Source organism: Akebia trifoliata, chromosome 9 (genome assembly GCF_017979445.1).
Source record: "Akebia trifoliata isolate Shusen 1 chromosome 9, ASM1797944v1, whole genome shotgun sequence".
NCBI classification, from domain to species: Eukaryota; Viridiplantae; Streptophyta; class Magnoliopsida; order Ranunculales; family Lardizabalaceae; genus Akebia; species Akebia trifoliata.
This window is the reverse complement of record NC_141383.1, coordinates 7,372,989-7,445,077: the sequence shown is the minus strand read 5'-3', so window position 1 is coordinate 7,445,077 and position 72,089 is coordinate 7,372,989. Positions and strand designations below refer to the sequence as shown.

At 34.1% G+C, this 72,089-nt stretch overlaps 3 protein-coding genes across 10 annotated transcripts; 2 read left to right on the top strand and 1 right to left on the bottom strand.

Moving 5' to 3' along the window:
* Positions 1–37,722: 37,722 nt before the first annotated feature.
* On the top strand, positions 37,723–54,191 carry LOC147394227 (uncharacterized). The gene is given in 9 exon segments (XM_086453250.1): positions 37,723–38,257; positions 38,288–38,379; positions 38,557–38,706; positions 39,633–40,419; positions 40,422–40,852; positions 40,854–41,210; positions 41,689–41,961; positions 41,963–42,292; positions 54,186–54,191. Coding segments are annotated over 9 exon segments (2,961 nt in total).
* Positions 54,192–57,034: 2,843 nt separating this feature from the next.
* Positions 57,035–60,582, top strand: E12A11 (PEBP (phosphatidylethanolamine-binding protein) family protein). Its single transcript, XM_086454318.1, has 4 exons — positions 57,035–57,304; positions 57,596–57,657; positions 58,962–59,002; positions 60,211–60,582. The coding sequence occupies exons 1-4, from the start codon at positions 57,095–57,097 to the stop codon at positions 60,435–60,437; spliced, it is 540 nt and encodes a 179-aa protein (XP_086310444.1). The 5' UTR covers positions 57,035–57,094; the 3' UTR covers positions 60,438–60,582.
* Positions 60,583–62,431: 1,849 nt separating this feature from the next.
* LOC147394225 (uncharacterized) lies at positions 62,432–68,122 on the bottom strand. Of its 8 annotated transcripts, XR_015181779.1 has the most exons (10): positions 67,624–68,122; positions 67,038–67,112; positions 66,387–66,497; positions 66,245–66,284; positions 65,909–66,147; positions 64,809–64,874; positions 64,640–64,729; positions 63,873–63,996; positions 63,355–63,767; positions 62,437–63,241 (listed from the first exon to the last, which is right to left on the bottom strand). XR_015181779.1 is itself a non-coding variant. In XM_086454724.1 (6 exons), exons 1-6 carry the CDS (start codon positions 66,566–66,568, stop codon positions 63,924–63,926), a joined length of 690 nt encoding a protein of 229 aa, XP_086310850.1. In that variant the 5' UTR covers positions 66,569–67,030; the 3' UTR covers positions 63,871–63,923. The 8 variants fall into 8 exon arrangements, 1 of the variants encoding a protein (XP_086310850.1); XR_015181778.1 differs by lacking the exons at positions 67,038–67,112; positions 67,624–68,122 and having other exon boundaries at positions 62,432–63,241; positions 63,355–63,410; positions 63,514–63,767; positions 66,387–67,028; XR_015181777.1 differs by lacking the exons at positions 67,038–67,112; positions 67,624–68,122 and having other exon boundaries at positions 62,433–62,981; positions 63,155–63,241; positions 66,387–67,028.
* Positions 68,123–72,089: the final 3,967 nt, after the last annotated feature.

Below are 72,089 nucleotides of genomic sequence, written 5' to 3'. Positions count from 1 at the left end.
AGTTTAATGTAGGGACACACAAATTAAGGAGAAGGAAAAATATCACAAAAAGTCATTTCAGAACATACAAGCAAAGTGATATTAGAGAATGTAAATACAATATAATAAGAAAAATGAGAAATTCTCGAAGATAAATTCAACATCCACTTTTCCACCAAGGGTATGGCATAGTGATCCCAAACCACTTTTTCAAAAGAGCAAGATTTATTTTCTTTTTTGAGTAAATTTTATTCACTTAGAATCTATCCGTGGAGGTTCAATCATCGAAAGAACTCTTAGATCGAACTCAATTTTTGAAAGTTTATTCAATTTTAAATACAAAGTTAATTCTCACCAAATTAAACATAGATTTTCACCTTGAAATCATTTTCTTTATCAAATAGTTTCAAGAGTCCTACATCATGAAACTTGTTCTTTTCAAAAGCTTTGAAAGCCACACAATGTGCCAAAAAGCCTAAAAATTAGGTCTAATCCCTGTCAAGGTTTGATCATCAAAAGAATTCCTAGATCAAACCCATTATTTGAAAGTTTATTCAATTTTAAATGGAAAGTCAATTCTTACCAAATTGAACACAAATTGAAAATTTCACATTTAAATCATTTTCTTTATCAAACAGTTTCAAAAGCCTTATACCGTGCCACAAAACTTGTTCTTTTCGAAAACTTTGATAGCCATACATAGTGTGAAGAAGCTAGAAACTAGGTCTAATCCCTATCAGACCCCAAGCCTGGGAAGACTGACTCTTAGCTTTAATAGGTTCAATCTAAGTTCACTAAAGTGAGATACGAATAAGCAAGCATACTCGAGCTCGTGCAAACAAAAAAAAGGTTCATATTTACATTTTTGTGATTAGCTGCACGCAACTTTCACAAAGAGGGATAATTTTAGACATCCCATTTTTCCTAGGCCGATTTTGAGAGTACTAAAAACCTTTCGAAAATGGGCTTGACCGTAGAATTTTTCAAAATATTTTCAAACCCAGTCTTTGAGAAATCGAATGGCTTGAATTTCATTTGTAGAAAACATTTTAAACGTGGCCAAACCTTACCTTCGGGTAGGCCATATTTAGTCCAGGAATGACCTCACCAATGTCAAAGGTAATTTTTTGTATGGCTGCACCTTAGGTTTGGCCAGGCCATTTTTTAGCTTAATCAAACCAAATCAGGGTTAAAGTTTTGCTTAGTTGAGCCTTAAGTTCGGCCAGAGTTAAATTTAGCTTGGCCTAACCTTAGGTTCAACCAAGATAGTTAAAATAGTTAAAACTCATGTGCACTCAAATTTTCATAGGAAAAATGACTCCTTAACCCTATCTCTTAGTGATTTATTCTCTAAGAAATCCTTTCTTAATTCCACTTTTACCCATGCTAAAACCCTCATAATTTCTTTCACATAAGATCTTTTAGTAAATCACTTATTCTCCTAATCTTGAAGGTCTTGTTTGGTCCTCATTTAAGGATAATTACCTCTATAACCAAAATTTATTATAATTCATTAGAGTGGATTCCCACTTCTATCCTTCTCATATTCCTCAAAACTCAAAGAGTTTCCATGGCATTCAATATGATTTAAGTTCAAGAACCCAAGACACTTTCGTCTACCTTCAAGAATTCTCTAGAAATTTTACCCAATGACCAACCTATCTTTAATTTGTTGGAGATTTTTTCAAGGAAAAAGACTAAAAAGGCCAAAAACCTATCATCTAAGTACATGCCATTCGGTTTGATTCCTTTACAATTGATTCAAATCATAAGTCTAGGACTATTCTACCCCCCACTACAAATTCTTTAGAACTTTTGGTGTAAAGACTATCCCATCCCTTGATCATCAAGATTGGTGTGACTCTACAAGAGGTTAAAAACTATCAAGGCCAAGGTTAGAAGGTGAAATTGCTGCTTTTCATAAAAAAAATTCCTAAATATTTGGGTATTCAAGGTATTAGGACAAATTTACCCCCAAGGATCTTCCCAAGTCATATAAATAGAAGAAACTTCCAAGGTAAATAGAGGGGCTCATTTTGGTGATCCAAAATTTTGCCCAAATCCCTCTCTAGTCTTTTAAGTTTTCCTATTTGATGCCATCGTCATTTTATCAGAAATTAATATTTTTATACTCTCCTTAGTTTGTGAGTAAGGGATCGAACCCAAGAGAAAGGGGGGATGTTACCAAGTTAAAAATGAAGTTAATCTAAGTACGAATTTAAAATGTTTTTACATTTTTATGAAATAAAATGGAAAGTAAATATTGTTGAAAAATAAAGCAATAGAAAGGAAATTAATACTAAGAAAACAAGAGAAATAAAATCATTAGTGATTAGAGTAACCTAGGATTAGTAAATAAAATTGTATTTAAGTTTATCATTTTTTTGCACTCAACCTTAAGGACTTGATGTGAGCTCCTTGGATTGGAAGATATGGCATGACGCTTAAAATAATAATATAGTTAAGATTCCTTTACTTACTAATGTGTGAAGTCCTTAAAGCATATTCAATCTTAATCTTATCTAAGCATACAATATATAAGTTAAGCATATGAGGTGTAGAGATTCATTTAAAACTTTGATCTATTAGATTCGGATAAAACTTTGAAGAGAACCCTATAAACAACATAAAGAACATGTAAGGATTAAGAAATAAATACAAAATTAAAGCTTATTCGTAGGCTTCATCATCTCATTAATGGAGGAAGTCTAGCCTATGTTTAATATAAGAATACAAGAAGAAGTAAGAAAAATAATATTTGTATTCATGCGGTGGTAACCAATTTACACTATTTCCTTAAGAAATTACAGAAGTTGCTAAAATAAAAATTACTGAAAAAATACCAAGGACATTAGGGAAAAAAGAGAGAAGGGACAAGGGCTAAATGATTCTTTCCTAATTGGGAAAAATGATCCATTTATAGACTTAAGATGCTCTGGAAGGATCCAAAAATAACTTCCATCACTCTTGTGTATAATCTCATGTGTGGAGCACACTTGAGCGTTTTAGGATTATCCATTTGAGGTGGACTGTGCCACATTACTTTGTGACTACGGAGCATACTGGAACCTTTTTAGGATGATCCATTCGAGGTGGAGTGCGCTACATTGCTTTGTGACTATGCCACATTGATTTGGAAGCATCTAGATCTCTAATTTTGCATAGCATCTTGATTGGTCTTTCTGATTATAGTGTACTCTTGATTGATTGATTTGGTGTTCATTTGGATGAGTTGATCATTGACCTGTATAATGAACACATGCGATCACTTTTTCGATAATTACATTTATTTTGTGCAATTAAGCTTAATTAGCATGGTATAACGTGAAATGTGATAAATAGAGTTTTAACATACTTATTTAATTAATCTAATTAAATAAGAACATAAATCAAGATAAATGTCCGGGAAAAGTGTAGATAAGTTAGTATTTATAGACATAGATCATTGTTCTCTCAAACCTCTCCCAAAATTCAGAGAAGAAAAATCCAAAAATAAGAAAAAAAAAAAAAAAAAAAAAAAAAGAAGACTAAGGTGGGGTTAAACCCTTTATTTTCCCCTTTAATCTTCCCATTCTTATTACCCCCTCCTTTTTTTTTTTTTTAATCAATTTTCCTATTTGCAAGTTTAAATTCATGTTTTCTAATGTATTCCTAAATCTTTAGTATAGAGGCTTGGGGAGAGAGAGTAATCTCTCCTAGAGGTCATCTCCCCCCAATAAGTCCTTAATAAGCTCAGTGAGAGCATTAGATTAGGATGCTTTACTTTTATTTATCATTTTATAATTTAAATTTTACAGTATAATTGCTTTACATTTCATTTAGTTTTCTTGAAAATTTAATCTTCTAGATTAGATTTGAATTTTCTTTTTTTCTTTGATGGCAACAAAGCTAGATAGTAAATTTTATTAAGAGGTAATCTTCTTTTGATAAGTCCATCACATACATACACCATGCACATACTCACTTCTAAACTAGCTACAACCAAGAGTGTAAGTATCTATGAACCTTTATTCAACCTTTAGAGCTAACGAAAATAACTCAAAAATGGAGAAAAATTTCATGCATAATGTTTAATTTCAATATGATTTTGTTCAATCCATGAATATCACTTAAGGACCAAAATAACAAATAGAATCTCCCAAGGGTGCACTTAAAGTTGTTTTGAAGCTTTGGGACCTCAAATGATGAAATCCATGTGGATTTCCATCAAAGTGCCAAGCTCACAAAAAAATTCAACTAACACTTACTTCTAGTAGAGGCTTGCTCATCATATTTTTTTTTTGCTTATTTTCCAAAACAAAATTATAGTCAATTTTTTCTAAATTTTCTCTACAATTTCTTCTATTTTTAAAATCTAAAAAATGAGTTTCTTAGTTCACCTTTGGTCAATAATTAGTAACCATCTTTAGATATGATGGACAAGGTGTCTAACACATTTCTTGCCCCTCAATTGAACCCCCTACCTTAGTTTTCTAGGTGTATTTTTCCTTTATCCTTTGGATATTTGAGTCACTATAAGTCAAGAAAAATAGATTTTAAAATATTTTTATGGTGTCCATTCATACATAATTGAATCGTGGTGACTCCTAAATCCATGTAGATGAGCTCAAACCCCCAAATGTTTTGAAGCTCGCGTATCTAGTGCTTGGTGACCCTGTTTGGGATATTCAAGGGTTCAAACCAGATTTTTAATTGATCATTGATGAAATTTGAAACATTTAACTTGTCATTGTTTTAGATTAACTTTGTTTTTTTTGTTTTCCTTTTATTTTGAGGTGATTGACGTAATAACTTAGGACTGTTTTGCTTATGTTAGGACTGATTTACCTGTAAAGTTGACATGCATTTGTTTTTTAAATCATACTTGTGCACTCTGAATCATAGTCAATACACAAACCAACCGTCAGATAAAAACAATCTAGCCTGAATACAAATAACCTTATGCCTCATATGTCATTTACCTTGAGAAACGGAAATGAAAACATCCTACTTAATCATCAACTAATGACATGCTTGCTTCGACTTGTATAGAAGTTTGAAGATTTGAGAACCTTCAACATACCTATCATCAATTATGTATAGCCTTCAGCTAGAAGTTTTATGACACATAATTTGAAAATGAATCCCAATGGATTGTGTTCCAATTTTTTTAAAACTTTATAAGTTCAAGTTGACTCGTGAAAGTCAAATTGTAAGGTCCTTCCAATTATTCATGTAATAGAGTAGGATGTCCCTCCTTTGGTAAGGGTGGGGTTTCACTTTATCATTTTTTTAAGTTTTACAATTTTCATTTTAATAGGCTAGACCTCTTAAAGTCAATTTTTAACTCAAAAGGGTTTAAAATCCATCGATTCAAATCGAAAATAGATGTTGGGAAGTTGTTGGAGAGCAAATATGGACAAAATTTTGTTCTAGTCAAACTTTAGGTTCAGCCATACTAAAATTTTAACCTGGCAGAACTTCAGGTTTAGCCAAACAAAATTTTGTTCTAGCCGACCTTTAGGTTTAGCCAGAGCAAACTTTAGCCTAACTGAACTTTAGGGTCAGCAAAGCCAAAATTTTGTCTAGCTGAACCTCATGTTCAGCCTGTACAAAATTTTAGCCTGACCGACCTTTAGTCTATTATAGCGAATAACTTATTGTATATATTAAGTATCTCATGATTTTCACTAAAGCTTCTCAATGATTATGTCATGGGTTGGTAGTGTATATACTTAGTCTATTTATTGAATATGCACTGTCTGGCCTTGTACAATTCATGATATACATTAAATAACTAGTAACTTTAGAATATTCTGATTGAGGAACACATTACTAGCATTTTTCATCAATTTACAATTTGGATCAAAATGTGTTTTTATAGACATACAATCAAACTAATTAAAATATTTTCAATATAATGAAATTGAGATAAACCAAATCCATTAACATTTCTAGAAAATTTTACTCCGAGAGTTACATTTGCAAGACCTAAGTCTTTCACGTTAAAATTTCTAGACAACAATCTCTTTATTTAATTCATAAAATTAATATTAGATCCAAAAATAAGAATGTCATCCACATATAGGCAAATAATCATATAAGAATCAATTATAGTTTTATAATAAACCCATTTATCCGTTTCATTAATTCTAAATCCATTTAAAATCATTACATTATCAAAATTTTCATGCCACTATTTTTAAACTTGTTTTAAATTATATAAGGATTTAATTAATCTACAAACTTTATTTTCATGTCTTTTAATTACAAATCCTTTTAGTTGGTCCATATATATATTTCTTCATTAAGTTCTCTATTGAAAAAAATAATTTTACATCCATTTGATGAATTTCTAAATTAGAAATGAAAGTTATAGTAATAAGAAGTCTAACAGAAGTGATTCTACTAATAAGGGAATAAGTGTTAAAAAAAGTCTAAGTCTTCTTTATGTTTGTACCATTTAGCTACTAATCTAGCCTTATATTTATCTATAGTTCCATCAAGTTTTAAATTTCTTTTTAAAATCTATTTACAACTAATGATTTTATTTTCAGGAGGTCAATTAACTAATCCCCAAGTGTTATTGCTCATAATTGAATCTATTTCACTATTTATAGTTTCATTTAAAAAATAGAGTCTTAGGTGTCAAAATTGCATCCTTAAATATTTGCGTGTCTCATTGTAAAAAAAACTAATCAAATCAAATCCAAAGGATGTATCTATTCTAGGTCTCTTACTTCTCTTGGGTTCTACATCAGATTTTTGTTCTTTAAATGCATTATTAGATATTTCATCTTAAGGTCCCTTTTAAAATTTATCAATGTTATTCTTAGAAGAATACATATCCTCAAAAAATTCAGTATTTCTGAATCAATTATATTATTAGGATTGATATTTTTTACATCAAATTTATGCACCAAAAATCTGTAAGCATTAACCTACTATTAGTAATTGTATACACCCTATTTTACGATTATCTTATTCGACAACTCGTCACCCGGTTGATATGGATCCTAATAATGAGCGCATAATACATGCGAATAGCCGAAAGCTTGTGATAGGCGCTTTCCCATTTCTTTCCTCACTCATTACAGTTTCTGTTATCTTCTATTTTATTTTCTCTCCCTTTGAAACATTTAACTTAGAAATTATGCATGTTTAGTATCACCACACATTTACACTAGATTTAGCGAGCATGTGCGCTTAAGATCGCTACACGTTGTGATAAGAAAAATAACTCGCAACACTAGAAAAATGAGATTTTAAAACTTAGAAATAATCATATTATGACTAAATGAAACTGTTAATTAAATTTCACAAAAATTGACAAAATGACAAAAATACCCATCATTGGTTTCACATTTCTGAAATGTCTTAAAAGTATTGTCATTACTCTTGAAATGTGATTTCGAGTTTAACAAAATTAAAATCAGTAAAAATAGAAAAATTTATGAAGAATTACAAAAATAATTAAAGTACCCCTAGCGTTCAATTTTTACTTAGACAGTTAGAAAAATGTGACTTTGGGACTAAAAAATAACCTTTTTATAACACTCGCGCAAATCAATTAAATTTAAAGACTTCCATGTTTAGGAAGACGACAAAATTTCACATGAAATGACGATTTTCATTACATGAAATGATGATTTTCATTTATTTGGAATGACACTCAAATTTTTATGAAAATAATTAAAAAATTCACATGAAATGACAATCCCCGATCGAAACTAATTAAAAATCGAAACTCTAATTCAAAACTAAGATTAAATTTTTTAATTCAAAATTAGTTCTAATCCGAAAGAAAAATCTCTTTAAATTCAAACTTAAAAAATTTAGAACCTAAAATTGGGTATTGGATATTTGTGAATCAAAATTAAAATACACCTTAATGAAAAAGAATAAAAAAAGAATCGATTTATTTTGAAACCTTAATTAATAGATAATCGTTGAGCCAAATTTCTAATCATTAATCGATAATCAATTTTTAATTAGTACTAATCCCATTAAATAGTCCAAGTTAAAACACAAAGATGTTTACATACGGAAAAATCATGCTCAAGTTGAAAATCCTAGAAAACACTAATCAAATCCTCGATCAAACCTTCTAAACATCTCTCCCACGCAATTGGCCAGAATTGATGAATGAATTCTTTATTCTAGCACATGTGAGATTCATGAGATCATAGTGGATCACAATGAATGGTTCGACTAAAATATGATTTTCATATGTGAAAATTTTCATATTCATCCGATATCCAATTCAACAAAACAAGCACATGTACACAATTTTTTATTCTCCCAAAATAATCATCACCTAAATATGCATATTTGTCGAGAGAAAAAAATGCGCATCATTACTAAACAATTCTCCAATTATCACAAATTCCTAACCCCAAAATTTAACCCATCACATAAACCATTTCAAGCATGAAATTATGAAGCCCTTACAAGGAAAACATAAATTTTTGTCTAATATCCTATCTACTAAAAAAATAAAAAATGAATTCCTACCATCATTATCATAAGTCATACAAGATCAATTTGAGCATAATAATTATGAAGTTATCAAAAACAAAGAAATATTTTCTTAACCTTACTAGCAAAAAATAAAAAAACTTAAACTTCTTCAATCGTAACTCAACCTAAACATAACGATTATGATGCCAAGAAAAAATACATAATTCTCCTAATAAAAGTATTAAAAAAAATTTCTCCTTTGATGGACCCAACGATGATCATGATGTTAAAATTATAACGTAAGATATTAGTAAAAGATAAATATAACTATAAAGACATATGAAAATAGAAGAAGAAAATAAATGAATTTTTCATGAAGAATTAAGAGAGAAAGGAGAGAGTAATAATATAAAAAGACTTACTTAAACGAGGAAGTAATAGGTTTGTTCCTTCAAAAATAACCCGACAAACTCGTGAGCTACTGTTGTGCTAGCCGATGCAGTTAATTTAATAAAAGAATAAGCTAGAATGAGAAAGAGTAGTGTTGCTATTGTAATAGAGACAGAAGACGTAAAAGAGAGTAGCATTGCAGTAGTAGCAATGATAGAAGACGTGAGAGATATATGTAGTGGAGCAGAGACGTGAGGAAGAAGGAGTGTTATTGGTTTAAAAGCTAAATATGAGAGAGATGAGTACAGAGAGAGAACGTGAACTAAGAAGAATGTGAGAAAGATGAGAGTAATGAGAAAGTGTAGGCTCAGAGAAGTCTGAGAGTGAGTTGGACAGAGAACATTCAGAGATATCGAAGAGCACCTATAGAAGAAGAAGTGGAGAAATCAACCAGCATTCTTCGAGAGAGAAAAGGGATGACGTTCAACAATCACGTTTTCAGCCCTTGAGAGAGATATGTCTCTATGTTTTTATAGAAACAAACCTTCTAATTTTTTCATCTTTCTTCTTTTAACATTTTTTTTTATTTTTCTTACCATCTTTTTAAGTAAGATAATGGGAGGGGTGATCCCACGCTACTCACCTTAATGGTCTTTCTTTGATGAATTCTTATTTTTTCAATTTTAATGTGATTAAAATTTTATTTTAACCTTGAATGATTTTATTTTAATCTTGAATCGTTTGTTTAATCTTGATTGAACGATTGAGTTTGATTTTGAATTTTGAATTTTGAATTTGTGGATTTAATTTAGTTGTGTTTTGATGGAATTTTAATTTGAGTTAGTCAATTAATCTTTGATTTTAATTTTGCATTGATTGGTCGATTGGATTTTTATTAGTGTTGATTTATTAGTTGATTGAATTTTGAATTTTATTTTTAATTTGGTCGATCAATTTTTAATTTGAATTTGAATTGTTTGATTTTTAATTTGAGTTTGATTTCAATTTGATTTTCATTAGATTAGATTTTCTATTTAATTTCAAATTTCAATTATTTCATTTTTTTCATATTTTCTCAAGAATCAGGGTCTTTAGGTCAAAGTTGGACATTGAGAGGCATTTTAGCCATTTTTGTGACTATTTCTAAATGTTTCTGTTTTCATCGATTTGGGTCCTGTTAGACTCAAAATCACATTTTGAATGCAATTGATGTCCTTTCGAGAGTTTTCAAAGGTCTAAAATTCGTGAGGGGTATTTTTGTCATTTTGATCATTTTTGTAGATTTTTACGAATTTTGATGTGAGATTTATTTTAGTCCCAAAGTGATTATTTCTAAGTTTCAAAGTCGTATTTTCCTAGGGTAGTGAGGTCTTTAAGTTATCGATCTCTGTAGCGGACCTAAGCGTACGTGCTTGCTAAATCGAATGTAAGGTATAGCAATCCTAAGCGTGTGTAAATTTCTATATCGAATCATAACGAATAGGAGAGATGAAAGGACTAGAAATAAAAAGATTGGGGATAATACTCATAAGCCTTCGGGTTCTTTGCGCTCATCATTAGATATTCACCACAACCGAGTGACAAATTGTAGAATTAGGCAAATGTAAAAATGGGATGTCTATAGGTGTATTACTATGGAAGGACTAATTCCTTTTATGTCAATTATAGTCTAACCAATAGTTTCTTGATGTTCTCTTAAAACTTTTAACAATTTATCTTCCTAAATTATACTAAGGTGAGAGGAAATTATCATAGGCAAAATTTAATTTTTGCTAAGAAATACGTATCTTAAAGTCTCTAGGAGTACTTTGAGTTCTAATTAAGGAGACTCGATTTGGGTAGGAATGAAAATGGAAGTACGTATAGGAAGACTTTTGACTTTTGCATGCCAACACATAGAGTCTAAGTATGGAACAGATTCAAGTAAAGTATTGACTTTATTTATAGACTCTTTTATGTCAAAATCTTAACCAAAATGAGTCAAACATCTTTCTAAAGGATCATAATACCTTAAATCTTGACACGTTTAATTGACTAGCGTATCTAACATATTTACTTCCTCCATATCATCGTCTACATCAATTCCTTAAAAATAATGGAAGACGTTCAATTTGAATTTTTATATTCTCGAATGCTAAAGTCATAATCTTGTTTCCACAACAAATGACTACATCAGAAAGTTGTTAAAATGGACGTCCTAATATTATATGAACATGACTACATGGATTGATAACTAGCTCTGTGTCTATGATAATAAAGTCAATTAGGAAATAGAAATCCTTGACTTTCACTATCACATCTTCAATTATACCTTTGATAACCTTAATGGACATATCGACTAAGCTAAACATGATATCGGTGAGTTTCAAAACCCCCAAAAAAAGTTGTTTATAAATCGAGTAAAGTAAAAGATTTACATTTACCCGTATGACTAAGAGACATTTTTCAACCACTTGATCTCCAAAGTGAATGAAAATTGTCAGACATCCAAGATCATTAAATTTCGATGCAATCATTTGTTGTATAAGAGACGAAGCATGGATTGCCATGATGTCTTCTCGAGGAAATGGTATTTTCCTCTTAGTTGTGGTCAAATCCTTAATGAATTTTGCATAAAAAAGTATTTGCTTAGTGTTATCAAATAATGAAATATTGATGTGCATATTTTAGAAAACTTCAATGACACCCTGAAATTTCTTACTTTTCTTATTGTCTCTAAGATGATAGGGAAATGAAGCTTTGGAATTGGTGGAATGATGAGAAGTTTCTCCAAATCTTTCTCTTTCTTCTTATGAGATTTTACAATTTCTTCTACTTGAATTTTGTCCTTCTCTAGGACATCATCTTCCTTGTTAATAGGTTGGATTTTGTTGTCCACTTTTTCAACTGACCTCAAGGTGTGGATAGCTTGGACGAAGTCTTATTAATCTACAGAATGACTTTTTACCTTGTATTAACCTTTCGATCCATTGAAAATCGTAAGTTGACCTTTAGAGTTAAGAATAGTTTGATTGGGGAATTGACCTTTCTCTCTTCCTCCAAGAAAAAAAGTGAATTAACCCAACTGAACTTCTATCTTAGCTATGGACTAAGCAGCGACTTGATTAATCTAAGTTTGGTTTTCATTGGTCTACTACTGTAAACACCCCATTTTCTTACTTGCCTGATTAATCAACTCGTCAATCCGATTGCGACGGTTCCCAATGATGGATGAATATTCCAATATTTTTTATTCGTTACTATATGTTTTAGAAATTTGGATAAGGTACTTCAAACAAACAAAACTTTAAAAACTACACTATGTTAGGAAAATATGATCCAAAACATAGAAATCATCATTTTCAGGCAAAAAGAAGTTTTACAAGAAAATTCATTAAAAAATTATCAAATTACTGAAATACCCCTAACATCAAAACATCCCTAGAGTCTATATTACGCTTAGAAAAATTCTTTCCAACACATAAAACAACAAATTAAAATCAAATAAATCGTTTTGTCAATTTTCACAAAATTCGACAAAATTACGAAAATGCCTTCATAAAACACATAATCATTTCATGCTAAAAACCCATAAGTAATACAAACCGATACACTCATTGAATTCCTTATGAAAATCTGATTCAAAAATATTTCAAAACACAAAAATCAATCTCTCAATGCAAAAGCCCTCTTTGAGGGTAAAACGATAATTTCTCAAATCCTAAAAATAAAAAATCTAAAATAATAATTAAAACATTAATTAACGTAACGTGAAATATTAATAAATCAAATTAAAATTTTTAAACAAATAAAACCAATTAATTAAGCCCACAAGCCAACTTTTAAATAGTGGTCTATTTATTTAAGTGTGACCCACATGATATTTATAAAAGCCCCTCCATCTAGGATCCTAAATAAATAAAAATATAATTAGGGGGATTCTCCAAAAACTTAAAAATCTTCATTGTACTTAATAATTAAAATCATAATTACACTCTAATTAAACAACTTAACTTTATCTTGAAGAAACATAATCAAACATCAACTCTTCCAAAAATACTATAAAAAGGAGCCTCCACAACTTAAATTGGTAGGTCAAGAAAAATTCGAGGAAAGAGAACTCAAAAATTATACTATCCCGAGTTTTTAACTCGTATCTCGAATAAACCAAATGGTGATATTTTAAGAAAATTTTGAAATAGGGACTTAGATTAAAATATTCGGATATTGTTATATTCATTTTAAAGGAAAACCAACTTCGTCATTAGATTCAGAAAAATCGTAATATATACTTTAGCCTATAAGCAAGTTCGAATTCGAGTTTGGAGGAAAAAGTTATGAAATTCTTGAATTTGGTGTTGAGTGAGACATAAAATAATGAAATTTCATTAGAACAAGAATCAGGAAAATTCGACATCACCATTAGGTTCGCAACGAAAAAATACACAAAATGAAATACTCATTCGCCATTTTTCGAGTCTGAATAGTTAAGTTATCGCCAAAACTAGAAATAATGAAAAAATTATAAAAATACCCTCAACCCTTTTCTATTTAAAATAAAGTTGGCTTTCTTTTAATTATTTATCTTCTTCTCCAAAGAACCAAAAATCAGCCCACTCTCAACCCAAGGGTTTCGACCCATTCCCGTCAAGTTCTAGCACAAACGATGTCGAGTTGAACCTTGACGAAAAAAGCAAAAGTTGACCCACTTTCATGCCCTTCGTGAGACAGATCGGATGAACTGCCTATTTGTGTTGGTGAATAAGGCACGCAAGTTATGTTGTCCAAGTATTAATATTATATAGCTACTTTTCCTGCCCTTGGAGAGTCGGCCACCATTATCATAAGTCAGAATGGCGACCCCTTGAGTTTTTGAATTGCATTTCGAGTGTGGTATCCTGGATCCTTTCCTCAAATGTTTTCCTTGTCTATTCTCCACAGCAACTCCTTTGCCTCTTCCTTTGTCATAGGATTCTGAGTTTCGAAACTCCTTTGTTGCATTCCTACCATTTCCAAGTTAATAGTGTGCTTAGCCTTGGTTCTCTTCATGTCTTAGTACCTTCACCTGACCACTGCTTGAGCTCTTCATTTTCTTTTCTCATTACCAAGATCTCCTCGTTTTGTCATTCTAGCCCCTATCGCAATTTTTCCTCCAGTTAGCAAGTGATACACTGACTACATTGGGTCTTATGAATTTGGTAAAGGGTTTGCTAGTGCAGGATTTACTTCTTCTCCATTTCCTTCATGCCTTATTCTCACCATATGGTTGTGAGTTCAATTCCCATGGGAAATGCCAAATTTTAGATGCAAAAACTTGTACTACCTTGAGATCTCCAATGGATGGTTGATCATCCATTATTCTTAAATGTACCTTAAACAACACCTCTCCGACGCCCAAGTCAAAATCTTAGTATAAGAAAAATAGTATAGGGGTTTGCAAGAAAGAATTTTATAATTTTTTCGTACCCCTACCCCTTGTATTTATAGGGATCTCAATCCTCAAATCCTACCTAATTTTTCTTTAAATTTATGCTTTGCCATTTTAGTGGTTCCTTTTTATTAGGAACATATTTTTTCCTTATTTTGTGTATGTCATCCATTTTAATTAGGAATTTCCCCTAATCCTCATGAACATGACTAAATTCCTAATTCTCGGGGATTTGATTTTATTGAATCCTTCCTCCATTTCTGGGCATATTCTTTCGAGTTCTAGAGTTGATTTCCCTATGAATCTGGCTTTCCTTCCTCTGACCTTATCAAGAAGTGAATATTGACAAGTTGGATTCTCTTCACATCTCGGGGATCAGAGCACGATAAACATTTTTCATGTGTACCACGTGTGGTTTTTTGATGTGGTATGAAAATTATTATCCATAGTCACTAATCAGTATCTCAAAACACTAATTTATCCACACTTTTCTCAAGTATTTATCTCAATTTCTGTCCTTATTTTATTAGATTAGGCAAATAAGTATGTTAAGCCTCAATTCAACACATTTCATGTTATAACATGCTACTTAGGCTTAATTGCACAAAATAAATGTAATTATCGAAAAATTGATCGCATGTGTTCACTAAATAAGTCAATGATCAGCTCGTCCAGATGAACACCAAATCAATCAATCAAGAGTGCATTGCAATCAAAAAGACCAATCAGACAACCTTGTAAAATTAGAGATCTGGATACTTCCAGATCAATGTGGCCCAATCAAAGAGTAATATGGCACAATCCACCTTGAATGGATTGTTCTAAAAAAGCTCTAGTGTGTTCCGTACGTGAGATTATACATAAGAGGGATGGAGACTATTTTTGGATCCTTCTAGAACACTTCGAGTCTATAAATAAATCATTTTTCTTATTAGGAAAGAGTCCTTGGGTCTTTGCCCCTTCTCTCTTCTCCCCTCAATGCCCTTGGTTTTTTCTCTGTAATTTTTTATTTTTTTAAATAGATTTTATTTCAACAACTTCTATAATTTCTCAAGAAAAAGATAGTGTATATTGGTTACCACATGAATACAAGTGTTGTTTTTATTACTTCTTACTGTATCTTTGCAATGACCATAGACTAGACTCCCTCCATTAGTAAGAGGAGGAAGCCTCGGAGAAAGATTTAGTTATGTGTTTATGTCTTTATTGTTCCATGCTCTTATGTTGTTTATAGGATTCTCTTCAAGGTTTTATCCAACTCCAATGGCTCCAAGCTTTAGATGAATCTCTACATTTTTTATGCTTAACTTAGATATTTTATGCTTAGATAAGATCAAGATAGAATATGCTAAATCTAGATATTTGGTGGTAGGGACTTTACCCATCAGTGAGTGAAAGAGTCTTAACTATAGTTTTATTTCAAGTTTCAAGCCATATCTTCCAATCCAAGGAGCTCACACCAAACCCTTGAGGTTGAATGAAAAAAAGGTTAGACTTAAATATAGTTTTATTTACTAATTTTAGATTACTCCAATCACTAATGACTTTGTTTATCTTATTTTCTTAGTATAAATTTCTTTTCTATTGCTTTAAATTCCAACAACATTTACTCTCCATTTTGTTTCACAAAAATACAAAAACAGATGTTAAAATTATAACTTAGATTAACTTCATTTTTGCTAACTTGGTAACACCCCCCTTTCTCTTGGATTCGATCCCTTACTTGTCCACTAGCTAAGGAGAGTTTAAAAATATTAATTTTTTCTAAGATGACAATGACGACATCAAAATTTAGCACCACTGGAAGAGAAAGGTGTAGTTGTTTTAAGTTGGTTTGAAGTTGTCTTTGTTGTTTTTCTTTATTTGATTTTTGTTTATGTTTTCTATCTATAAATTATTTAAAGAAAATCAAAAATATCTATTCTCATTGCAACCAAGGAAACAATCTAAGATCTGTGAAAATATTTCAGACAAAGATCTCGAGGTTTCAATGTGAGGTAGTAAAAGTTCACTACGCCAAATTGATTCAAAAGAGTTGATTTCTCTGATTTTGATACATTTCTTGAATTTTCTTCTAGATTGCAGTAGTAGTAAGTATAGTTTCTATTTTTTCTTTTCTTTTTTATTCATTTTCTAACATTTTGTTTCTTTTGTAGGTTAGAGAAATCTTTGGACAAGAAAACCAATTGTAATCCATTAGATCCAAAATTCATTCCATCTTATTGTATTTTTTTTTTTTTTACATTTTAACTAGGTTTCTTTTCTATTTTAGATCCATTTGTATTAGGAACGTTGTCAAACTTTTAATAGTTAATTAATTATCTAAGAAGGCTTGGATTATAATAGAATAGGGAAGCACGACGGTTGGACAATATCCTTATGGCTTCTTAGGTTCGTATACCAAAATCAGAGTTGGTAGCCTAAGTCGACTCAACCCGTTTTCACCCCATTTAGCACAATAGGTAATTTCCATCCACCCATGCATCTCATTACTAGTGGGTTAATTCTTCCCTTTGTTTTTTATCGGAATACCCTGGATTTTCAACTCATATCTCAAGGAAATTGAACGGTGAGATTGGAGGAAAATGCTGAAGGAGGGACTTAGAGTAAGATACTCGAATATTGTTATGATTAATTTCAAGAAAAATCGACTTCGCCATTAGGTTCAGAAGGATCAAAATATATACATTAGCCTGTTACCAAGTTCGAATTCGAGTTCGGAGGAAAAAATGATAAAATCCTCAAATTTTACGTTAAGTGGGATCCAAGATAGTGAAATTTCGTTAGAGCGAGAATCAGGAAAATTTGATGATACCGTTAGGTCCACAACAAAAAATTATTCAAAATGGAATATTTATTCGTCATTTTTCGAGTCCGAATAGTCGAGTTATCGCCAAAACTAGAAACCATAAAAATAAATTACGAGTTTACCCTCAAGTCTCTTATTTAAAAGAAAATTAGGTTCTTTTTATTCATTTCTCTTCTCCAAAGAATCGAATGACAATCACTTCCCAACCCAAGGGTTTCAACCCATTCCCATCAAGTTCTAACGCGAACGAAGAAGGCAAACTTGTCGGCCACGACGAGAAATACAACTCCACCATCTTTGGTTGTCCATTCTCGTTCGTTTTCCCCATCCTCCATAAAAAATCAGCTGGGTAGCTCGAGTGAACCTCAGCACACTCCATTCGAGAGTTTCATCGAGTTAGGAGTTAGGTCTATCTTTTATTATAAAGGAGAAGGAGAACGTCGTTGTCGGATACCTTGCAAATCCTCACTCATTTTGCATCAAAGTCAGTCCAACCTCGACTCTTGAGCCATCCAACCTTGATTTGTAACGCTAGCTTAGATCTTTGATGTCCACAACGGACTCTCAATTCTTGTTAATAACTTTAGATTTTCAAAATGTGCATTTAGATTTTGAAACAAAACTTATTGTGTGCATTAAAATCGTAGAAAGTTGGTGTTTGATTTCAAATTCATGGTAAAAGTAGATGTTTTGATTATGTTATATCAAATTTTAACCATAAACTCGTGAGTGGGTTGAATAATTCGAAGAACGGAAAAAAATCTGAAAAATGGATTAAAGAACCAAAAATTTCATGAATGGTTCAGTGTTGTCGGCAGGAGGTGTCGGTCCCACCGACACCTGCCGAAGGCCATTCTGTTGGTGCCACTGACAGAATGATGCTTCAACTACCGACAATCACAAACAAAACTATCTTCAAAATAGCTTCTGACTTTAGTCTATGTTCCTTATGTGTACATGAATTCCCACCCTTCATTTCATGAAATAAATGTCCTCTTTAATTTTTACTTTCCATTTACTTTAAGTTCTTTAATGAAATTAAGGTCTTACCCCCCATTTCGGAACAATGGGAATGATTTCGAGATCCAAATCTCAAAGGATCAAAATCCAAATTTTGTTTCAAGAACAAAACGTAGATTTCGACGTTTTCGACAAATTTTCAAAATGTAATAACTTTCGCGTTACTTTGAATTAGGCTATGAAATATATATGGTGTCAAATCTCGTGATCGAGGCTTTGATTTCCAAAAATCTGTTTTCAATTTTGAGAATTTTGAAAATTTGAGTTTCTAACACTTAGCCAAATTTTCACCAGCTTTCCTTATTTTTAACAGCTTTGGTCCCGTGCATCGCCAGGATCTTGTTTTGAATAAACCTTGATGATTTTCGATGGAAAAACTAAAAATGACTTTAAAAGATTAAAAATAAATGATTTGATTTGAAAAAACGAAAAGTGAAAATGTCGAGAGAATGAGAAATGGATGAATTGGTAAAATGTCAGTCATACCTGAGGGCTGATGTCTACATCTTACATCGTATATTGTATGTAGGTTGGTGAAAGGATATCCAAGTTATTAATAAAAAGGGTTGCATGTTTATTTAAGATTATGTTAGCGCATGCGCTAAGTACTATTATTTATTTTTAGGCCGAGGGCAAAAAATATCAGGAATAGGGATTACAAAGATGGGCTGGTTGTTTACGATGGCAAGGGAATTTTTAGTACAACTCATGTTTGGTGGATGTCCCGAATGTTTGGGAATGATAGAGCCTGGACGTTAGATGAAGGTTTGCCACAATGGCACGCTTCAGGATTTGGTTGCATCTAGTGTTTCAAGAGACGTTCTTTTGAAAGCTAGTGCTACGAGTGACGCATTAGAGAAGTTTACTTTTTCTGAATCTGAATTAGGAAGGTTAGTTGTTGTTTTGTTGGTAACGAGCTTCTTAAAAAAAACAATTAAAAAAGGTAAACCTTGATCCATGTCCGAGTCAGACTCGATCAAGCCGAATTCGCTGGGTTACAAGTTTGTTTGGTACCTTATGAGTCGTTTGAAAAGAAACCAAAGATCACAAAATAGCACAAAAAACATAACTGTGTGTGCTGTCAGTAAATAATAAAAAATAAAAAATAAAGAGAAAATAAAAAAAAAGCTAGCAACTACATGTAGAAAAAAATAATAAGTTTTGAGGATGAGTTTGTGCGTGCTGCAGTGTGAGTTGGAGTGTGGGCAGCAACTTTTTTTAAAGGAATTTTTCAAAAAAAATAAGTTAGAATGTTTTGTGTGTCCTGCCAGCCAAAAAATAAAATAAAATAAAAATATGTGAGTTGTATGGTGGTAGTGGTAGCATGATGTGGATTGTGTGTGTTAGCAAAACAAAAAACGAGATTGATTTTCTTACTAATGTAGTAAGATTTCAAATCTTGTTAAAGATTTTTTATCTCACCACGTGGCATTTAAGAGCATGATCCAATATCATATGCTTATGGCGGCGGATAAAATTCTAAGAATTAAAAAAAAAAAAATTCAAGAAAATTTTTAAATTTAATTTTTATTTTAAAGGTTGATCTTTAATTTTAGATTTCATCGCTACCAATTTTAAAAACCTTAGATTTAAATTTTAAAAAAAAAAAATTGAATTTTATTGTTGAATCCAAATTTTTTTCCATCAAATCTAAAAAGACTGTGGTATTGGATTATCGATGAGATGACCACGTTGGTTTATTGACCCTTAGTAAGGTTGAAAATATCGTTTTGTTGGTCAAATTAAATTACTTTTCAGTTACAAAAAAAAATTGTGCCTATCTCAATGATTGATTGATGATTAATTATTTTTGTGTTAGCCTGATTGGTTGATCATTTTCGTTTCCTTTTGCCCTATCTTGATTGATTGCTTGTCTGATATGCCATAATCTTAATTAATATATATCTTTGACGTGTGTGCATTGATCTTGATTGATGTTATGAATATTTATGCTTTATGATCTTATTTTTCTAATATCCATATTGTGATGATTTGATTTGACCCATAGACCCAAAAAAATGCCCCGGGCACACCCCACCTTATTTTGCACATACCACTAGCACGTTTGCATGTCCCTTCTAGCCAACGTGGCACTAGTGCGTAGCTCGATCTCTTCGGAGATGCGACGTCATTCATGAAAATCACAACTCTAGTCACGTACCTTAGGGTATATCAAACTGGGGCATCAGTACCATTTGATCAGGTGACTCTGAAAAGGTATATCGATGCACCCGGGCTGGAGTGACCTGAGCCTTTGACTTATTGTAACCCGCATAGTCACATGTCCCGATTGCCAACGTGGTACGAGTACGTGGTTAGTTCCCTCGTGGGATGCCAAACCATTTATGAAAGCTATAATTCTTGACTCGTACCCATAGGTATATCAAAGATAATATATGTACATCAACTACACTTCTTGGTCAAAATCAGTGCCTAAACGAGATCCTGCTCTGATGTACTACAGTACTAAGAAGATAGACTACGTCTATTCTAGATGAGAGGTATTTAAGTGAAATGTACCAATCAATTTGAACCAATTAAACTAGTTGTCCCAATTGACAAATGGATCAACTGATCAATACCAAATCAGTTGGACTAATTGGTTTCACTTTTAAAGATCCAGACTACTTTATATAGATAGATTCGATCTCAGGATAAAATTAATTTGTCTGATCAAATGTTCAATCCCAATCAGGGGTAGACCCGCTCTAACCTTTCTCACTTTCTTAGTCACCATAGACTTATAGTGCATTTGGATTCGATATTTCCCACCGGACTTGGGCTATTCTATATATAAAACTTTAATCATGTGGTGAAGAGTCAAATATTTAGAGTTAATGGTAAACCTTGGTTTACTTCCAATCAGGTGATAATCTCCATCTGTATCACTTTGGGTCCGTGAAAAAAGTCATCTTTCCAGAGTACCATTGCTAAGTAGTCAGTCATTGCCACAAGAAGAAACGAGTATCATGGATGAAGCTGCGCTCCGTCAGATTTTAGAATCTTTTCAAGCACAGATTATTGCTTCAGTCTAAATACAAATTGAATCCTTGAAAATTGAAAAGGGAAAAGATAAAGGTATAAAACCTCAGGATGTGTTTGACCTTGTCGAAAACCAAGAAGATGATCAATTACCTGTCGACCCTATCTTAGCTCATCGAATAGTTCAGGTTGAAACTATTTTGAAGAATATTAAAAATCCCGACGATCTTACTCTTAGATTAGAGGCAATGACCTTGTTTGCCACGGTCCATCTGCTAGAGTAGTTCACAATGCCAGATATGGAGACGTTTGACGGTATTGGATGCCCTAGGACTCACTTAAAAGTATATGTCGACATAATGCAATCTAAGGGTCTGAGTAAAGAATAGATGACTCAACTTTTTCAAAGAACCCTTATAGGTCCTGTCCTACGCTTGTTAATGTCATTGGACTCATCTCGGGTAAGAACATGGCATGAATTGATGAAAGAGTTTATTGGTCGATATTCATTCAACACAGATATTGAACTCACAAGAAGAGACCTAGAAACTACTAAACAGAAATCCGGGAAAACTTTCATTGAGTTCATTGCTCGATGAAGAGCTAAAGCCGCTCAATTATGGGATCAACCTCAAGCGAAGGAACAAGTCAAGATTATCCTCAGAAATCTAACTTCAAATTATGCCAAGTACTTGATGCCTACTCACCTTCCCACTTTTCAATCCCTCCTTGAGGCTGGAAATCAAGTTGAGGATGCCTACTCTTCGGGATTTTTTAGTAACTTGTCTGAGTCAAAACCCAAACATTTCAAACCTAATGTCAATTCCTTACAAGTGGCCAACACCTCCTTTGCATTATTTCCTCAAGCTACTCAACTTTCACAAGCTAAGCCTAGGAGACAGTTTGCCAATCTTGGAATATCCCTTAGTGTTGCTTATCAAAAATTGATGAAAAGGGGATTGTTGACACCTTTACAACCTAAGCCTTTGCCTAATCCTCTACCCCCAAACATGGATAATGGGTAATTCTATGAATTTCATCAGATGCCTGGTCATATTCTTGACAAATGTATTACTCTCCGATATGCTATCGAAGACCTTATTGAGTAAGAAAAAGTCACCATACCCACTCCTACTACTCCCAATGTTAAGACTAACCCTTTGCCTACTTTTCAAAATCAACCCCCTCCTATTCTGAAACTAATATCCATATCCAAACCTGAATCAGTTGACCCAGTTTCCTTCATTCACCCAATTGGTCTTAACAGTGCATTCACTTTATGCCAGAGCTCAACTACCCTAAGGCAATGACAGAACTAAAGAATAGATAAATTATTGAAGTAACGGGTTGTCCTGCATATGACAGGCTTGAATCGGAGTATGAAGAGATAGTAAAAGCAGGCAAGTTCAAGTCATCCATCGAAGATAACCGAAGTGGCATAGACTCTAGAATTGTATCCCTCCATTCAGAATGATGTCGTCTTTTTAAGTCTTCTTAGTTTTTTTAGCTTCAGTTGCTTCAGTTTTTGAATTTAGTTAGTCATATTTATTTTTGGATTTTAGTAAGGTTTGTCAGTCTATGTTCTTTTTTATTCTAATAGATAAAGAAGCTTTTGATTATCATGTATACAATAATGATGTGAAAATAAAATCTAACATGAAAAATGACTTAAAGCTCACTAATCAAATTTGATAAATATTGGAATAAAAGAGTATACTCAAGAAGTGCAAATTGGTACAATATTATCTTCAGGGGAATATAAGAAAATAATAAACTTACTTGAAAAATTAAACAATGTTCATTCATGGTCTCATGAGGATATATTGATAGATTTCACCCAAATAGATTAAGGCATAAAGTCGAAGGCGGACTTCAAAGTCAAATATCATCAAAAATGATATAGCTGAAAGTATCGACAAAGACGCTAAGACGTACTAATGGATTTACCATGTTTTTCACTCAAAAGAGGAAAATTTTCATTCATAAGAGAATAAAAAAATTTCTCGAAGTTTTAGAAGAGTTGAATAGTCAGAAAACTCGATCATACTCGATTTCATAAAAGAAGACTAAAGAATGTTCATTCTCAAAGAAGACCTTACTCGACAGAACAATCTAAATATCGAATTCCTGAAACTTTGATAAAGTCGAGCAACATTCACCAAAGGAGGCCTTCTTTGGTCGAATCATTTTCTTATCTTACCAAGAAAAAATAACTTTCTTTATCCCTTTGCAGCCTTTAAAAAAATCAAATAGCATGTTTCTTTCTAAACCACACCAACCAACCTCAGGAGGGAAGTCTAAGTATGAACTGCGTTTTGATTTGATCCCAAAAGAAAAAGAAATATTTGGGGTACGTAGGCAACCTGAGAAGTTACTTCAGGCCCGGTCATGCAAAAAAATGTATTCTCTTAAGAAAAGTGTCATCTAAAAGAAAAATCCCCTATTGAAAGGTTCAAAAGAAAAAATGTCAAACTAGGGGTATTAGAAAAAAGAGTCAAAAGAATTTACAGAAAAGAATGACAAAAAAAGATAATATCATACTAGGGGCATTTTGGGAAGTTGAGCCTTATATATTTTCTTTCTAAACCATATCCTAAGCCTACTTATTAAGTCCTCCTGAATACTAATTGACTCGGTCAAGGTGCAGGTGAAAGCGCCCTCAATCCGCGGGGTGCACGGATCCGCTTTTGACTCTTGAGGTTTGGGAGTCGCCACCTAGTTATTGTGGTCTAGGAATCAAACTGACTCTAAAATGGATAAAAAGAACTAATCTACCACAAAAAATCTGAATTCGGGGATCATGTTACGGGGTTGGAAGGTGTTAGGCACCAACCCCGCCCGGCCAAAGCCGGTCTCTACTAACTTTCCAAATATATCACATTACTAAAAACCTAGATAAAAATAAAAAAATTACATACCTTTTCGATAGCAAGGATTTTGTTCCCTCAGATCTGACAAAAAGAGCTCCTTGTACTGTACTCCCTTGCTTCGTTCTGTCTCCGGATTTGACTTCGGATCTCCTAGATCAAGGTATCTCCTTGTTTTTGGATCTGAACTCTTCAAGTTTGTTACGGATTTGGGGGTGTTTTTGGATGGATTTTAGGTATTTTCTAGACTAAAATTGAAGGAGGGATGTTAGGTAAGGAGTTGGGGCTCCAAAACTAGGGTTTATGGGGGGGCTAGGGGAGCTTCTAGACCTACTTCTCTTAGGGTTTATGATTTTATACGAAAATAGGTGTGAGCACCTCTATTTATAGAATTTTTTAAGGTTGATTTGGATAGAGTTAGTGTTTAATTAGAGATCTTTTAATTAGAGTTGTGTTTTAGTTAAAATTGTTTTAGGTAGAATTGTGTTTTAATTAGAATTGTTTTAGGTAGAATTGTTTTTAAGTTAGAACTCTATTAGATAGAGTTATTATTTAATTAGAATTCTATTATGACTTTTGGTCTTATTTGATTGACTTTTAATGTTTTGACTTTAGTCTTAATTGATTGACTTTTAATATTTTGACTTCAGTCTTGCTTAATTGACTTTAATTTTGACTTTAGTTTTATTTGATTGACTTTAATATCTTGAATTTAGTCTTGCTTGATTGACTTTAAATTTTTGGAGAACCCCTCTCTATTATATCTTTAATTCTTTGGACCCCCAAATGGAGGGGTCCTTAAAGAAATATCTTGCGAACCCTCAACAATTTTGCCTGAAAGTCTGATTGATCGATTTTTTTGTTCACATTTTAAAATTAATTTTATTAATGTTTCACTTTACATTATTTAATGATTTATTTATTAATTTTGAAATCTTTAATTTTTAAAATTGTGAAATTACCATTTTACCCTCGGAGAGGATTTTTTACGTTTTAAGTCGTTTTTCCATGTTCCAGGATGTTTTGGAATCAGTTTTTCGTAAGAAATTCAATGGGAATGTTGGTTTTTGTCATTTATGATGTTTTTTTGTATGAAATGGTCGTGAACTTTATGAGGGGTATTTTCGTAATTTTGTCGAATTCTGTTAAAATTGGTGAAATGATTTATTTGGTTCTGATTTGTTGTTTTATGTGTTTGAATGGGTTTTCCTAAGCGTAATGTAGGCTCTAGGGTTGTTTTGATGTTAGGGGTATTTTGGTAATTTGATCAATTTTTAGTGATTTTTATCGTGAAGCTTATTTTTTATTTGCAAGATGATGATTTCTATGTTTCTGGAGTCGTATTTTCCTAGCGTAGCGTGATTTCTAAGATTTTGTCAATTCGAGATACCTCATCCGGATTTCTGAAACACATCTAGTAACAAAATAAAGCAATGGAATACACATCCATCATTGGGAATCATTGCGATCGGGTTGACGAGTTGATTAATCAGGCGAATGCAAAAATGGGGTGTCTACAGATGCCCCTCTTTGGCAGAGGGTTGAAGCAAACTAGATAGCAAATCTATTTTGGTAGATAGTACGATATCTGAATGCCAAAGCTAGTGACAGTTCATTTTGCAGCCTGATTTAGCAATTCGTCGAGGCGTTCGGATCCTTGAAGGTAAAGCTCTCCCCGAACTTAAAAGTTGTCAGGTCCTTGAGCGAGAGCTCTCACTGATAGTGTCAGATCCTTGAATTTTAGAAAATTCTCTTTAACTAATAAAATAAATGTGGAAGTGTGTGCATTGTGTGAAATTGAGTAAAACAAAACTCGAGAAAATTTGAATGAGATTTGAGACAAATCTGAGCAAAAGTCGAGAGAAAGTTGAATGTCCTACTCTACCTACTCTAAGTAAAAGAGTAATGAATTTATATTTTTTTTTAGAGTCCTACTCTACCTGCCCAGGGTGAAAGAGTAATGAACTAATTTTTTTTGGGAAGTTCTACTCTACCTACTCGGAGTGAAAGAGTAATAAACTAATTTTTTGGGAGTCCTACTCTACCTGCCCAGGGTGAAAGAGTAATGAACTAATTTTTTTTTATTTTTTTTTTTGGAAAAGTTCTACTCTACCTACTCTGAGTGAAAGAGTAATGAATTAAGCTTTTTGGGAGTCCTACTCTACCTGCCCAGGGTGAAAGAGTAATGAACTAATTTTTTTGGGAGTTCTACTCTACCTACTCGGAGTGAAAGAGTAATGAACTAACTTTTTAGGAGTCCTACTCTACCTACTACTCAGGGTGAAAGAGTAATGAACAAATCTTTTTTTTTTTTTTTTTTTTTTGGGAAAATTCTACTCTACCTACTCGGAGTGAAAGAGTAATGAACTAAGTTTTTTGAGAGTCCTACTCTACCTGCCCAGGGTGAAAGAGTAATGAACTAATTATTTCGGGAAGTTCTACTCTACCTACTCGGAGTGAAAGAGTAATGAACTAATTATTTTGGGAAGTTCTACTCTACCTACTCGGAGTGAAAGAGTAATGAACTAATTATTTTGGGAAGTTCTACTCTACCTACTCGGAGTGAAAGAGTAATGAACTAAGCTTTTTGAGAGTCCTACTCTACCTGTCCAGGGTGAAAGAGTAATAAACTAATTTTTATTGGGAAGTTCTACTCTACCTACTCGGAGTGACAGAGTAATGAACTAATTGTTTTGAGAGTCCTACTCTACCTACCCAGGGTGAAAGAGTACTGAAATTGTTTTGGGAAGTTCTACTCTATCTACTCGGAGTGAAAGAGTAATGAACTAAGTTTTTTGAGAGTCCTACTCTACCTGCCTAGGGTGAAAGAGTAATGAACTAATTATTTCGGGAAGTTCTACTCTACCTACTCGGAGTGAAAGAGTAATGAACTAATTATTTTGGGAAGTTCTACTCTACCTACTCGGAGTGAAAGAGTAATGAACTAAGCTTTTTGAGAGTCCTACTCTACCTGCCCAGGGTGAAAGAGTAATAAATTAATTTTTTTTGGGAAGTTCTACTCTACCTACTCGGAGTGAAAGAGTAATGAACTAATTGTTTTGAAAGTCCTACTCTACCTGCCCAGGGTGAAAGAGTAATGAAATGTTTTTGGGAAGTTCTACTCTACCTACTCGGAGTGAAAGAGTAATGAACTATTTTTTTGGGAGTCCTACTCTACCTGCCCAAGGTGAAAGAGTAATGAACTATATTTTTTTTGGAAGTTCTACTCTACCTACTCGGAGTGAAAGAGTAATGAACTAATTTTTTTGGGAACGAACAGGAGATTAACCTCGCATTTGAAATTTTTAATAAAAAGTTGGATTTTATGAAGGTCGGTAAACATTTTAACTCTCTTTGAATCTGAGGAGGAGTTTTCAAAATTGCTATCAAGAGGGTAACCTTTAATTCAAAGTTAACCTTATCCTTTGGGGTTGAAATTGACCAGGCATCAGAACAAAAATGCCCTAGTTTGACAAGGAACATTGCACTGGGATAATCGAATATAATTTGAAAATAAATGCCCCTAGTGTAAGGGGGAAAACTGTACTCTTTAGAAAAAGGAAGTGCCCTTGTTATGAAAGTTTGAAATCCTTGATTACCGCAAGCGCAATAAAGGTTTAACTTTTAATTTTGACTTTTTAAATAAAGATTTGAGTCAGGCTCAAAGAAATTGGAACAAAATATTTCTTTCTGAAATTCATCATAGAATTTGTTCTTTCTCCCCGTCGGTTCACTTAGGGATATGAAACTTTTCAGATCAATCATAGGCGAGATACTTGTATCCAATGAGTCTATATTTGGTTCAAACTGGGTATTGAAACTTGATCATTCGAACTTCTGATGTTTTGGCTCGGACTGTCTTTTCAGCTTCTCAACTCAACGGAGATTTTCTTTTATTTTTTCATTGCTCTAAATTTTGCCTAGATTGCCTTTTCAGGTTTTCAATCTAGCGAGCATGCCCTAGTTTTTGCCTATATCGCCTTTTTAGGTTTTCGATCTAACGAGCTTACAATTTTTTCTCTTTTCTTTGCTCTGATTGTTGCCAAGGTCGTCCTTTCAGATTTTCAACCTTGCAAGCTTGCCTTAATTTTTGCCTAAGCCGCCCTTTTTGGGTTTTCAACTTAGCAGACTATTTTTTTTTTCTTCTTCCCTTCTGAACTTCTGGAGTTGATGTCTGATCATGCTTTGCTATCTTCCTTGACTTCTCACACGGTACTTAAGAGGACTTTCATGGGTAAGCTTAGGACTGGGTATAAAAAGAAAGGGATTTTGAGGCTCGAAAACCCGAATGCCCCTTGTGTGGCATTTCTTTTATTTTACTTTGAATTTTCTTCCCCATTTTGCAGATATTTCTTTTTTCTTTTGAATTTTTTCTTTTAGATTCTTTCTTTGTCGAGGAATCTATTTTTTTATTCTGATGTGGTCGGGCCTGAAGTAACTTCCCAGGTTACCTACGTACCCCAAATTTTTGGGATCAAACCAAAACGTAGTTCGAATCTTCCCTCCCCTAGGTTAGGTGATCGGGCTGAGAAAGAAAAATGCATCATTTTTTTTTAAAAAAGGCTGCAAAGGGCTGAGAAAGGAGATAATGAACTGGGTAGTAGGAAAATTGATTCGGCCAAAGATGGGCTCCTTAAATGTAGTACCATTTGATCCGGTCAAGGTTGGTTGACTCTGGTAGTTCACTTCCATCATGATCTTGAAGTCTGACGAATTTTCCAGATAGTATTTCCTTAATGAATGAATTTCTCCAATTGGGTTCAGACTTTCTCCTATAGTCGAGGAGGAGTGTTCAATTTTCTTTGAAGTCTGATAGTTAAATCCTTGACTTGTAAATGATGAGCTTTGACCTTTTTGTCAAATGCACGGGTGACTCTTCTTAGATAAGCTTGCACATGGTACAGGGCTTTAACTCGTTTTCTTCGATCAATCATACTGCAGTCGAACCCAATCTGTTTCTAACAAATGATTTTCCAACAAGACCCTGGGAGACGAAATTTCCATTTCAACTGGCAAGACTACTTCCATGTCATACACTAAGGAGTAGGGAGTAGCTCCAGTAAATGATCGAATTGAAGTTCGATATGTCCATAACGTGAATGATAATTTTTCTGACCAATCTCGATGTGATTGACATATTTTCCTGATGATAATCTTGAGACTCTTACTAATTGCTTCAACCGTTCCATTGATCTGAGGACGATAGGGGGATGATTTGTGCTTCCGGATCTTCAACTTTAAACATAAAGTAATGATTTATGCTTTGAAGTACGACCCATTATCAGAGATCAGTTCAAAAGGTACCCCCATATCGATTGATAATATGTGATTTGAAACTCAAGATGTAGTAAGGATAGTGCTGATACATTTTATAACATCTTCTTTGATTCCATCGATATAGACGAGTATCTATTCCGTGTTGAACAATACCCAAGCTTGTACCTAACATACCCTCATATGATCACACAAACAAGTCTTTTGATATTTCTGAGTAAATTCATTATCCCCTGGTGTTCCTTTAGGGATAAGATGGTTTCTATTTGAATCTCTTTAAGAATTATTTTTTGTTTCAAGGTCAAAGACCTTTCCTTTCTCGATTAAAGGTTGAGCCCGACTCTTATCTTCTTGTTTAGAAACGAAATCTATCAAATTATTAGTTAATTCGTTAATGCGCTCGAGGTATTCAAAAATTTCATTATCTGATCAATTTCAGATGGGGCAACAGACACCTTTATAGACTCGATGAACTAACTTGACTCAATAGGAAAGAGTAGACTCAATCTAAGGAAGACATGACCTTGCTGGAAAAAAGGACTCGAGCTAACCCAAATGACTCATGAAAACTTAAGACAAGTACCCACATGAGTTTGATTAGGACTGAGGACTGAGATATTGCTTATAACCGGTAGGATTGAAACACGATGATCTTCAAAGAACAACTCGACGATGTTGATAAATTTTGAGGTCATTTATGACTGTTGATTTGATATTGACGTTTACTCTAACTGACCGGATTTACAACCCTAGCAAGACGATGGACGATTGAGCTAGACACAATGATAACCCTTAAACTCTTTGAAGGTGAATTTAACCAATTTCAGTGTCACCCCCTTGATAACATTTTAAATGAACCCTGAGATTTTATTAAATATATCATTTGTAAATCATTTTCCTTCATTCTCTTTTCTTCTAGAAAACATTTTTTTTTTTTTTAAATCTTGTTCTTATGGAAAACACTTTTTCTGGAAAATATATATATTTTTTAGAGAACATTTCTTCTAGAAAATATTTTCCTTTTGTAAACCATTTCTCTTCTTTAAAAATGGGTTGAAACCCGAATTTAGAAAAGAATTTGATTTCCATTTTGATCTAAATGGCCCGACCCATCATGATTATTAGATCGAGATGGACTGGGTCATTATAAATTATTGTAAAAAAATAGATTCTTTATTGGGTCGGTGCACCCATTTTAATTTTCAAAAAGAAAATTTTTTATCCTTGAGGACAACCATACATTCTTGATCTCATCATACATTCATCAATCACATGCATTCATTCAATAAACAACCCGGGAACACCCACGATAAGTTCGAGTCGTGACCTACTGGGAAGGTTTCTAGACTCTAAGCTTACTACGTGTAATGCATTTTTATCTGGCCACTCTTACCCAAGCACACCTATATACCTTTCGATACGTGGTGACTTGGTTTGATATACCGTATAGGTGATAATCTAAAAAATCAATTCACTTCTCTGAAGTCAAAAACAGCCAGTTTGATCTCCAGTTGAGAGGTGGCGCACAATGCAGAGCAAGGGCCCACTTAAATACCTCTCGTCTAGAATAGACGTAGTCTATCCCCCTCGTACAGTAGGGTACAGCGGGGCAAGATCTTGCTTAGGCACCGGTTTTGACCAAGAAGTGCAATTGATATACTTAGACTATCTTTTATACCTACGGGTACGAGTCAAGAGTTGTAGTTTTCATAAATGGTTTGGCATCCCACGAGGGGACCGACCACGTACTAGTACTACGTTGGCAATCGAGACATGTGACTGTGTGGCTTACAATAGGTCAAAGGCTCAGGTCGCTCCAGCCTGGGTGCATCAACATACTTCTCAGAATCACCTGATCAGATGGTATTGATGCCCCCAGTTTGATATACCCTAAGGTACGTGACTAGAGTTGTGGGTTTCATGAATGACGTCGCATCTCCGAAGAGACCGGGCCACGCACTAGTACCACGTTGGCTAAATGGGACGTGTAAGTGAGTAAAACAGTAAACGTGCATGTGGTGTGTGCAAAACAGGGTGGGGTGTGCCCGGGACCTTTCTCAAACAAATGGGCCCATGGATCCAATCAAACCAATCATACATTTAATCAAAACCAAAATCATTCAAATCATATGAATATTCAATTAAGATCACATTATTCCCATCACATAAGCACATTAACATTACGATCAACATCAATCATGTATTTCAAGTAAGATCATGGTAAATTAATCAATAAATATGGCATATGATAATGATCAAACAAACATTGCAATAGGCATAATTTTTATAATTTTTAAGGTCCAATCAATGATCACTTTTGGGTGATCCAAAATAAATCGAGATTCCAATAGGTGTTACATTGATGATAGAATGACAATGGTTGAGATGAGCTCACTCTCAAGAACATTAATTGTGCCAACATTAGATAAATTCAGATTTTCTGTGAATTAGGAAAATACAATCTAACTTGCATCGATGATATCTAAGGCTCCTGATAATGAAATCGAGTGAACTCAAGTTCTAAATTAATCTACTCGATGAGATCTACATTTTATTAATAGGTGTCCAGACTTAGTTCTCACCAGAATGTTCTGTAAAAACGTTTTAACGTTGCTATCCCAACTTTTATTCAGAAATAATTCCAGATTTACAGATTGAACTTGCATCGATGATAACGAAATTCAGTGAACTCAGATTCTAAATTAATTTACTCGACGAGATATATGTTTTATTAAAGGCTCCCAGACTTAATTCTCACTAGAATATTCTCTAAAAACGTTTTAACATTGCTGTCCCAACTTTCATTCAGAAATAATTCCAGATTTACAGATTGAACTTGCATCGATGATATCTAAGGCTTCCGATAACGAAATTGAGTGAACTCATATTCTAAATTAATCTACTCGACGAGATCTATGTTTTATTAAGAGGCTCCCAGACTTAATTCTCACTAGAATATTCTATAAAAACGTTTTAATATTTCTGTCCAACCTTCATCATTCCATCATTTTCATAGGTCAATTTGAATCTTTAATTATTTAGGGGTAATCAAAAAGTGATCCTTAATTGGAAAAAAAAATGCAATACCCAAAATCATCTACAATCAAGACAAAAAATAAATAAACAGAAAAAATAAATAAAATAAATCCAACTAAATAATAAAAAAAATCTAGGTCATCTTGGCAATGCTCCCATACTTGGGATTTTTCAAGTTTGATCCTCAATAGTCCCCAGTGGAGTCGTCACTGAAAGCGCCCTCGATCCGCGGGGTGCGCGGATCCACTTGAATCTTTTGGTTTGGGAGTCGCCACCTAGTTATTATGGTCTAGGAACCAAACTGACTCTAACATGGATAAAAAGAACTAATCTACCACAAAAAATCTGAATTCGGGGATCATGTTACGGGGTTGGAAGGTGTTAGGCACCAACCCCGCCCGGCCAAAGCCGATCTCTACTAACTTTCCAAATATATCACATTATTAAAAACCTAGATAAAAATAAAAAATTACATACCTTTTCGATAGCAAGGATTTTGTTTCCTCAGATCTGACAAAAAGAGCTCCTTGTACTGTACTCCCTTGCTTCGTTCTGTCTCCGGATTTGACTTCGGATCTCCTAGATCAAGGTATCTCCTTATTTTTGGATCTAAAATCTTCAAGTTTGTTGCGGATTTGGAGGTGTTTTTGGAGGGATTTTAGGTATTTTCTAGACTAAAATTGAAGGAGGGATGTTAGATAAGGAGTTGGGACTCCAAAACTAGGGTTTATGGGGGGCTAGGGGAGCTTCTAGACCTACTTCTCTTAGGGTTTATGATTTTATACGAAAATAGGTGTGAGCACCTCTATTTATAGAATTTTTTTAAGGTGATTTGGATAGAGTTAGTGTTTAATTAGAGATCTTTTAATTAGAGTTGTGTTTTAGTTAAAATTGTTTTAGGTAGAATTGTGTTTTAATTAGAATTATTTTAGGTAGAATTGTTTTTAAGTTAGAACTCTATTAGATAGAGTTATTATTTAACTAGAATTCTATTATGACTTTTGGTCTTATTTGATTGACTTTTAATGTTTTGACTTTAGTCTTAATTGATTGACTTTAATATTTTGACTTCAGTCTTGCTTATTGACTTTAATTTTGACTTTAGTTTTATTTGATTGACTTTAATATCTTGACTTTAGTCTTGCTTGATTGACTTTAAATTTTTGGAGAACCCCTCTCTATTATATCTTTAATTCTTTGGACCCCCAAATGGAGGGGTCCTTAAAGAAATATCTTGCGAACCTCAACAATTTTGCCTGAAAGCCTGATGATCGATTTTTTTGTTCACATTTTAAAATTAATTTTATTAATGTTTCACTTTACATTATTTAATGATTTATTTATTAATTTCGAATCTTTAATTTTAAAATTGTGAAATTACCATTTTCCCTCGGAGAGGATTTTTACGTTTTAAGTCGTTTTCCATGTTCCAGGATGTTTTGGAATCAGTTTTTCGTAAGGAATTCAATGGGAATATTGGTTTTGTCATTTATGAATTTTTTTTGTATGAAATGGTCGTGAACTTTATGAGGGGTATTTTCGTAATTTTGTCGAATTCTGTTAAAATTGGTGAAATGATTTATTTGGTTCCGATTTGTTGTTTTATGTGTTTGAATGGGTTTTCCTAAGCGTAATGTAGGCTCTAGGGTATTTTTGATGTTAGGGGTATTTTGGTAATTTGATCAATTTTTAGTGATTTTTATCGTGAAGCTTCTTTTTGATTTGCAAGATGATGATTTCTATGTTTCTGGAGTCGTATTTTCCTAGAGTAGCGTGATTTTAAAGATTTTGTCAGTTTGAGATACCTCATCCGGATTTCTGAAACACATCTAGTAACAAAATAAAGCAATGGAATACACATCCATCATTGGGAATCATTGCGATCGGATTGACGAGTTGATTAATCAGGCGAGTGCAAAATGGGGTTTCTACAGCAGGGAACCAAAACATTGTTGAGTTGGTTATTCAAGATCATTAAGAAGAGAGAAACCCGCTAAGTCGAAAATCCGAAAATGCGACTTAGGCAAAAGTTAGGGCATAACCATAAAAACAAAAAGGCCTGCTAAGTTGAAAACTTGAAAAGGTGACTTAGGCAAAAATCAAGGCATTGATGAGTGTCTCCAAACACTCAATTATACGCACATTTTCTGGATATTTATCTTGAGTTTTGTACCTATTTCTCTATATTAAGATAATAATCATGATAAGCCTCAAACCACCACGTTGCATGTTAATTAGGCTTAATTATATATAAATAAATTCATTTACTAGATAAATCTAATTACGTGTGTTTCTTGTGCAGAAAATCAACAATTTGGAATCAAAATCTCAAGGCAAAAGCATTTGGGCCCACTTTGGAATGCCCTAACACTTTGGAATGCCCTAATCCTTAACTCATATTCTCCTCTTTTGTCTTTTTGTGCAAAGAAAAGTGGAGGCTACTTTTAGACTCTTCTACACACATTTTTCTCTATAAATAGAGCCTTCATTTCTAGAGAAAGGGTCCCATCTTGGTTCTCTTATCCAAGACTCCTTTAATCTAAGGCTCTTTGCCTATTCTCTTATTTTTTGTATTTTCATTTTCTAGTTATTTTCTTTTGGTTAACTAGTCTTGTAAGAAGTAGAAGAAGAAGAAGTTGTAATTTTCTCCATGAAATGAAGAAAAGTTCTTTCATCTCTTGTCTTCCCTCTCTTGCAATGACATTAGGCTAAGTTCCCCTCCATTGGAGAGTGGAAAAGCCTAGAGCAAGTTCTTGTGTTATTTCTAATTTTATGCCTTTCTTTTATTTAAAATGCTTATGAATTCTCTTTAAGTTTCTTGCACATTTTATTCTTAATATAGATACTTTATGCTTAGATTAGATCAAGATAAAGTATGCTTAAATTAGATAATTTGTAGTAAGAAGTTCTCAAGAAATTCTACTTTGTTTTTGTTCCTTTATTTCATTTTAATTGCAAAACTTTCCGATCTAAGGAGCTAACACCAAGCCCTTATGATTGAGTTATAAAAAGGCTAGAGACTAGAAATTGCTCATTAACATGTTTAGGTAGATCCACCTCCAATGGTGTTTTAATTCATAAGTTTACTTGCTTTTAATTTCATTTACTTTAGTTTATTTTCTAGCAATTTTACATCTTCTTATAAGTTCAAAAATACAAAGAAAAACAGTTTTAATTCCTTTTAGTTAATTTGAATTTTATCTTCTTAGCTTAGCTCTATTCTCCTTTCTCTTGGGTTCGATCCCCTACTTGCCCCACAAGTAAGGTAAAACTAAGATTATTATTAACTCCGGTGAGAAGAACAACGATAGTCTCATCAGAATTTTGGCGCCGCTGCCGGGGAAAGGTAAAGGTAGTAGTGGTAAGTTTTGATTTAAAATTTTTTTTTTTTTCATTTTTATTTTTTTTTCTTTTTTTTTCTTTTGGTTTCTTTCTATAAGTTCAAGTGTTCTTGAGATTTTAAGAGAGAAGAAAGAAGAAAAAAACATTGAAAAAAAAAAAAAAAGTCATTTTCGTTTTCTTTTTCACCTTGACAACAGAACTTAAACTGACTGTAACTTTCTACTCCGATCTCCGATTATCTATTAGTATATATCGATTTGGGGTAGAACGAAATTTCTATAAAATGTGACAAAGTCAGCAAGATAGCGGTAAGTCAGATTCTATTTTTGAGTCCATTTACTATCATTTCTGCTAACATTTCTGTTTTGCTTCTTGTAGGTGAACTTTTTTTTTCTTTTTTCTTCTTTTCTTTCAATTTCCTTTAATCTTTAGTTAGGTTTATTTTTCTGTTTTAGAAACTCTTGTATAGGATTTCTTGTAATTTTTATTAATTATCCAAGAAGGCTTGGATTGTAATAGACTAAGGAAGGACGACGGGTGGACAATACCGTCACGGCTCCTTAGGTTCGCACACCAAAATTGGAGTTGGTGGCCTAAGTCGACTCAAACCGTCTTCACCCCGTCTAGCACGGGAGGTAATCCCGAAACACCCACGCCTCTCTTTGCTAGTGGGTTACTCCTTGCCTTTGTATGTTATTTTTCCAATTTGCACACACTTGGAATAGTTAATTAGGTAGTAAAGAGCACCCCTCTCCTAGGGATGGCATGATAAGATAAGGATTGGAAGTCATTACCAATTCCTTGCTCTAATTAGGATAATCAATTCACTAGTCATCCAATCAAATTAATTAAAATCAATTAGACTTGACTATAGGGCCCACGAGCTCAATAGGAGAAATTTCGCTTCAAGTTGTGCCAATTGCGCTTCTTGGTCATTTTTGTATCTAGTAAGATCTTGCCCTTTGAGGGGATAGACTCAGTCTATTCAAGAAAGGAAGGTATTTAAGCGTGCTCTTGCTTATGCATTATGCGCCTCCTCCGATCTGGAGATCCGAATGATTCAAACTTGATTTCATAGAACCGAGTTGGAAGGCTAGTTGCGCTATTTCTACCCAGTTAGGAGCTGTCTAGCTTTAGGCAACCTATCTAGGTCCAGTCTTTTCTTTTCGTGATTGTTTGATCGACTGTGTGATTTGTATGCTTGGTAGACGTTCACAAAATAACGTGTTAGAACCATTTGATCCTGAGATCGAACGTACCATCAGTAGGATACGCAAGACACCATCAGTAGTTATGATGGGTGATCGAGAGCGAACTCTCAATGAGCTCTTCGCTCCAGCTTCCGCATCTCCTCCCACATGCATTGTTTTACCATTGAACAATGCACCTCAGTTTAAATTAGGGCTGCCACCATCAATATGCTCCCTAAGTTCCACGGTTTAGAGCGTGAACAACCTTACACCCATCTTAATCGATTCTTGACTATATGTCAAACTTTTAGAAATCAGAATCTAGATGAGGAGAGTATATCAAGCTTATTCTGTTCCCGTTATCCTTGGAAGACCACGCAGCTGCATGGTTGAACTCCTTAACACCCAATTCCATATCTACCTGGGATGTTCTATCCAAGAAATTTATGGCCAAATTCTACCCCGTGGCCAAAACTGAGAAAATGAAGGACTCTATTAGAAATTTTAGAGCCCGTCCTGATGATGAATTTTCCCAAACTTGGGAAAGATTCAATGATTTATTGGTCAAATGCCCACACCATGGCATTGACAAAGCACAGTTGGTGCAAAGTTTTTATAGAGGATTAACAATAAATCAACGTACCTTAGTTGAGTCAATGCATAAGGGTCAGTTCATGAACCAGACTCCCAACCAAGCGTATGATTTCCTCGTAGAGTTAGCTGAGAGTGCTCAAAATTGGAGCACTAACCAAGAAGAATTTGATAGAGACGATCCGGTAAAAGACAGGCATGTATGAGATGAAGGCAGACCCTGATCTCAAAAATGTCATGTGTAGTCTAGTAAGTGGGATGAATAATCTCACGAAGAAGTTAGATGCCTTTGCCATCTCAGCATCCAAACCTCACCTAGACCCTCGTACAATTTCGCAAGTGACTGTCGAACCGAGTTCTTTGTGTGTCATATGCGACGGCAACGACCATTTGGTGATGTTGTCCACCTTGCCTCAAATCAAAGCTGAACAAGCAAATGCGATTAATGGCTATAGTACTTTTAGGAAGCCAACTCCAAACTCTTTTAGCCAAACGTATCACCCAGATAATAGGTTCCATCCTAATTTCTCATACAGACAGAATGAACCTATTCAATCTAGTGGTCCGTCAGGTTACAATAGGAGTTTTCCTAGGCAATCTGGTTCTTCCACAAACCAAGCTATTGTTCCTCAAGTCCCTTATCAACCCCAACAATCTACCGATTGCAGAGCCATCATACCAGATCCCATGACCAATTACCAGCAGCCTGCCCAACAACAGTCGTCTTTAAAATCTATGATTGCCGAGTTGATGAGGCAGCAACAGCAGTTCATCCAAACTCAACAGCAAACCCATCAAAATCAAACTCAGATTAACCAGGTCACTGCACAATCCATAGCTAAGATGGAAGTTCAGTTGGGGCAGTTAGCTCTTTCCTTGAGTGGGAGAGAGAAAGGTCAATTTCCTAGTCAGACTATCCCTAATCCTAGAGGTCAACCTTTGATTCCAAACGGATCAAAAGGTCAATACGAAGTAGGAAGCCATTCTGGAGCTCCACAAGACTCAGTCCAAGCTATCCACACCTTGCGTTCAGGAAAGAAGGTAGACAACAAGGTCCAACCTATTGAAACAGGAGAAAAGGTCTTAGAAAAGGACAAAGTTCAAAAAGAAGCCATAGAGTCTCCTACAAAGAAGAAGAAAGATTTGGAAAATCCTCCTATCATTTTGCCAATTCCAAAAGCTCCATTTCCCCATCGCCTTAGAGATTCTAAAAAGGGTAAGCAGTTTGAGGGTGTCTTAGAAGTCTTCCAAAATGTGCATATCAATATCCCATTCCTAGATGCCATTAAGCAGATACCTTCTTATGCGAAATTCTTAAAGGATTTGACCACAGCTAAAAGGAAAACACCATTCCCTCGGGAAGCTATTATGGCAGCCCAAGCTTCGTCACTCATCCAACAAACGATTGCACCAAAATTTAAGGATCCTGGATGTCCGACAATTTCTATTCATATTGGAAATCAAGTGGTCGAAAAATGTCTCTTAGACTTAGGGGCCAGTGTGAACCTTTTACCATACTCGGTTTATAAACAATTAGGTTTGGGGGTTTTGAAACCCACAGATATCACGTTGAGTCTAGCTGATAGGTCCATAAAAATTCCAAAGGGTATAGTTGAGGACGTGATAGTTAAAGTCAAAGATTTCTATTTTCCTGTTGACTTTGTTGTCTTAGACACAGAGCCAGTCATCAATTCGAACAGTCATATTCCTATCATCTTAGGACGTCCATTCTTAGCCACGTCTGACGCAGTCATTCGTTGTAGAAACGGAATTATGACTTTAGCATTTGGGGATATGAAAGTGAAACTGAACGTCTTCCACAATTTCCAAGGAATTGATGTAAATGATGGTATGGAGGAAGTGAACATGATAGATACGCTAGTCAATCAAACGTATCAAGAATTAGGGTACTCTGATCCCCTAACGAAATGTTTGGCTCACTTTGGCCTTGACTTGGACGTAGAAGAGTCTATAAGCGAAGTCAATGCTTTGCTTGAATCCGTTCCACTCTTAGATTCTGTGCGGTGGCACGCAAAAGCTGAAAGTCTTCCTGTACGCACATCCAATCTTGTTCCTTCTCATGTCGAGCCTCCAAAATTGGAACTCAAGTCTCTTCTAGAGACCTTGAGATATGCATTTCTTGGCAAGAATCAAATCTTGCCTGTGATCATTTCCTCTCACCTCAATGAAGTCCAAGAGGGAAAGTTGTTAGGAGTATTAAGGGAACATCAAGAAGCTATTGGTTGGAGCATAGCTGACATCAAGGGATTAGTCCATCTGTGGTGATGCACCACATTCGTTTAGAGGATTTTGCTAAACCTTCCTTAGAACCTCAGAGACGACTAAATCCTGTCATGAAAGACGTGGTTCGGATGGAAGTGATGAAATTGCTAGATGCGGGTATTATCTATCCTATCTCTGACAGTCGTTGGGTGAGTCCTATACAAGTAGTTCCTAAGAAATCTGGTATCACTGTGGTAGTGAACCAAGACAATGAATTAATCCCCACTCGAGTCCAAAATGGATGGAGAGTGTGTATTGACTATAGGAAACTCAACTCGATGACTCCTAAGGATCATTTCCCCTCACCTTTCATTGATCAAATGTTAGAGCGTCTGGCAGGACATTCTTACTATTGCTTCTTAGATGGTTATTCCGGGTACAACCAGATACCTGTTGCTCCAATCGATCAAGAGAAAACAACGTTCACCTGTCCCTTTGGAACTTTCGCGTATCGTCGCATGCCTTTTGGATTATGCAATGCACCCGCTACTTTTCAACGGTGCATGATGAGTATATTTTCCGACATGCTAGAAAGATATCTCGAAGTGTTCATGGACGATTTTTCAATTTTCGGACCAAGTTTTGAGGAATGTCTCGATTACTTGACTTTGGTCCTTCAACGTTGCAAAGAGGTCAATCTAGTCCTCAATTGGGAAAAATACTATTTCATGGTAACATCGGGGATTGTGTTAGGGCACATTGTTTCTTCTAAAGGGATTGAGGTAGATAAGGCAAAGGTAGGTCTAATTGAAAAATTACCACCTCCTAGAACGGTCAAAGAAATTAGGTCATTCCTAGGCCATGCGGGTTTTTTCGTAGATTCATTAAAGATTTCGAGAAAATCTCGAAGCCTTTATGTGAGCTATTGGGAAAGGATGTTCCTTTCGACTTTTCAGAGTCATGTCTCTCTGCGTTCAACAAGCTCAAGTCCGAGTTAACCTCGGCACCCATTATTCAACCTCCAAACTGGAGCATTCCATTCGAAGTTATGTGCGACGCTTCAGATTATGCAATAGGCGCTGTTTTGGGTCAGCGAATTGAAAAACAACCTCATGTTATCCAATATGCTAGTAAAACCCTAAACGATGCTCAGCTTAATTACTCTACAACAGAGAAGGAAATGCTAGCAGTGGTCTATGCCATTGAAAAATTCCGCCCCTACCTCATAGGATCTAAAGTCGTGATCTACACAGACCACGCAGCATTGAAGTACCTTCTATCAAAGAAAGATGCTAAAGCAAGGTATAATCCGTTGGATTCTACTTCTACAAGAGTTTGATCTCGAGATCCGAGACAAAAAAGGGGCAGAAAATGTCGTAGCTGATCACTTGTCTAGGATAGTTAACAAGCCATCCGAGGAATCCTTACCCATCTCTGAATCCTTTCCTGATGAGCAACTTATGCAAATCTCTCAAGCCAATGCTCCATGGTATGCGGACATTGTCAACTACCTAGTTACAGGTCAATTCCCAGTCAAAATGACTAGTCAAGAGAAACTTCGTCTTCTGTCAAAAACAAAATGGTATTTCTGGGATGAACCATACTTATTTAAGTATTGTCCCGATCAAATCATTAGACGTTGTATTTCAACCTATGAGCAAGTCAGTATCCTAGAGTTTTGCCATAATCATGCCTGCGGAGGGCACTTCAGTGGTAAGAAGACCGCCATGAAAATCTTACAATGCGGTTTTTTTCTGGCCTAGTATTTTTCGTGATGCCCACGAGTTTAGCAAATCTTGTGATAGATGTCAAAGATTAGGAAAAATCTCTAAGAGAAATGAAATGCCTCAAAATCCTATACTGATCATCGAAATTTTTGACGTGTGGGGTATAGACTTCATGGGACCTTTTCCTATCTCCCAGGGTTATCAATACATCCTAGTTGCCGTTGACTATGTGTCAAAATGGGTCGAAGCTGTGGCATGTAGAACTAACGATCACAAGGTTGTGATAAAATTCATCAAGGAGACGATTTTTTCAAGATTTGGTACTCCGCGAGCTATCATAAGTGATGGTGGCTCGCATTTTTGCAACAAGATCTTTGCTGCGTTGATGAAGAAATACCTCATAACGCATAAGGTTGCCACACCTTACCACCCACAAACAAGTGGACAAGTGGAGATTTCTAACAGGGAAATAAAGACTATCTTAGAAAAAACAGTCAATCCTTCAAGGAAAGATTGGTCTTTGAGATTGAGTGATTCACTCTGGGCCTATAGGACTGCATTCAAGACACCCATAGGGATGTCTCCCTACCGGTTAGTTTTTGGCAAGGCCTGCCATCTCCCTGTAGAACTAGAACATCGTGCATATTGGGCGATCAAACGCCTCAACTTTGATTTTGATAAAGCGCGGTGAGAAGCGAAAGTTACAACTAGACGAGTTAGAAGAGATTAGAAATGACTCGTATGATTGTGCCAAAAGGTACAAAGAGCGTACCAAATTCTTTCACGATAGGCACATTCTTAGGAGGAATTTCATTCCTAATCAAAAAGTTTTGTTGTATGATAATAGACTCCACCTTTTTCCTGGAAAACTTAAGTCTCGATGGACTGGCCCATATATTATCCAAACAGTTTACCCCCATGGTGCTGTTGAAGTCCTTAATCCTAAGGACGGATCCACTTTCAAAGTGAATGGCCAACGTCTCAAACCGTTTCTCGAGTATGTTCCGCAGGAGGAAGTTCTTTTTCTCGATGATCCCGTCTATCAAAATTAACTATGTTTTCGTCTAGCTAAAGACGTTAAACTTAGCGCTTCTGGGAGGCAATCCATGCACTTCAAGGGACATTGTGTTAAATATCAACAGGACTATAAGGTCTTTCTCAGGTGCTATCTAACCCACTTCATTTCATTTTGTCAATTTCAATTTTACCTTTGCATGTATTTGTTGAAATATTGAGGACAATATAATGTTTAAGTTTGGGGGTGTATGGGTTGGATTTCCACTTATTATTTTCTTCTTCTTTTAAAAAAAAAAAAAAAAAAAATTGAAAAATATTTGGTTGGCAACTTTGTTGTATTTTTCTCAAAGTCTTAGCTTGTATCTTTTAAGCACTTAGTGAAAATATTTAATCAGTCTTTCATTGGAAGCTATGATCTGGAGTCCCCATTTATGTTTCTCTTAGGCAAAAATTAGAGCAAAGTTATCTTTTGGTTTATAGTCACTTCTAATAAGGTTACCAAGAGTCTAGATTGTATTAAAAGAGCTTGTTACCTTCTTTCTACCTAGAGTTTAAGGAAAAACTAGGTTTGATGAACTTTGACTTCCTTGTTCAATTGGTTGGTTGATTAGAAGAAAAACAGAACTGGATTGTATACACCTTGTACAGCAACCATTGAATTAGACTGGGTACCTTGAAAAGGGCTGCCTACTTTTCTTAGAAAAATAGTGAAGAGTATAGAAAAATAAAAAAATAAAAATAAAAAAAAAAAAGAGAAAAAGTTAAAGATCCAAAAGTTTATGTAAAGTTTTAGTAGGGTGAAAGCCATCAAGTGTAAAAATGTGAGTATACTGGAATATCACAGATAAAGCCCCTTAGAGGTATTAAAGTGAATATCCACACTTCTCACTACCCCAGACAGGATGCTAAGTTTAGAATTAAACCCTAAGTTACTCCAGTTATTCTTGAGTAGTTAGAAGGTTGAAACTCTCATTTTGAGAAATCGAATCTCTTAAATTTCTAAGTTAGAATCACTATCGCTCAAAGGTCAATTTAAGTCTAAGTTTTGTCGTAGAGAAATAAGGGTTGGGACTCTATACCAAGCAGTACTTCTAATTGATTGACAAAATAAAATAAAAAGACTTGTGCTTTTCAATATAAGTTTTGATTTTGACTATTTTTACTTCAAAGTTGTTTTCAAATTTTGTGGGTATATTTTCTGCAAACCCTCACGAGTCAAACTCGTCCACTAGGGGTAACCTAGCGGTTCAAGGGCTTGCTGCATTCGCTAAATGCAGTCGAGGTGCCTGCGAAAGTGGCAGTTTTATTTTCTAGGGACTAGAAAAAGGTAAGTTTGGGGTGTGATGAGTGTCTCCAAACACTCAATTATACGCACATTTTCTGGATATTTATCTTGATTTTTGTACCTATTTCTCTATATTAAGATAATAATCATGATAAGCCTCAAACCACCACGTTGCATGTTAATTAGGCTTAATTATATATAAATAAATTCATTTACTAGATAAATCTAATTACGTGTGTTTCTTGTGCAGAAAATCAACAATTTGGAATCAAAATCTCAAGGCAAAAGCATTTGGGCCCACTTTGGAATGCCCTAACACTTTGGAATGCCCTAATCCTTAACTCATATTCTCCTCTTTTGTCTTTTTGTGCAAAGAAAAGTGGAGGCTACTTTTAGACTCTTCTACACACATTTTTCTCTATAAATAGAGCCTTCATTTCTAGAGAAAGGGTCCCATCTTGGTTCTCTTATCCAAGACTCCTTTAATCTAAGGCTCTTTGCCTATTCTCTTATTTTTTGTATTTTCATTTTCTAGTTATTTTCTTTTGGTTAACTAGTCTTGTAAGAAGTAGAAGAAGAAGAAGTTGTAATTTTCTCCATGAAATGAAGAAAAGTTCTTTCATCTCTTGTCTTCCCTCTCTTGCAATGACATTAGGCTAAGTTCCCCTCCATTGGAGAGTGGAAAAGCCTAGAGCAAGTTCTTGTGTTATTTCTAATTTTATGCCTTTCTTTTATTTAAAATGCTTATGAATTCTCTTTAAGTTTCTTGCACATTTTATTCTTAATATAGATACTTTATGCTTAGATTAGATCAAGATAAAGTATGCTTAAATTAGATAATTTGTAGTAAGAAGTTCTCAAGAAATTCTACTTTGTTTTTGTTCCTTTATTTCATTTTAATTGCAAAACTTTCCGATCTAAGGAGCTAACACCAAGCCCTTATGATTGAGTTATAAAAAGGCTAGAGACTAGAAATTGCTCATTAACATGTTTTAGGTAGATCCACCTCCAATGGTGTTTTAATTCATAAGTTTACTTGTTTTTAATTTCATTTACTTTAGTTTATTTTCTAGCAATTTTACATCTTCTTATAAGTTCAAAAATACAAAGAAAAACAGTTTTAATTCCTTTTAGTTAATTTGAATTTTATCTTCTTAGCTTAGCTCTATTCCTCCTTTCTCTTGGGTTCGATCCCCTACTTGCCCCACAAGTAAGGTAAAATTAAGATTATTATTAACTCCGGTGAGAAGAACAATGATAGTCTCATCAGGCATCGTTAGAAGAAGAAAAGAAAAATCCGCTAGGTTGAAAACCTGGAAAGGCAACCTAAGTAAAAAATTTGGGCATTATCAAATGGGAGGAAATGTCCCATCAAGAAGAAAAATTCATAAGGAAGCTTGTATAGAAACTAGAAAATGCAGAACCATTCAAGCCACAACATTCGTTTTTCAGCCAAGAGCTTACATCCAACGAAGACAATGTTCAAGTCGAAAAAATCAGATCTTGAACATTGTAGGATCTTCAAAAGTATGTTTACTTGTTCAAGTGTTCGCTAATGAAAAATGTAGAATCATTAACCACTTTGAAGAGAAAGATTTTCTATTCTAATATTTATCAAGAATTTTTTTAAGTCCAACTTAAGTATTTTTCAAAAGAAATTCAAAAGAAAATGATCAATCCTTTATTGCACATATGATAATCTTAAGAATCTTAAATTTAAGGGAATGTCAGTTCTTCTATCTGTCATACATTAAAGTTCATATTTTTCAAGCGTAATCTATTCCATCAGTCTTGTAGTCAAGTTCCAATTAAAGCCAACCTTGAAACTAGGGGCATTTTTGAAAGTCATTTAATTCCAAAGTTTTGTTCCTAATCACATGATAAAAATGAAAATCTTACTTAAAAATTCGATGAAGTCCAATGATAATTATGAATCTAGATGCATGATAAGTTAATAAAGGCCCGATCTTTCAAACTTTGAGCTCGATTTTGAATCATAGAATAAATTAATAGGATTGTTTAAGTTCCTATAAATCTAAGTCCAAGAAACATGGCTTAGTAAGTGCGAGTCATAGAAATGAGACTCCAATTTTTTGAATTATAAAATGAGTAGGTTTTTTGAAGTGCCTACAAACTTAAGTTTGAGTCCGAGAAACGAGACTCCAACTTTTTGAATCATAGAATGAGTACACTTTTTGAAGTGCCTATAAACCTAAGTTCGAGACTGAGAAATAAGACTCCAACTTTTTGAACCATAAAATGAGTAGGTTTTTTGAAGTGCCTACAAACCTAAGTTCGAGTCCGAGAAACGGGATTCCAACTTTTTGAATCATAGAATGAGTAGGCTTTTTGAAGTACCTACAAACCTAAGTTCGAGTCCGAGAAACGAGACTCCAACTTTTTGAATCATAGAATGAGTAGGTTTTTTGAAGTGCCTACAAACCTAGGTTCAAGTCCGAGAAGCGAGACTCCAACTTTTTGAATCATAGAATGAATATGTTTTTTGAAGTGCCTATAAACCTTAGTTCGAGTCCGAGAAACGAGACTTCAATTTTAATAGGATTGTTTAAAGTTCCTGTAAACCTTAGTCAAAGTCCGAGAAACGAGACTCCAACTTTGTTTGAATTATAAAATGAATTAACAGGATTATTTAAGTTTCTTAGCCTGAGAAGCGTGACTACAATAGGATCGAGTCCGATAAACGAGACTCAAACTTTTTCGAACTCTAAAAAAGAATTTCAAATAGGATTTAATGAAGTTCCTACAATGTTATGACTCCAATTACCTCATTATTCAACCTCGCCATGATTGCTTTCGTTGCATAAGCACATTTCAATTTTGAATCATTATTGTCAGTGAGAGAAGATCTCTTCTCTAGGACCTGACACATTTTTACTCAGTAAGCATCACACCATTGCACACACATGCACTTTTGCATTAGTCAAGAAGAAGATCTGATATCGTCAGTGAGAGTTCAAACTCGAGGACCTGACAAACTTGTTCAAGGAGAGTTTACCCACAAGGATTCGAACGTCCCGACGAATTGCTAAATCAGACTACAAAATGAACTGTCACTAGCTTTGGCATTCAGATATCGCACTATCTACCAAAATAGATTTGTTATCTAGTCTATTTCAACCCTCTGCCAAAGAAGGGCATATGTAGACTCCCTATTTTTGCATCCGCCTGATTAATCAACTCGTCAACCCGGTCGCAACGGTTCCCAATGATGGATGTTTATTTCAATGCTTTATTTTGTTACTAGATATGTTTCAGAAATTCGGATGAGGTATCTCGAACTGACAAAACTGTAGAAACCGCGCTACGATAGAAAAATATAACCCTAAAAGTTTAGAAATCATCATTTTTCAGATAAAAATAAGCTTCACGATAAAAATCACTAAAAATAACCAAATTACCAAAATTCTCCTAACCTTAAAATATCCCTAGAGCCTACGTGACGCTTAGGAAAACCCATTCAAACACATAAAACAACAAATCGAAACCAAATAAATCATTTCGCCAATTTTTATAGAATTCGATAAAATTATGAAAATGCCCCTCATAAAGTTCATGACCATTCCACACAAAAATTTCATAAATGACACAACCAATATTTCCATTGAATTCCTTTGAAAAATCGATTCTAAAACATCCTAGAACATAAAAAATCGACTTGAAATACAAAAAATTCTCTCAGAGGGCAAAACGATAATTTTACAATTTTTTAATTAAAAATTTTGAAATTAATAAATAAAACATTAAATAATTAAAATGAAAAATTAGTAAAATTAATTTAAAAATTTGAACCAAAAAAATCGATCAATCAGGCTCTCAGGTAAAATTGTTGATGGTTGTCAAGATATTTATTCAAGGACCCCTCCATTTAGGGGTCCAAAGAATTAAAGATATAATAGAGGGGGGTTCTCCAAAAAATTAAAGTCAATCATGTAAGACTAAAGTCAAGATATTAAAGTCAATCAAGTAAGACTAAAGTCCAAATTAAAGTCAATTAAGTAAGACTAAAGTCAAGATATTAAAAGTCAACCAAGTAAGACTAAAGTCAAAATCTTAAAGTCAATCAAATAAGATCAAAAGTTAAAATCCTAATAGAATTCTAATTAAATAATAATTTTATTTAACAATCCGAATTAAATAATAACTCTATTTAATAAAGTTTTAACTAAAATATAACTCTACCTAAAATAATTATAATTAAAATATAACTCTAACTAAAAGAATTATAATTAAACACTATTTCTATCTATACAAACACTTAAAAAATCTATAAATAGGAGCCTCCACACCCTATTTTCGTATCAAATAATAAACCCTAAGAGAAGTAGGTCAAAAAGCTTCCCTAACCTCCCATAAATCCTAATTTTGAACTCCTGACTCCTTACCTAACACCCATACCTCAACTTTAGCTCGAAAAACACCTAGAAGCCCTTCAAAAACACCAAGAAATCCATAAAAAAATTCGAAGAATCCAGATCTAAGAAAGATATACCTTACCTCGGAGATCAGAAATCAAATCCGGAGGTAAAATGAAGCAAGGAGTACTGTACAAGGAGTTACTTAATCAGATCTGAGGGAACATGTAGACACCCCATTTTTGCATCCACCTGATTAATCAACTCGTCAACCCGATCGCAATGATTCCCAATGATGGGTGTGTATTCCATTGCTTTATTTTGTTACCCGATATGTTTCAGAAATCCGGATGAGGTATCTTGAATTGATAAAACCTTAGAAATCACGCTACGCTAGGAAAATACGACCTCAGAAACATAGAAATCATCATCTTGCAGACAAAAAGAAGCTTCACGATAAAAATCACTAAAAATTGATCAAATTACCAAAATACCCCTAATCTCAAAACAACGTTAGAGCCTACGCTACGCTTAGGAAAACCCATTCGAACATATAAAATGAAAAATCGGAATCAAATAAATCATTTCACCAATTTTAACAGAATTTGACAAAATTACTAAAATGCCCCTCATAAAGTTCACAATCATTTCACATAAATTTTTTTATAAATGACACAAACCAACATTCTCATTGAATTCCTTACAAAAAACCGATTCTAAAACATCCTAGAACATTAAAAACCGACTTGAAACGTGAAAAGTCCTCTCCGGGGGCAAAACGGTAATTTCACAATTTTCATAATTAAAAAATTCGAAATTAATAAATAAAATATTAAATAATTAAAGTGAAACATTGATGAAATTAATTTAAAATTTTGAACCTAAAAAATCGATCAATCAGACTTTCGGTAAAATTGTTGAGGGTTCGTGGGATATTTCTTTAAGGACCCCTCCATTTGGGGGTCCAAAGAATTAAAGAAATAATGGAAGGGGGTTCTCCAAAAATTAAAAGTAAATCAAGCAAGACTGGAGTCAAGGTATTAAAGTCAATTAAGCAAAACTGAAGTCAAAATTAAAGTCAATCAAGCATGACTGAAGTCAAGATATTAAAAGTCAATCAATTAAGACTAAAGTCAAAATATTAAAAGTCAATCAAATAAGACCAAAAGTCATAATAGAACTCTAATTAAATAATAACTCTATCTAATAGAGTTCTAACTTAAAAACAATTCTACCTAAAACAATTTTAATTAAAACACAATTCTACCTAAAACAATTAATTAAAACACAATTCTACCTAAAATAAGTCTAACTAAAACACAACTCTAATTAAACACTAACTCTATCCAAATCAACCCCTAAAAACATCTATAAATAGAGGTGCTCACACCCTATTTTCGTATCAAATCATAAACCCTAAGAGAAGTAGGTCTAGAAGCTCCCCTAGCCTCCCATAAACCCTAGTTTTGGAGCCCCAACTCCTTACCTAACATCCCCCTTCAATTTTAGTCTAGAAAACCCCTAAAATCCCTCCAAAAACACCCCTAAATCCGCAACAAACTTGAAGAGTTCAGATTCAGAAACAAAGAGATACCTTGATCTAAGAGATCCGAAGTCAAATCCGGAGACAGAACGAAGCAAGGGAGTACAGTACAAGGAATTTTTTTTTGTCAGATTTGAGGGAGGAAAATCCTTGCTATCGGAAAGGTATGTATTTTTTTATATTTATTTTTATCTAGGTTTTAGCAATGTAATTTACTTGGGAAGTTAGTAGAGACCGGCTTTGACCGGGCGGGGTTGGTGCCTAACACCTTCCAACCCCGTAACTTGATCCCCGAATTCAGATTTTTTATGGTAGATTAGTTCTTTTTATCCATGTTAGAGTCAGTTTGGTTCCTAGACCACAATAACTAGGTGGCGACTCCCAAACCTCAAGGGTCAAAAGCGGATCCGCGCACCCCGCGGATCGAGGGCGCTTTCAGAACAAGACTGTTGTCTTAAGAAAGATATCTATTTCTTATTATTTTTTTTATTACTTAGGTCTTTTGGCAATGTAATTTATTTGAGAATTAGTAGAGACCGACATTTGCCGGGCGGGGTTGGTGCCTAACACCTTTCAACCTCGTAACGTGATCCCCGGACCATTTTTTTTCTTTCTTAGATTAGTAGTATTTGCATTTTTAGAGTTAGTATTTGATTCCTAGACCGTAATACTAGGTGGCGACTCCCAAACCTCGAAAGTCAAAAGCGGATCCGCACACCCCACGGATCGAAGGCGCTTTCAATACCCGATGCACCCAAGATGTACGTGCTAAAAGGTGACGAGCTGATCCCTTATCATGTTAAGCGATACTCGTAGCTACTTTTCCAGCCAAAACCTTAGGAATTAGTATTTTTCTTTAGTATTTTTTTTATTGATTTTTAGGATTCTGTTTTAGCAAATTAAGATTTACTTAATTAGTGTTTATGTCATTTTATGATTGTTTTCTTAGTAATTTAAGATTTTTTTTGACTCAAGGGTAATTTGGAAAATTTTCATCAATCCTAAAATTAAATAATAATCCCTTATCTCTTACTCTTCTTCTCCATCTCCATTTTCAAATTCATCCAAAACCATAGCCATCAAGAATCCATTTTGTAGATATTCTTCCTCAACCGTGTTTGTGCAAATCTGAAGTGATTAACATAGTCAACATCAAATTGCGACGAACTCATAGTTACTGCGTTTGCAGAATCATCACATTCACTGCGTTGCATTTAGTATTCACTATGTCGCAATCTTCTGATCGCCAATCAACATTAGATTTTTAACAGTCAATCATTTTTCCCTCTTGATTGTAGTGGTGCCCATGAGTTCTTTCAAACGAACAATTTTTTAGGAGTATTTTTGGCCTTTTCTTTCAAGGCTTCTGTAACACCCCAGATTTTCAACTCATATCTCGAGGAAAGTAAATGGTGAGATTTGGAGGGAAATATCGTATGAGAGACTTAGAGTAATATACCCGAATATTACTATGATTAATTTCAAGGAAAAATCGACTTCGCCATTAGATTCAAAAGGATCGGAATATATACATTAGCCTATAAGCTAGTTCGAATTCGAGTTCGGAGGAAAAAGTTATAAAATCCTCGAATTTCGCGTTAGGGGGGACCCAAAATAGAAAATTTTCGTTAGAGGGAGAATCAAGAAAATTTGACCACACCATTAGAACCACAACGAAAAATTATTTGAAATGGTATATTCGTTTGTCGCTTTTCGAGTCTGAATAATTAAGTTATGATCGAAACTATAAATGAGGGAAAATGACAAGTATGCCCTTAGTTGTGTTATAAAAGAAAAGTCTGATTTTCTTTTATTTCATTTTTTCTCCTTCTCTAAGAAACCCCAAACGACAGCCACTTTCAATCCAAGGGTTTCGACCCATTGCCATCAAGTTTGTGCGCAAACGAAGCCGAGTTGAACCTTGACGAAGAAGACAAAGTTGTCGGCCACGTCGAGAGCTACAACTTTACCATCTTTACTTACCTATTCTTGTTCATTTTTCCCATCCTCCATCAAAACCAGTCGGGTAGTTCGAGTAAACCTCAACATCTTCCATCCAAGGGCTTCATCGAGTTAGGAGCTAGGTCTATACTTCATTATAGAGGAGAAGGAGAACGTCATTGTCGGATACCTTGCAAACGCTCGCTCATTTCGCATCCAAGTCAGCCCAACCTCGACTCTCGAGCCATCCAACCCTGATTTGTAGTGCTAGCTTGTATCCTTGGCATCCACAACCAAGTAAGGGACTTCCAATTCTTATTGGTAGCTTTAGATTTCTGAAATTTGCATTTAGGGATTTTGTTAAAAATGTGTTGCTTGTTTTAAATCGTAGAAATCTTTATTTGAATTAAAATTCATGCTAAAAATAAGGATTTGATGTGTTTAATCTATGTTTTAAATATTGAATTCATGGGTGGATTGAGGGATTTGAAGAACGGAACAAAGATCCAAAGAAGGGATCGAAAAACCCAAAAATCGCGAATGAGGTTCAGGCTGTAGGTGGGAAGGGTCGGTGCCACCGGCACCTGCCTAAGGCATTCTGTCGGTCCCACCGACAGAATGAAGCTTCTGCCACCGACGAAACCAAACAACGCGAGAAAATTTCATGCTGTCGGTAGGACCGTCGGTCCCACCGACATCTACCGATGACCAATCTATCGGTTCCACCGACAGAATCCTGGTTCTGCCACCGACAGACACAGTTTTCATCAGAACAGTGTTCTGACTTTTGCCTTGACCTCCTCACACCTCATACACTATTTCTCACCCTTCATTTCATTAAGAACATTTAAGTAAATGGCATTTACTTTAAGTTTTTTAATAAAATTAAGGTTTTACCCCCCATTTCGGAACAAAGGGAATGGTTTTAAGATCCAAATCTCAAGGGATCAAAATCCAAAATTTGGTTTCAAGAACAAAACGTAATTTTTGACGTTTTCGGCAAGTTTTCAAAATGAAATAACTTTCGTGTTCCTTTGAATTAGATTACAAAAACTATATGGTGTCGAATCTCATGATAGAGACTTTCATTTCAAAAAATTCGTTTTCCATTTCGAGAACTTTGAAAATTTGAGTTTTCGACACTTAACCAAATTTTCACCAGCTTTCTCTATTTTTAACAGCTTTGGTCCCGAGCATCGCTGGAACCTTGTTTTTGAATAAACTTTGGTGGTTTTCAATGGAAAGACCAAAAGAATGACTTTGAAAGATTGAAAATGGATGGTTGATTTGAAAAGATGAAAAGTGAGAATGTCGAGATAGTGGGAAAATGGAATGAACGGTAAAATGTCAGAATCACACCCAAGGGATGATGTTTGCATTTTACATTGTATGTTGTGTGTAGGTTGGTGAAAGGATATCCAGGTTATTAATGAAAAGGTTGCATGTTTATTTCCGATTATGTTAGCGCGTGCGCTGAGTACTGTTATTTATTTTAGGCCGGGTGGCCACAGTTGCATGGTAGGAACTGGATATTCATTCTCAACCCTGTTCTGTTAATTTCTCTTTTGTTTTAAATGAAAAATTATACATATATGTAACTATTTTGTGAGCTGTTAAAAGGTTTGTGAATGCCTGAAGGGATAGTGTGTCACATCATCCAGAGGGGTGCACTATCCTGGGATGTACGGTAAAGACCACCAAACTCATACGTGGTATGGGACGCGTATGAGAGTGAAGTCACAACTGGAATCCGGGTTCATTCCTTTCTTATCTTTACCAGTGAACGTGTATTGTAAAGGTGGTCGTATACGAGTGGAGTGTCATTTGGGAATCACATGCACGCCTGATAGGCATAGACGAAGATGATTAGTCAGTGATCACTAACAATCTAGTAGTAGTCGAACGTTCTGACACATCGAAAAGAAACCCATTGCTTACGGTCACGTCAAACGGCTAGCCTGAGCAGGATAAATGGTCCCGCAAGCGTGGTAAACACGACCAGCCACAAAATCAGGAACTACAATGTTATTGAGAAATATCATGTCCTGACTGGGAGCGATCCAGTCGTGAATCCCAACTCTTTAATTCCAATACTCCACCATTTGTATTATGTATATGTCGTTATATTTCGAATTGCAAACTGAAAAACATGTCTATTATTTCAATGTTGTCAACATTATTTGCACAAAATGGAAAATGTATAATGAGTACTGATGATTGATGTTATGTGTAATTTTTAAAACTGTTTAGTTGCTCATCCCTGGCTATATGTACCAGTTGATCGTATTTTATCTTGTAAAACCTTGCATGTATTAAAATGTTCAGTATGCTTTATTCGATCATGCTTAGGAAGGGTTATTAGTAGGAATTGGCTGTGGACTTACTGGGTAACCATTGTTACTCACCCTTTCCTTCTTATTTTTTTTAGATTCAGCACTTGCAGCTACAGAGGCAGGCGTAGAGTCAGTAATTAAGGAGTATCTGGTCGATCAGATCGACGATTAGAGTTCATTGCCTGGTGAGCACTAGGGCCACATCCCTTAGTGTTGTTAGTTTCATCCAGGATGTATGTAGTTTTTGGATTGAGAGTTTAGGCCTATGTTAGAGTGAGAGTGTTTTGGGAAGCCTGTATATTGATAAATCTTCTGCACTCTGATCTACTTACATGTTAGATGTAATTAGTTTTCCGCTGTTATTTTTCCTGTATCTACATTTTTATATACAGGTTTTGTTATAAATTGGTTTCTCAGGTTTGAGTTCCGTTGAACGCTAACATATACAGAGGAGCCCATGCTGAAATTTCGAGGTGCCACCTACTACCTTGAGATTTGGTATTAGGATTTGTGTTAGCGTTTGACGGGGCATCACAGCTTCAATAGAACGTGATTTCATGAGACCATCGTCAAACAAGAATGGAACAAATTGCTCTACACCGATTTTGAAGTTTATCGTAAGGAATTAGTGAGAGAATTTTATGTTTTCATTGTTTCAGGCAATCTCATCATTCCTTCGCTTACCATTCTCAATTATAAACAATCGAGACTTTCATTCTCGATTTCAAATTTAAACTTAAATATTTCATATATATATATATATATATATATATTTATTTATTTAGATACTCACCCAATGAAAATATATTTCAAAATAGGGTGTCTTAACAGTTTTTAAAACTAATATTCTAAGAAAATTTCTATGAAAATCAATTTGTTAAACAAATTGATTTTCTAGTTACATTCACCTAAATTCATTTATTTTTATTTCACGATATTTAAATATTAAAGAAAAAATATAAAATGAATTATTCTACAATTCGACGTATGAATTTTAAATTTAAATCATAATAAATTTGAAACTAATTATCAGAATTAAAATAAAATAGATTTCATTGAAAATTATATTACGAATTTGAAATTATAAGTTTCATACCTTTGCAATTAGATTTTATGCGTCCCTACGATATTAAAATGATTTTTCTAGCTAATTTCCTCGGTGATTCGACTAAATAATTTGGTGCCTAAATAGATTTCTAAGTCATGGATATTTTCTTCTTTAGTATCGGATCTTAATTCACACCTCAAACATATTTAAATCTCGATTGAACGCAACGTGCGCAAACCCACTTTTGAACTCACTTGTCTTTGTTTCGATTTCAATCTCACAGGTATAATAAACATTAGTTTGTTTTTAACTTTATAATAGTATAATATTTTATATTTTAATATATAAACGAATACAGTTGTATATCATATTTTCTAACACATTTTTTACTTATAATATATTATAATATTATATTATATAATGTAATATAATAATATTTTATATTTATATTTATATTTATTTTAATAATATTTTACCCCTTTAACATTTCAAAATTTTCAAATCTATCATTTTTATATAAATAATTATAATTAAACCTAATTTTTATAAAATAATTATTTTAATAATATAAAAATAATTAAATATTATTTTTTTTCATATATTTTTCTTTTCTCTGTTATGTCTATTACATTTGAGCAATTTGAATTGTGTATGGATTTTTTAAACTCCTCACTTATTTTTCTCTATTGATCAATACTTTATACCCTAAGTTTTCTTGATAAAATTAATATTTTCATAACTTATCATATTAAACTCGGATTTAAGTATGTTAACAGTTTAAACTATGTTGTTCGATGTTTTTGAATTCAATGGTAATATTCATTTGATAAAAAGAGTTTCTTATAAAATTTTGAATTTTATTTATTTTGACTAAATATTCTAATGCTTCAAAAATAATTATGATAAGGTTCTCTGAATTGTACATTTCATTTAACAAATTTTCCTTTTAGAAATTATTATTTTATAATAATAATATCATGATTTATTTTTAATAATTTATTTATTTATTTCATTTTTTTAATAGGAAAACATGTCAATATAGTTGACTTAATTCATCGATATACGTAATAAATTTCATGGCGTTCCAAAGCTAAATTTGTGTTTGGCCTTGGGTGACCCATGGCTAGGTTTAAAAGTTGCCTTGGTCGTAGGTTACCCTTGGCTAGGGTTAAAAAGTCCTTTAGTCGTGGGTTATCCTTGGCCAGGTCAAAATTTGTTGAAAATGGAATCTTGGTCCTCGAAACTTGGTTGCTTGCAAATTAGGATTTTCGGACACCCTGGAAAACTACCTTAAGTCAAGCCCTTCCTTGAAATTTTTTTAATACTCTCGGATTTGGCTTAGGCAAAAATGGGGTGTCTAAAGTATTATTATCTAAAAAAATAATTTTTTTTTTCTTACATCTCAATTCTATGGTTGATGGACAGAATCAAACAACGTTTGAGGTAAGAATTCTTTTTTTTTTTTTTTTAAGAAAAAGGAAAGAAAGAGAAATTTAAAAAATCATAATTTGTAATAATAGCTTTGCAGTTTCTGGTAAGAAAAATCCTAATTAGTAATAACAACTTTTCAGTTTCTGGTAAGAAAAATCCTAATTAGTAATAATAGTTTTTCAGTTTCTGGTAAGAAAAATCCAAATTTGTAATGATAGCTTTCAGTTTCAGTTTCAGCTTACCGTACCACTTGCGGCACACCGTTTTTTTTTTTTTTCCCTCGACCGATCCATAAATAGTTTTAAAGTTCGACTCAACTTGTATGACCATGGAGTCGAGTCAAGTCACAACTCACCAATCAATAACTAAAAATAATATAAATTTATAAATATTAAATTTTTTTTAATATTTTAAAATAAATGCAATTTTTTTAATGTTTGTACAAAATATTTTAGTTGACCCGAGTCATTTCTAAGCCAACTGAGTTGATTCGAGTTGACTCGTCCGAGTTTTAAAACTCAGATACAAACGACAACAACATCGGATGTCTGAAATCTGAACTGTTGTCCCCACAGAATCTTTTGTCCTCAGTATAATCACCACAGTAACAATAAGTAGTAATTATGAAATTTCCTGTAAAAAGGATTCTACTTCCAACACGTGTCATTACTAATGACGGATGGAGACTGAGCTCTCGAGAATCTGACACGTGCTGCAACCTGCCACCGCCTCTCCTTTGCATGCCAATATCACCTGCAACGAACTATAAACCCCACCTTCTCTTCTTCCTCTTCTCTTCTATATAAACCATCTCTTCTCCGTCACAACTGTCTTTTTCTTCTCTTTCATGGCTTGTTCTTTCAATCAACGGCAGGCAGACCCCCTTGTTGTGGGCCGTGTGATTGGTGATGTTGTGGACATGTTTGTTCCGAGTGTGACAATGACTGTGTACTATGGGTCCAAGCATGTCTCCAATGGTTGTGACATTAAGCCATCCATGGCTATTGCCCCTCCAAGTGTTTTTATCTCTGGTCATGCAGATGATCTCTTCACTCTGGTTCTCACACACTCTCTCTCTCTCTCTCTCTCAAGTAATTTTTTTCTTTGGAGAACACTAGCCTCAGCCATGGGTTGAGGTTCTCCATCAAACAGATGGTAGAGATATCAGGGAAATTCAAGAAAAATGTGTCTATAAAAGAATTGTTTTAATCTCGAGAAAACAAGAACTAATCGATCTCTTAAGGAAGATTTATTTTTCCTCTTATGTGACACACGCAGTAACTTTTCTTTCTATAAGTAGCTCATATAAAATTTATTTATTTCTCATGCATGGTTGTTGTTAATGCAGGTAATGACTGATCCTGATGCACCAAGCCCTAGTGAGCCTAGCATGCGAGAATGGATCCATTGGCATGCATCTCTCTCTCTCTCTCTCTTAAAATTGATTTAATTGGTGGTTTCTAAACCTAGTATTTAAGCATAGTCTTCTTTGAAAAATGTTAAATTTTCAATGGTTACAAACCATCAATAGGGTTTTTGGAGACGGACTTTGAAGCCAGCCGCTTCAAAATTTTGAAGAAACCCTCCTTTCAATACGACACGTAAATTTTTGTTCATTTCATGTCCCTACATTTTAATTAACATTTGGAATACCACCCTAGAGCACTTCACGTGTCATGTAATGGAGGGGTAGTTCAAATTTTTGAAGCAGCATGCTCGCTACAAAGAATGTGCCACTTGGCTTGTTTGGAGCCCTTGTTTTATCCAAAATTTGTGACATCATCCTCACAAAATTTTATGGAAAATGCTTTCCATCAACATGACCGCTGTCGGGATGTTAGGATTCCCAAGAAAAATGTATTCCTGGGAAAGAGTTTATGAATCCTTTGAAGATTGAAATCGATCTCTAGGAAATCTTGTTTTTAACCCAAATCCGGAAGTTCTTATTTATGGAGAGTCTCGGCCATGCGTTGAGGTTAGAAGAGTCCAAATTTTACAGTTTGATGTAACTCTGTCTTTGTCATTTTTTATGTCAAACAAAATTTGTAGTTCTCCATTAAATACACGGTTGAGATAATAGAAAAATCCTAAAATACAAATTTTCTGGAGATTGTTTCAAGATATTAGCAATTGATGGTTAGAAACTTTTTGTGGAATCCTCCCATCTCAACACTTTTTTGTTTTGTTTTATTTTTTTTAATGGTTAAAATAGTTAACGTTGTTAAAAGGGAACAAATCCATGAGGATCAGTACGACTCAATTTAGGGTTGGATACAGCTTTACGGATCTCTATCCATCTACCGAGAGTCTGACTAGCCTTACTAATTAGTGAGATTTAAGCTCTTACTAAGGGTCGTTGAGCTCACCTTGTGGCATCCTAAATCATGATGCGATGCCACAGGTTGCACAAGGGACAAATATTTATGAATTTTGAAAAAATAATATTTAAAATATATTATTTTTTTAAAATTTGGGAGTTCCATGGTAGTTCAATAGCCATCTATGCAGAACCTTGGATAATAATAATAATAAAATTATTTCTTGATTTATATTTTTTATCAGAGTTTTTTCATGAAATCTAGAGGGCTGTGGTTTGAATTACCAGTGTGGTAATCCATGAGATCTCAAGGGCCCAAAGTAAGAGTTAAAATATTACTAACTTAGTTAGGAAAGTGCTTTTTCCATCTACTAACATGCATAAATGTAAATTTCAGGATTGTAACGGATATTCCAGGTGGCACAAACCCATCTCAAGGTTAGTATTTTTATTTGATTATTCAATGTTTAAAAAGTGAAAAATACTCTCCACTAAACAGACGCTTGAGATGAGGTCCAATCTTGAGGTCAGCCTCACATGACTCTTTTAAAATTCTTCCACTTGTCTTGAAACTAAACTGAGTTGACATGACTCGACTTGGTTATAATGTGACTCGAGTTGGGTTGAATCATCAAATCCTCTAAGCTATTGAATCTATTCTTTGTCAACAATTCATATAGTGGAGACTATAGGAACAGTTGCGAGTTATAAGGTTCATTGAGTTTGGAGCTTTGTCACCTCGAAATCAATCAAGTTGAGTCAATGTGACTTGGCCTAATTTCAAGTTGACTCGAGAGTTTTAACACTAATACATATAGCCTACAATTTTGAACTTTATAAAGTGAAAGTTTCCTATTTGGTTGATGAATTAACCGTGAAGATTTTATTTTACTCCAAACATCGTTTGAAAACTTAAATTAATAAATCAAAATTTGACTAAAATCGAGATTTCATTTGTTAATTCGTAAAGAAAAAAGGAACCTTGACTTTTTGTGGATAAACCTCATATTGCATTTTGTAGGGGGTACAAGGTTTAAAATGTTGTATCCATTGAATATTTTGGTTAATGAAGAAATCGATATGATATCAATTAAAACATTGGATACAAGCTGATACCTTCCCCAAAATTACAAATCGGTTTCATATTGATCTTGGCCATACTGACAAAAATCTGTGATTTTTTTTTGAAAGGTTCACGATTTTAATAAGGGTAAATTACCCTTTGACCTCCTTTAGTTTGGCATAATTCTATGTTGACTCTTTAAAGTTTTGAAAACTTCACTTACCTCCCCTGTGACAAAAATTGATAACCTTCAAATGTCATTTTACTATTTTACCCTCTTATCTTTCTTTCGTTGAAAAATTAAATTAAAAAAAAAAAAAGAAAAATTTAATGCCCTGATCAAAACATTCTCTCTTTCTTAGGCATGAACCCATTTTTTACTAGGATATTTTTGTTAATGACGAAGAAAGACATTTTAAAAGGGTAAAATGATACTTTCCTGACTTTATCACTACAGTCTCGGCTACCTATTATAATATTTTAAATCAAGGGGTGTAAACCTAATATAATATGGTTACTAAAATTACCATGTAGATGTATATATGGTTTAGGGATTCTTGACCTGTTTATTTTGCGGTGGCAGGGAAAGAGATCCTTCCCTACATGGGTCCACGCCCTCCTGTGGGCATACACAGGTTCGTCTTGGTGCTATTCCAGCAGAAGAGTCCTGTAACTGTTGTGGAACCACCAACAGCTCGCGCCAACTTCAGCACCAGAAACTTCGCGAATGGTCTCGACCTTGGCCCTCCTGTGGCCACTGTGTACTTCAATGCTCATAAGGAGCCTATGAATAAGAGGAACTTCAAGTAAGTCAACTCTTCAGAAGGGGATGGAAATGGTACTCTGGGTTTTATTAGAAGTTTTAAGTGTGGTTTAGGGTTTGTATTGGCCTGGGTTGTAAGTACTCTGGTTAGTGATGTTTGAATAAAATGTGTGTTTGAATGAGAGCATGAAACGGTATCTATTTTGGTAATTTTACTCATTAGTTTTTCTCAGAAACAATTGTGGACTACAACGACTTTTTATCTTCTGTATTTTGTAGGGCTGTCAAGTGTCAATGGGCCGGGTCTTGGCCAAACCCGTAGAGGGATTGGTTCCAATTAAGTTTATCTGGCCAAGATTCGATTCAAGAGCGGCCAGGCCCAATAGCTTATATTATAATATTACTTAATTACAATATATTATATCTATTAATTTTTTTTTATATATTTAAGAAAACTTGGGAGCCGGGGCAGTTGGACATAGGTGCATTTTTATTTAGCTTTGCCCAACCTTGTCGCATTATATTTGTGAAATAAAATGAATGTGATGTAATAATTAATTTGCATACCGACTGGAATTCACTGAATTTTTTATTGGGCCATTGACGAACCGAATTTGGAAGATAATGTAGGCAAAAAAAAAATACTTATACATCTAAGAAATAGATCTTTAGGTACTATTGAAAAAATTATAATAATACCCCATCCCCCTTCCCCCAAGATGAAATTCCAAAATTCTAAAGTCGTAAAACCGACAATATAACAGAAAACAGAAATGGAGACTAAAAGAATAAAAAGAAGTTAAAATTTCAATCTAACATAAATAGAGATAAAATTTCACCAGGTATTTTTGAAAATTTTAATTATGCCACTTAAATCTTTCTTCTTCATCCTGTTTGGTGTTTAGGGGGTAGTAGAAGAACAACTAAAGTTGGATGGGCATTATTGAAAAAGGAATAGTAGAGAAAAATAATAAAGTTGGATGAGTATTATTGAAAAATGTATAGTAAAAAACAAATAATATAGTTGGAGATGTACTCTTTGAATTGGAGGTAGGCGTTTCTTTTGTTAAAAAAAAAAAAAAAAACCAACAAGACAAATGAACAAATAACCTTCAATTTATAGAAGGTAGAAAGAGATCTATGCAAGGTTCAACCCAACGACAGTAATTATAGAAATAAATAAAAAAATCACATTACTTGGGATTAGTAAAATTACCAAATCAACGTATTGGGCCCAGTTCAATTCGATTCAACCCAAACTAATACGAGTCGGATCAAATATTTAAAGAAGGATGAACTTCTTCTCCATTGACCCTCATTCCATTATGCCACGTTGCTTCACCTCATCTCTCTCTACAACTCTCTAACAACCTCCTCTCTCTATCCGACCATCTTTTTACCTCATCTCCCTAACTCCCTGCAATGGCCCTCTCCAGTTCTCTCTAACAACCTCCTCTCTCTGCCCAACCCTCTCTCTGTCACATCCTCTACTCAACAACCATCATAGCAGCTCTAAACACCATCGTTAAGAGCCCTAAACACCACCGTTAGTAGCCCTTTAACAACCACCATTAGCAGTCCTAAACATCATCATTAGTAGCCTTTTAACAACCACCATTAGCAACCCCGAACACCACCATTAATAGTCCCAACCAACCCCCATTAGCAACCCCTATTTCACCACCATTAACAGCCACAAACGTCCCTCTATTAGCAGTTCCTTTCTCTCACAGTAGTAGCCTCTTTATCATCCTTTCAACGTATTCTTTTCACAACACTTCTTCATCGTCTACAATGACTGACCACAACAATCTTCATCAATTCCTTATCTCATGTCGGCACTTTCCTTTTCATTCGTAGAAATACCTTCTTCTCCAAATCGTAGCTATCTTCCACTACGTCATAATGCGCCAAAAACGACTGCCCCTACAGTCGGAAAAAAAGTCGGACAAAACGACTGTTCAAGACAGTCGTAAAAAACGACAACTGCTACAGTAAAATAGTGATATAGCGACGGTCGGCGACCGTCGCTATAGGGTATTTTTTTTCAAAAAAAAAATTTATTTTACACCTGCCCCCTCACATGTTGTTGAATATTGGAGATACCCCTATATTTTGACATTGATGACCTAGACCCAAACTAACATGGAAAGACCCAAATGCCCCTCGCCTTCAACTTTCATAAATCTAACTATTTTCAGAACCACGTGCTATAAATTATTTATTTTTAGAAGGTAAAAGCAAACAATCATACAAATATAACATGATCCCGTTTAAATCCATCTTCTAATGACTCCACACCCACCACCGCTGGCAACAAATCACCAACTTCACAAGTCAATTTCATACAACATAAATCCATCCTAGGTTTTTTTGGTTTTTTTTTTCAGTTCATGCCTCGGACATGGCCTCTGCTGCTTGGACACAGTTCCTCTGCCTATCAACATCTATTGAAACCACTTGTTCTTCGACAAATTCCGGCCTTCGGATCCTAACTTCTTTGCCCTCTGAAGTCAAGGCTTCGTTCAAAACAGGATCCTTGTAAACACATCGCACCTTTAGCAATGCTGTCTCGTTGCTAGGATCACAGACTGGAACGTTGACTGATAAGCAGCGTTGCCATGAGAGTACAACACAGTGAGCGACGCCAACAAGAGGACATTAGCGTAAAATGTTCAACAATATATCAAGGCTCAGTTGTTAAACATCTACTACTCCTGCAATGCTACTTGCAGACTAAATGAAATATTGAGCCTTCATTTACCTGTTTTGTATGGATCCTCCAATTAAATCAGAGGGCATTGGGCTATGCTGAAAATCTATCTTAGAATGCAGAAGTACCAACAAGTGACTGCATCAAGAAACAATAATTATAATTAATTTCCCAACAAAAATTCTAGCACAAGAACATAATTAATTATTCTGCTTCAAATATACAGCAAGTGAATAGTCAGCGAGATTTACCTACGAAGTATGAGACCAATAACAAGCATCTCTCCATCCCGTGCATGATCTACAACCTGGATCCAAGACAACAACAATAAATATAAGTTAATGATTGTGGCACTATAAACAGTACAGACATGTCAATTTACTGGATTTATAGGAATCAGTGTGCGTGACACAATATCGGTGTTGGTCACCCAGACATGTCCCCATATGTTTGTCACATTGCTACATAGTGCTGGTGCTCAGATCCTATCGCATGATCTTAAGAACTGGAACATTTAATGCAGAAAATATTCCATTCTTGGATGCCTCAAGATGGTTATTGATCAGTTGGGGATCCTTCAAAACACATTCATGAATTGTTTCCTATATGCAGGAGCATTTGTCTTGAGGTTACTCGCAAGTCCACCATAGTGTACTTTTTCTACCTTATACATCAAACAGACCAAAAGAGGATTTCATGCTTTAATTTTTTTGAATATCTTCTTCCATTCAGAAACAAAAAAATAAGACATGGCTAAAGTGATTCTAACCTGTGAATAACAATAGAACAAGGAGGAGGCATTTGGAATTTGTAAAATTAGTTATGAGTGTATTCTCTGATTTCTCATATGTATGTACATGATGGTGATAGCTTGGAAGCATCTGTAGAAGAACCTACATGTAGAACCTTGGTCAGTAGAAGGTTGGTTTAAAGATTCACATTATCTTTAGCCATTCAACAATAAATACCATGTCCAAAATGAAATAGTGAAAGTTAACATAGGATAGAGTGCATCCCCAAATCCCTATGCAGATAAATTGGCCGGAAGTAAATTACTAAAATCATCATCGTCTACACCATATCACAAATTAAGAGAGAGCAGTAACAAAAATAAGAACTAAAACTACCGATACTACTTTTTCTTACTTTCCAAGAATCTAATGGTTGATAATTCAGTACAAACCATCAGAGTGTCTTGTTTTACAATGTAGTGCAAAGTACTCTCAAACTCCTTTGATGGATGCCCAACACCATTCATCATTTACACATACTCACACATTTACATGAACAAGTACACTAAATTCAGATTCATAGTTTCAACTATTGTAGAACCCTCCTTCATCGAATGAAAGCTAAGCTTCACTAAAACTGCCATCTATGTAGTTGCAACTAATTAAAATGCTTGACACTATAAAAGGATTAGAGACTTAAAGCAACCGAGACAAAAAAAATTCTTCCAAGAATATATAAGTTAAACTCTCATCCATCAAAGTCAACCATAAAAAAAACCCAAGAAATTTTTGAGTAAGAAATTACATTTTTTCCGGCTGTAGCAAGACAAGTGACATAATCAGAGTGTTGACGGAGAGTTCTGGTACAAATCCCATCAGACAAGCAATCCCATGTCTGGTATATCAACAGAATAAAATAGTTAAATAAAGCATAAATTAGAAAATCATAAATAGTTTACAAGAAATAAATGAACCTTGAGAGTGCTCTCTGAAGAGCACGAAATGAGGGTATTATTGCCGGCAACCACTGCATCATTAACCTGCCCCAATCAAAGGGATCTATGTTATAAGCAGTCAACGCATAAGCATACAGTGGATTACCTCACCCACACAACACAGACAGAAACTACCAAAGGGGGTTTGACAGTTATATGCCATTTTGTGAGGCCTGGGCGTATCTGGAGGGACAATTCCTACTTCCAAAGGGGGTTGGGAAACCCTAGATCATCACACACACATAGGCACACGAAATAGAAGTAACCATCAAAACTCCCTTTCCAAATGTCAATAATATGCAAAATTAAATGTACAAGCATGTTGACATACTGGGTTTGCCTAGAACAATCTGTCTCACAACCCTCATTTTAAAATTACAACGGTGTGCTAGCATGCCACCTAAGGAACCTTCTAAGTCAAAAACATTAAGGCCTGGCCAAGTGTCAAGTTTTCTCTTTTTTCCTTCTTTCTAGTTCTTTCAACATTTTTCTTGTTTTTATCGATTTCTAATCATAAATCTCAACAAGTTCATATTCAGGTCTCTAAAAGGAATGGAAAAAACATAAATGTAAGGGAGGAAAACCTTTCGGCCATGGCATCAAGTATAAAAGTCAAGATATTTAATGAGTTCATGGATCTCTTACTTCGAATATGGAAGTAATGAAACTAATATAAGATCAAGCAAATCCCATCTTTCCAACAGATCAAGTGGATCCTAAATCTCATTTGACAAATCAAGTGGATGCCACCCCATCTGCAACAGATTAAGTAGATTCCACCCAACCAGCAACATAGCAACTATATTTGGAAGTAACTGTCCTTTTTCTGTTTGGAAATGTTTGCATCTATGTTCAGTGGTAAGAACACAGAAAATGGCTCACAGAACCTTACCCTAACATTTCCTCTTTAACAATCAGATCGCGACACTAAAACAACCAATTTACATAGGATATTTTATGCAAGTCATTATATAGGGAATTTTTTTCATTCAATAGAAAACAAGACATATGAAGATCATTTTTTGCCATTCAAAAGCAAAGGTCATATACTAAGACTATAGTAAAAAAACAGAACTGACCGCAAATTGAAGTTGACCCAAACCCCACTTATGATTTTCACAGCTATAAAAATGAAAATTTTACCTCCTTTGCCTGGTGTAGGAGAAACAACCATTCTAACTTCTTTAACAGATTGATCAATAGCTCCTCCGTATTCTTGACCACCAAAAACATCTGAGACAGGAGAAGTACTTGAACTCCAAACAAACATGGTTGGGGGTGAAACTAGCAGCTTATGATTTGTAAGCAGTTTGTGTTCCTAGATTAAAAAAAAATTAACAAACGAAAAACAAAAGCTATTTCATCTGTAAAACATGAAGAAATTGAAAACATGATCCAAATGAGTATAGGCATACCTTAATCAGCTCACCTTCACAGTAACCATCAAACTCTGCTCTGCAAAACACGAAGAAATTGAAAAAGACCAAACTAAGACATTTGTGTCTACATAAAAAGACGTTAAATCAGGGAATACAGGAGATGAAAAATACTACATACACAACAAGTTCTTTTTGTACACACACTGCTTCCACTTCGACAACCATTTGTACCTTCTTAACAGTTTCATATAGATTTTGCATATTTCCAAAAACTCCAGCATCATTTCTATCCAGAAATGCGAGAAACTCAAGAAGAAGAAAAACAAGAACATGCACATCTAACGAAGTACATTTAGGCATTTAGCAAACACAAACAAGAAATTTTTAGAAATTAACAATACATCAAGTAACATAAGTAACACACAAACAAACCCAAACAAACAAGAAACAATACACCATTTTCAATCAACAAGAATAACAGAACAACAGTCTCACTTCCTCATATGAATTTTTTTTCCAATTTAAGCCTTCTATTTCAGCCTTGGGAGGATCAATTTACAATGTTGTACTTGATGAGGGTATAGTAGAAGCACAAACATAATAAAATAAAAGTTTTATGCACTTCGTTGTCATTTAAGGTAAAAATATGCCCTCAAGAGTTTTATAATACTAAAGTTTCATCCACTAAAAGAACAATGCAACAAAAATAGAAAGCTAATAAATGTACATAGCTTACTATAAATAATAATAATACAAGTTCAAACAATCACTTCATGTCCTAAATCTAAATAATAATAATAAAGCTTGCTAAGTATTGTTTACTAAACTGATTTATCTCTCATTCCCTTTGAGCTGTGAGCGCCTCGTCTTTCTTTAATTTGGACATTTGATGATGATTAAACCCCTGAAGAGATGAAGCAACAAATTAAATAGAATTCAATGACTATCTAGTATTTTCTTTACCAGGATCAAGATTTTGGGCACTATTCTGAGAGGCTAATATTTCCTGTGATTAAGGTAGAGAGATTTTTGTGACAATTTTAAAGGTCATTTGGTAGTACAAGACTCTTCAAATGAATCCTATTATTGTCTTCTCTATTGTGCTTAGGAGTCGTCGTGAATCCATGGAAATAGAGAATTTGATTCAAGATAACAAATAAACTCAACACTAACCCAAAAAAAAAAACGAAATAATTAGTACAAATCTGTCAAATCTACATTAAATTTAACTAAAATTTGACCTAAACAACAAATAAAGATCAGATTCAAGCAAAAACCCTAAAAAATTATACTCCAAACAAAACCTTATCTCTAACAAGAAAAACGAATCCATTAAAAAGAAACACAAAACCCTAAAAAGATAATCAAATCAAATAAAAACAAAATCAAGAAATAATTGAAGAATCGAAGCTCACTTGTAAGGCGATGACAAGGGTTCTGAAGAGCCTCCTTCAAGAAAGGATCCACGGCGTAGATCTTTCGATCAAACTTCGATCAATTTCTTTCTAAAAAATAAAATCCGATCGATTTACTTTCTAAAATGAAAAAAATGGATCCATTCTAAGAGAGAGTCGAGTGAGAGAGAGAGGGAAATGCTAGATCAAAACTTAGAGAGTTGATTCGAGAAGAGAGATCCGAGAGAGAGAGACTCGAGAAGAGAGATCTGACAGAGAGATTCGAGAAGAGAGATCCGAGAAGAGAGATTCGAGAAGAACGACGGATTTGAGAGAGAGAGAAAGAGAATAGCAGTCGAGTTTGTGCAATGGCGGAGAGACAGAGACAGAGAGTGAGAATGGCTAACAAGAGAGTGAGAGTCAGAGTCAGAGGAGAGACAGAGACGAGTTCGACAATGGCGGAAGTCGAACTTCTGTTCGAAGAAATTGTTAGAATGGCTATCGGCACCCCAACTTTTACTTATTACACTCAAATAAGTGAAACGACGTTTAAACGACAGCCAAAAATTGTCGCAATTAACGACAGCCTTTAGCAGTCGTTTTTAATGCAATTTTACCGTCGCATTAAACACAATATGACGTAGTGTTCTCTTATTTTTCCACTTATCTCTAAGCCATCAGACACAACAACAAAACCACATTCTCTGTTACGCCTAGCAATGCATAGCAGTCACATTCTTGTGTCTTTTCTACAATCTTTTACATAGTTCTTCTTCATCCTTTACAATAATCCCAACGTCCATTATCAACTTTTTTATCTTCTACTATTACACTACTCGTTTTGAGTTACGCCTGAAGGAATGTACAGTAGCCACAATTTTGTAGTGGAGGTAACTCTAGTTTATTTTTGGTTATTTACTTATTTTTATTTTATTCTCTTTCTCCTCCTTTTCTCGTTTTTTTATTTTGTATGGATGATTGTTCGACTTTCGTTAATGTGTTCATAATGATCATCACATATTCCTAATTTTTTCTACTATTCAAAATTTTTACATATATGCATGAATCGATGATTCATTGATTTGCCATGCGTTCGTAAATTTTTGGATTAAGAAATTTTGCATATCCATATAAAATGGTGATTCACCGATTTGTCGCTTATTTCTAGATTTTTTATTTTAAAATTTTACATGTGTGGATTTTTTTATTCGTCGATTTGCTCTATGTTCACAATGTTTCGACTTAAAAATTATATATATATATAATATATATATATATAATATATATATATATATATATATATATATATATATATATGAATCTCTAATTCAGGAATTTGTAATATGTCCAGATTGTTCATGATTTGATAATTTTGCATGATTTTGATTTTGCTAATTTTGAGATTCATGTGATCATAATTTTCTGATTTGGTAATTCACACGATTTTGATTTTTACTAATTTTGAGATTCATGTTTGTTCATAATTTTCTGATTTGGTAAGTTCACATGATTTTGATTTTTATTAATTTCGATATTCATGTATAATTAATTTGGTGGTTTTGTGAGACATAGAATTTTGTCGATTTATTGAATGGCTATGTGTCTATGATTGTCTAATTTAAAAATTCATAATTTATTTTTTTTGAGAAAATTCATATCCATGAATATCTAATTAAGAAACTCCAAATTTTTTGTGATTTTCCAATTTGAAGGTTTTGCATTTTTCTTATTTAGAAATTTCATGTTCATGAAAATTATGATCTTTGACTTCGAAAATTTCATGTTTTTTGGTAGTTTTCTAATTTGGAAATTCATTCTATATTTGCAAATTTCTAATTTGAAAATTTTCACGTTCCTAATTTAGAAATTTCATAATTGCAAATTTAGAAATTTCACATTTATAATTGCCTAATTTAGGGAATTTTTTTTAGAAGTTTCCATTTTATCTGAGTTGGAAAATGTTGCTTATGTGAATTCTTAATTGAACAATATTTTCATGTGAACTCTAAAACACAAGATATGATTTGGGCTTTTTCAAAATTTTCCCTTTTTATGAAATTCGAGAAATTATGTAATAATTGGGAAATCTTAGTTGTAAGATTCATTTGGCAATTTCGATATAGATTGATGATGATTGGGCCATAGTTTGACTTTTAGTCTTTGTATGTTGACCATATGATAGTTTTAGATCGTAGTAGAGATCAATCATCTTGACCAGGTGGGTTTGGTGCCTAACACCTTTCAAAACTTGTAATCTGACCCTTACGAATTTCTTTTATTCATGGATCAATCCAAATCCATTTGGTGTTATTTTTTATTCCTAGACTTAAACTAGGTGGCGATTTCTATTTTTAAAAAAAATCTCCAATTTACCAATTAAGCTCCTTTAAACTATTCAGTGAAAAAGGGTTGAGGCGATTTTAAGTCTATGGCATAAGTGGGTGAAAAAAATCAAAATACCCTTTTTGCCATTTCTGATCAAAACGAGCTTTCGAGAAGTCTGATGATGAAACGGTTCAAAGGTACAATATATTTTACCTATATAAAATTCTCAAAGAGTCACCAAGGACAAATGATGGTAAGAGGTGGTCAAATTTCTAATGTCCCCTTTTTGACCATATGTGGTTCCTGAAATATTCGATGAAAAAGTGGGTCGAGGAAAGATTTTTCCCAATCAATATGGTCGATCTATCAATCATCTAAGTGTTGAAAAATGATTTTGATGGTCTCATTATCTTTAGGAATTTGTGCACACATGTTGGAGCTTTTTGTTGAGGTGCGTGAGGTTGAACAGTTTTATTGAAGTCTTCATATATCTTCAATGACAAATCGATTTGACACTCAACATTAGTCTTGGAATTAACAAAATATGGAACTAATAATCTTTTCAAGTACAAATCATTGCCTTTGTTCAAGCACAACTTGAGAGCTTGGAAATTGAAAAAAAGAAAGACAAAGTTAGAAAACTTCAGGTTGTGTTTGACCTCATTGAAAATCAAGAAGATAATCAAACCCATTAACCCTATTTTAACCCATCAAATAACTTAGGTTGAAATTACTCTAAAAAATATCAAGGACCTAGATGATCTCGCCCTTGGATTAGAGGTAATAATATTATTTCCCATTATCTATTTGCTATAAAAATTAACAATGTCATATATGGATATGTTTAATGCGATTAGATGCCTTAAGACTTACTTAAAATTATATATCCACATCATGCAATCTCAAGGATTGAGCTAAAAGCAGAAGACTCAACTTTTTTAGATGACTCTCAAAAAGCCTGCCTAGTGTTGGCTCATATCATTTGACTCATCTCATGTAAGAACATGGATCAAATTGATGAAGGAATTTTATCGGTCGATATTCATTCAATGCAGATATTAAACTCACAAGAAGAGATTTGAAAACTACCAAGCAGAAGTTCGGGGAAACTTTCATTGAGTTTATCATTTGATAGAGAGTTAAAATTACTTAATTGTGGGATCGACCTCAACTAAAAGAACAAGCTAAAATCATTCTTAGATATCTCATTCCCACTTATGCCAAGTATCTGATACCTCAATACCTTATTATTTTTTAGTCCCTTCTTTAAGCTAGAAATCAAGTTGTAGATGCCTTCTTTTTGGGATTCTTTGATAGCTCGTCTAAGTCAAAACTCAAAAGTTTCAAACCTAGTACCAATTCCTCGCAACTAGCCCATGTCTCTTTCATACTAGCTCTTCAAACTCTCAACCCTTACAGCATAAGCCTAAGACACAATTCTTTAATCTTGAAATGTTCCTTAGTATTGCCTTTCAAAAACTAATGAGAACGGGATTACTAACACTATTGCAATCTAAGCCATTGCCTAATCCTCTTCCTCCAAACTTGGATAATGGACAGTTTTATGAATTCCATCATATAACTATCCATATTCTTGATAGATGTATTACTCTTTGTTAGGTTATTCAAAACCTCATTGAACAAAGGAAGGTCACCATATTTACCCTTGCAACACCGAATGTTATAACCAATCCGTTGCCTAGATTTCAAAACCAACCTCTACCCAATTTGAACCTAACCTTCTTAATCAAACTTGAGCCGGTAGACCTAATTTCTTTTATTCACTTGATCGATCTTAATGGTTTGTTCTTACTCCATCGAAATGAGTTCATTTACCCCATTATAGTGACAAGGTTGGAAGACGAAGAGTTTGTTGAAACAATGGGTTATTCAACATTTGATAGGTTCGAATTAGAACATAAAGTGATGGTAAAAGTATATGAGCTCAATCTATCAATCGTGAAGATATTCAAAGTGGCATAGACCCCTAATATCAAGTCCATCCATTCAAAATGATCTCCCAGCTTTGTAGTAAAGCGTCTATGAATTTCTTTTTAGTCAATTCAGTTGCGTCAGTCGTTAATTTGTTAGTTATCTAAGTCCTTATTAGTTTTCAAGTTTTAGCTTAGTCGGTCGGTCTATGTTTTTCTTAATTCTAATAA

Excerpts from the sequence above, each read along its gene's own strand:
- E12A11 (XM_086454318.1), top strand. The coding sequence starts at position 57,095 with ATGGCTTGTTCTTTCAATCAACGGCAGGCAGACCCCCTTGTTGTGGGC. Across the intron at positions 57,305-57,595 it reads CAGATGATCTCTTCACTCTG|GTAATGACTGATCCTGATGC; the intron begins GTTCTCACACAC and ends TTGTTAATGCAG. Across the intron at positions 59,003-60,210 it reads TGGCACAAACCCATCTCAAG|GGAAAGAGATCCTTCCCTAC; the intron begins GTTAGTATTTTT and ends TTGCGGTGGCAG.
- LOC147394225 (XM_086454724.1), bottom strand. The coding sequence starts at position 66,568 with ATGCCTAAATGTACTTCGTTAGATGTGCATGTTCTTGTTTTTCTTCTT. Across the intron at positions 64,875-65,908 it reads TGGGTCAACTTCAATTTGCG|GTTAATGATGCAGTGGTTGC; the intron begins GTCAGTTCTGTT and ends TGATTGGGGCAG. Across the intron at positions 64,730-64,808 it reads CTTCAGAGAGCACTCTCAAG|ACATGGGATTGCTTGTCTGA; the intron begins GTTCATTTATTT and ends TTGATATACCAG.